The following is a 72,089-nucleotide window of genomic DNA, read 5'->3' as shown; positions in this document are numbered from 1 at the left end:
GAATAGACTAAAATGAACAGCTTTCAATGCTTAAAAAAAAATAAAAAATAAAAAAACGACACGCTAGCTCCATACTGGTGCAGTGGACTAATTCTATGGATAGAAAACTATACTGTAGGTTTGAAAATCACTGATACCGTGTCACAAAAAAATAAGTGTTTACATGAATAATGCTTAACAAAATGAATTACAAGTGTTACATCTTTAATTGGAGTTAACCCAAAATAAGCTAGCAGTTTCCATCCACAGTGTAACGTTCGTCGTCTGAAGATGAGGAATCATCGGACCAAAGCGCAGCGTGGTAAGTGTTCATGTTAATTTATTAAAACAGAACACTAAACAAAATAACAAAGAGAAATAAAACGAAACAGTCCTGTCTGGTACAGACACAAAGACAGAAAACAACTACCCACAAAACCAACATGGAAAATGGCAACCTAAATAGGCTCCCCAATCAGAGACAACGATAAACAGCTGTCTGATTGGGAACCAACTCAGGCCACCATAAACCTACATACCCCTAGACCATACAAAATCCCCATAGATAAACAAAAACCCTAGACAAGACAAAAACTAAACAAAGCACCCTTGTCACACCCTGACCTAACCGAAAAACAAAATATAACTAGAGTCAGGGCGTGACAGTTTGTGTAGAAAGTCATATCGTATTTTTTTTATATGACAATTTGTTAGTTCTACATCGTGGGATATTTTTTGTAGGTAAAATTAATTATGTGAGAAATGGCACGGGAACGTGTTCATACAAATGTATATATTAATAATTATAATCGATGTAAACTTGGAGTGGCGCAATGATATTGTGTGTGGTCCTCCACCTATGACTCGGAAAACCATGCAGTGTATTAGGCTACAGCTAAAATGAATTATGATGAACTTCAGGGTGGTGAAAATGCAGGGTGAGCTTAATGCTCCTTTCCAATAAATATCGACGGTCTTATTCTGGTGACATGATGATCGACGATTGACTGCCGTTTGATAAATAAACATATTCTCGCTCTTATCCATAATAATCTCATCCTGTAGACCAGCCGACCTGACCCGGTCCTACCCACACTGAGCTGTTGGCTAGAGCGCACATCCCAAGACCAGAAAAGGCACATTTGCTATATAACGCAACAGTTGTAACAAAAACTATCAGTAGAGTTGAAAATGCAATGGAGACACATTGAACTTCCATCCATAAAAATTGGAGTGTTATTAAAAGTCTTATTGAAACATTCACTGAATGTTTCAAGGAAGTTATTAACACACCTCAAATAACCTATAATTTCCGTTCTCAGGGCCATATTAAAGCCTCCCAGGAAAACGTTCAATGAACCAGAGTAAAACATTCTCAGAAGCTCCCTGAAACCTAAAAATAAACGTTCCCAGAACTGGTAAAAATGTTCAAATCTGTTATCAGAACGTTTTTAAAAAATGTTACCGGTCAGAAAACGTATGGCTTTGTTCCCACAACCAAAGTGATTCCAAAAAGGCATGTTCCCACAACTTCCAAGGAACCAAATGTGCTAGCTGGGTACTGTAGCAGGTTGTTCTAAACTGGAACAGGACTTGTGAAGATTTCCCACTCTCAAAGTTTATTACATACCGTATGGATGTGAAGAGAAATGCTTTAGAAATTGACAGAACAGTCAATGAAAAAAAAATGTAGAGAGAAACCCTAAGTCATTCATGCTTGTAGGCGCACGTACACCTTGGCACAGACACGAGTACAAATATGTACACACCCACACACCTCATCTCTCCTGGTCTTGCTCTGTGAATGTTATCAGGCTGTAGCTGAAGATTAATTCAGTTTAATGTATATAAGATGACTGGAGGGAGTGGTAGATAGACTGTTTGAGTGAACTATTTCACAGACATACCAAGGGCTTACCAGTAGGTGGTTGAAGATATCCCTTTGGTGGTGTGGGGGCTGTGCTTTGGCAAAGTGGGTGGGGTTATATCCTGTCTGTATGGCCTTACCGGGGGTATCGTTGGATGGGGCCACTGTCTCCTGACCCCTCCGGTCTCTGCATCCAGTATTAGTTTATGTGTCGGGGGGCTAGGGTCAGTCTGTTATATCTGGAGTATTTCTCCTGTCTTATCCGGTGTACTGTGTGAATTTAAAATCTCTCGACCTGAGCCCTAGGACCATGCCACAGGACTACCTGGCCTGATGAATCCTTGGCTGTCCCCAGTGCACCTGGCCGTGCTGCTGCTCCAATTTCAACTGTTCTGCCTGCGGCTATGGAACCCTGACCTGTTCACCGGACATGCTACCTGTCCCATACCTGCTTTTTTCAACTCTATAGACAGCAGGAGCGTTAGAGATACTCTGAATGATCGGCTATGAAAAGCCAACTGACATTTACTCCTGAGGTGCTGACCTGTTGCACCCTCGACAACCACTGTGATTATTATTATTTGACCCTGCTGGTCATCTATGACCATTTTAACATCTTGGCCATGTTCTGTTATAATCTCCACCCGGCCCAGCCAGAAGAGGACTAGCCACCCCTCATAGTCTGGTTCATCTCTAGGTTTCTTCCTAGGTTATGGCCTTCCTAGGGAGTTTTTCCTAGCCACTGTGTTTTGAGAATGACACAAATATAAATTTTCACAAAGTCTGCTGCCTCAGTTTGTATGATGGCAATTTTCATATACTCCAGAATGTTATGAAAAGTGATCAGATGAATTGCAAAGTCCCTCTTTGCCATGCAAATGAACTTAATCCCCTCCAAAAACAAAAACAGCATTTCAGTCCTGCCACAAAAGGACCAGCTGACATTGTGTCAGTGATTCTCTCGTTAACACAGGTGTGAGTGTTGACGAGGACAAGGCTGGAGATCACTCTGTCATGCTGATTGAGTTCGAATAACAGACTGGAAGCTTCAAAAGGAGGGTGGTGCTTGGAATCATTGTTCTTCCTCTGTCAATCATGGTTACCTGCAAGGAAACACGTGCCGTCATCATTGCTTTGCACAAAAAGGGCTTCACAGGCAAGGATTTTGCTGCCAGTAAGATTGATTTAGGTGCAACCATTTATCAAATCTTCAAGAACTTCAAGGAGAGCAGTTCAATTGTTGTGAAGGCTTCAGGGCGCCCAAGAAAGTCCAGCAAGCGCCAGGACCTTCTCCTAAAAGTTGATTCAGCTGTGGGATCGGGGCACCACCAGTACATAGCTTGCTCAGGAATGGCAGCAGGCAGGTGTGAGTGCATCTGCACACGCAATGAGGCGAAGACTTTTGGAGGATGGCCTGGTGTCAAGAAGGGCAGCAAAGAAGCCACTTCTCTCCAGGAAAAACATCAGGGACAGACTGATATTCTGCAAAAGGTACAGGGTATTGGACTACTGAGGACTGGGGTAAAGTCCTTTTCTCTGATGAATCCCCTTTCTGATTGTTTGGGGCATCCGGAAAAAAGCTTGTCCGGAGAAGACAAGGTGAGCGCTACCATCAGTCCTGTGTCATGCCAACAGGAAAGCACCTTGAGACCATTCATGTGTGGTGATGCTTCTCAGCCAAGGGAGTGGGCTCACTCACAATTTTGCCTAAGAACACAGCCATGAATAAAGAATGGTACCAACACATCCTCCGAGAGCAACTTCTCCCAACCATCCAGGAACAGTTTGGTGACGAACAATGCCTTTTCCAGCATGATGGAGCACCTTGCCATAAGGCAAAAGTGATAACTAAGTGTCTCGGGTAACAAAACATTGATATTTTGGATCCATGGCCAGGAAACTCCCCAGACCTTAATCCCATTGAGAACTTGTGGTCAATCCTCAAGAGGGTGGACAAACAAAAACCCACAAATTCTGACAAACTCAAAGCATTGATTATGCAAGAATGGGCTGCCCATCAGTCAGGATGTGGCCCAGAAGTTAATTGACGAGCAGGTACACTATATATACACACAAAAGTATTCGGACACCCCTTCAAGTTAGGGGATTTGGCTATGTCAGCCACACCCGTTGCTGACAGGTACATCATTTTTTTTTAGCACACCGCCATGCAATCTCCATAGACAAACATTGGCAGTAGAATGGCCTTACTGAAGAGCTCAGCGACTTTCAACTTGGCACCGTCAAAGGATGCCACCTTCCTTTATTTTGAAGTGGAAACGTCTAAGAGCAACAACGGCTCAGCTGCGAAATGGTAAGCCACACAAGCTCACAGACCGGGACCGCTGAGTGCGTAACATTTTTAGTATGTAAAAATCGTCTGAGTCACGCTTCACCATCTGGCAGTCCAACAGACGAATCTGGGTTTGGCGCATGTCAGGAAAACACTACCTGCCTGAATGCCAACTGTAAAGTTTGGTGGAGAAAAAATTATGGTCTGGGGCTGTTTTTCATGGTTCGGGCTAGCCCCCTTAGTTCCAGTGAAGGGAAGTCTTAACGGTTTTTTTTTTTTTTTTACCTTTATTTAACCAGGAAGGGCTCATTGAGATTTAAAATCTCTTTTTCAAGAGCGTCCTGGCCAAGATAGGCAGCACCAAGTCATTACAAAAAATTACAGACAGACATGAAAAACTACAAGTAATCTAGTAAAAACCATTGAGTTCACAAGAGTATAACAATATCAAAAACAGCAAATTAAAAACATTGACAGGTCAGGGAATCAGCCTCAAAATCCTTCATCAGTGATTTAAAAACACCAATCGGGACAAGTTCTTCCAGTTTAAAATTATTTTGTAAGGTGTTCCAAGACGATGGCGCAGAGTACATAAGACCTTTTACCAAATTCAGGTCGGACAGTTAGCAGGATAAAGTCTAGCGAACGAAGAGAGTACCCACCACATTTCTGAACAATAAAAATGCCCAAATAAAAAGGTAGTAAACCCAAAATGGCTTTGTAAATAAAAGTATACCAGTGACTGAGCCTACGAGTGACTAGAGAAGGCCAGCCAACCCTGGTATACAAAGTGCAGTGGTGCGTAAGGGTTTTGCAGTTTAAAATAAATCTCAAAGTGCCATGGTAAAGAGTGTCAATTGATCTCAAACACTGAGCGGAAGCATTCATATATAAAATATCCCCATAGTCTAGTAAAGGCATAAATGTAGCTGATACTAGCCTCCTTCTGGCTTCAAAAGAAAAACAGGCCTTATTCCTATAATAAAATCCAAATTTCAGCTTCAATTTTTTTGTAAGTTGTTGAATATGCAATTTAAAAGAGAGGCCGTCATCAATTAGAATTCCAAGATATTTATATGAGGTTACAACCTCAATCTCCTTGCCCTGACAGGTAGTAATAGGTGAAAGGTTCAGAGGTCTATTTCTTGCATTAGAAAACACCATTAGTTTAGTTTTGTCAGTATTGAGGATAAGCTTCAATTGACACAAGGTATGTTGAACAGTATAAAAAGCAGTTTGCAAGTTCTGGAAAGCTTTTGTAAGAGATGAGGCACAACAGTAAATAACAGTATCATCAGCATAAAAATGAAGTTGTGCATTTTGGACATTTTTGTCTAAATCATTTATATAAATAGTGAATAAGAGAGGACCAAGTACAGAGCCTTGGGGCACACCATTCAGGACAGACAATTTAACAGACATAAGCCCATCAAATTGAGTGCACTGAGTTCTATCAGACAGATAGTTAGCAAACCATGCAACTGCATGCTCCGAAAGACCTACACTCAACAATCTCTGCCTTAGTATAGCATGATCAACTGTATCAAAAGCCTTAGAGAGATCAATAAAAAGTGAGACACAGTGCTGGGCTTCAGTGATATCATTTAAAACCTTCATGGCTGCTGTAATTGTGCTATGCTTTTTCCTGAAGCCCGATTGGTACATTGATAAAATAGAGTTAGTAAATAAAAACTCTTTTAGCTGTTCACTTACAAGGGTTTCAAGTATTTTCACCAGGGGTGACAGCTTTGAGATTGGCCTATAATTATTTAAAAGAGTTGGATCTCCCCCTTTTAAAAGTGGTAGGACAAATGCTGATTTCCAGATCTTTGCAATTTCATTACATTCCAGGGTTAGATTGAACAGATATGCAAGTGGTTCAGCTATGAAATCAGCTGCCAGATTTAAAAAGCAGGGATCCAAAAGATCAGGACCTGCAGGCTTTCTTTGATCTAAGGATTTCAGGGCTTTATGTACCACCTGCACTGAGAATGGCAGAAAGCTAAAAGATTGACCAGCTCTCACTGGTTCATCCACACAGGGTTGTACAGAGACAGAGGACACTGGTTCATCCACACAGGGTTGTACAGAGACAGAGGACACTGGTTCATCCACACAGGGTTGTACAGAGACAGAGGACACTGAATCAAACAGCCTACCAGATGATACAAAGTGCTCATTGAAACAATTCAGCATTTCAGTTGTCATATATAGCAACAGAGTCCTTCAAAACACATGACGGTAATTCATTAACATTACTGTTACCAGACATAGACTTAATAGCCTTCCAAAACTTTCTAGGGTCATTCAGGTTATCAGTGGTAACAGACATAAAATATTCAGACTTGGCCTTCCTGAGAAGAAAAGAACACTTGTTTCTTAACTGCCTAAAAATAAGCCAATCAACATCAGAACAAGATTTCCTTGCTTTAGCCCAGGCTAGATTACGGTTGTGAATAATACAAGACAGCTCAGAAGAAAACCATGGATTATCCCGCCCTTTAACCCTGAACCTGCGGAATGGTGCATGTTTGTTTACTATTTGGAAAAAACCATCATGAAAGAATATCCAGGCAGTTTCCACATCAGGGATAAGCTCAATCTTGCTCCAGTCAAAATAAAACAAATCATGAAAGAAAGCCTGCTCATTAAAACACTTCAAATTTCTTTTACGAATAAAACGTGGATTTGTCTTTGGAACCTTAGTATTTCTAACAGCAACATCAGCACAATGGTCACTTAAATCATTACAAAAAACACCAACCGCAGAAAATTTATGTGGAACATTTGTCAATATCAAATCAATCAGGGTAGATTTATCTGGGCATTTAAGATTTGGGCTAGTGGGTGAATTAATCAACTGGGTAAGATTCATAGAATTACAAAACATTTTTAAATCATCCGACACCGGCTTTAACCAACACCAGTTGAGATCACCAATCAAGATCATTTCACTGTAAAGAAGTTTAGACACAAGGTGCGTCAAAGAAGAAAATGCATCACCGAGAGCAGAGGGGGGTCTATAACAGCCAATCACAGTTATAGATAGACCCTTTGAAACCTCAATATTCAAAGCAAGAAATTCCAACTGTTTACAAATAGTTTCAGACTTTGCCACACTTACATGGAATTTAGATTTTACATATATAGCCACACCCCCACCTTTCTTAACCCGATCAGTGTGATAAACATTGTAACCACTTATACAAATATCCTTATCAAAAATAGACTTGCTGAGCCAGGTTTCAGAAAACACAATTACATCAGCATCAGTTGATTTAGCCCAAATCCTAACCCCATCAATTTTTGACAACAGGCTGCGTACATTTAGATGAAAAATACCAAAACCAGATCTTGATTTAAAATCAGAGGGGGTTTGGAGACATTGCATATCAGGGCCAGGGTTAGGTTGCACGTTACCTGATATCAACAAAAGAAGAATAACTAGGCACCTCTGTTTAATAACCTTGCACGGCTTCTCTTTTTTAAGAGACCTACTGCAAGCGAATTCTACAAGTGAGTTTCCAGACAATACAAAACAGTCATTTAAAACCATTAGACTTTGGTAGTGACACAAATTCGTACTGTTCACATCATGCCACAAATGCATCGGCACTTGGACGAGTGGACCGAGTGAAAAAGAGCGAGTTCCTGCAGACAAAATGTCTAATGGACGGGAGAGCACATTGTCAGATGTACTCACCCAGCGACAATGTTCGTTTTCTCCAGAGTTCAGTAAAGTCAGTGCACAAAGCAATACCACGTAAATTGTCATTTTCTCTGACAAAAAAATAAGAGGCCAACGAAGGTAAGTGGAGAGAGGGACAGCGTGTATGTGAGACAATGTGAGTGTTTGCGCGTGTAGGTAGATTGGGTGTTGAGGGGGATAGAGAGAACGGGTTGAGCTGCCACTGACAGCCAGGCGAAGAGCAAAAAGGAGCAGCTTGGACAAGACACTCCGCGGACGAAGGAGGAACTCAGGGCAGCCAGAGTTAGTTACTTTGGTAAACTTCAAATAATGAAGTGCCGAGTTGAGGAGGACCCGTGATCTTTACACCAGCAAAAATAAAATAGTTTGCACTACACAACCATAAATAAATAGATTATTAGTAGGTTAAAATGTACTAGTCACAAACAAACGACTTGACATGCTGCCATCTTGGATTTCAGTATCCGGTGAACGGATACTCTGCGTCATTGTATACGATAAAGTATACAATGATATTCTAGACGATTCTGTGCTTCCAACTTCGTAGCAACAGTTTGGGGAAGGCCCTTTCCTGTTTCAGCATGACAATGCCCCTTTGCACAAAGCGAGATCCATACAGAAAGGGTTTGTCGAGATCGATGTGGAAGAACTTGACTGGCTTGCACAGAGCCCTGACCTCAACCCCATCGAAACCTTTGGGATGAATTGGCACGCCGACTGTGAGCCAGGCCTAATCCCCCAACATCTGTGCCTGTCACCCTGATCTGTTTCACCAGTCTTTGTGCTTGTCTCCACCCCCCGCCAGGTGTCGCCCATCTTCCCCAGTGTATTTTTACCTGTGTTCTCCATTTTTCTGTTGCCAGTTTTGTTCGTCAAGCCTACCCTTTGCTGCTGTCATTTTCTAATTCCTGTTGTTTTCTAGTATTCCCAGTTTTGACCTTTCTGCCTGCCCTGACCCTGAGCCTGCCTGCCGTTCTGTACCTTGTCACGCCACCCTGGATTACTGACCTTTGCCTGCCCTTGACCTGTCGTTTTGCCTGCCCCCATTCTAGTAATAAACTTTTGTTACTTCGACACTGTCGGCATCTGGGTCTTGTCCTGAAACGTGATCGTACGAACTGGCTATGACTGACCCAGCAGACTCGGACGAGCTCCGCAACGCCATCTCTTCCCAAGAAGCCACCATTGGAAGGCACAAGGAGTTGCTTCGTGGTCTAATGGAAGGATTCCAGACCTTTGCCGAACGCCATGACCGAGCGTTGAACACATTGCTGGAGCAATTCTGCTGCTTGTCTGTTTGGCAGCCTACCATGACTAACTTCCAAGCCCCTCAGTAACCTGGCTGTTAGCAGCGCCGCCTCCCTGGCCACCCCGATTTCCTCCCCCGGAACATGTCGATGGAGAGTCAGACACCTGTCAGGCATTTCTCGCTCAGTGTTCCCTCATCATCGAGCTGCAGCCCTCCTCCTTCCCCTCGGACCGCTCTAAGATAGCGTACCTCATCATGCTGATGTCCGGGAGGGCTCTCGCCTGGGCTACGGAAGTATGGGAACAATAGTCGTCTGTATGCTTCAGTCTGGAGGAGTTCGTGGCAGAGGTGAAGAAAGTTTTCAATGCTCCATTGTCCGGAAGTTACTCCAGCAACTCTCCCGCAGTGTGGCAGACTAGGCAGTGGATTTCCGCACGTTGGCAGCTGAGAGTGCCTGGAACCCGGAAGCGCTGTTCGACATGTTCCTGCACGTAGTATCGGAGGAAGTAAAGGACAAGCTTGCAGCCCGGGAACTACCAACGGATCTCGACTCGCTTATCGTCTTGACCATTCGGATCGATGGGCGACTACGGGAGCGAAGGAAGGAGAGGAAGTTCGATTTCACTCGCCGCCCAAGGCTTCCACCTCGCCTCTGAGACATCCCAGAAGTCCCCTAAGGCTCCGTTGCCGAGAGAACCCAAGGCTACCCGAGTTCCCCCGAGAGTCTCCGAAGTCTGCCAATTCACCTTTACCCAAGCAACTAGCCAGAGCTAAGCTGTCTCCAGCCGAACGGCTATACAGGCTTCACACGAAGAGTTGCCTGTATTGCGGGACCACTGGTCATTTTGTGGCCACCTGTCCACTAAAAGACCAGGCTCACCGGTAGGAGCGAGTACTCTGGTGGAACATACAGAGAACTTTTTCTCTCCCCATACTCGCACCCCTTTTCATGCCATTTTGCTGTGGGGAAACCAGTCGAAATCTCTCCAGGTACTCATTGACTCCGGGGCCGACGAGAGCTTTTGGACGCTACCCTGGCATCCGAGCTGGGCATCCCCACTCAGACCCTCTCCATTCCCATGGGCGATAGAATGCTGGACGGGCGCTCTATAGGCCAGGTCACCCACAATACCACCCCCCATCAACCTACATATGTCAGGGAACCACAGACAATCCAATTCCTGCTTATTAAGTCTCCTCAGGATATTGTGGTATTTGGATTCTCTTGGCTCCATCGACACAATCCCCTTATTGACTGGTGCCATCTTGGGCTGGAGCCCGTTCTGTCATGCTCATTGCCTGAAGTCAGCGCAGCCTTTACGTCTTCCTGGGGGCTCAGAACTTGTCCCGGACTTCTCTGCGGAATACCAGGACCTCCGGGAACTGTTCAGTAAGGCCCGGGCCACTTCACTTCCGCCGCACCGACCGTGGGATTGACCTTTTCCCCAGGCACCATTCCGCCCCGGGGACGACTGTACTCTGTCGGGTCCGGAGACCAAGGCTATGGAGACCTACATTGAGGACTCCCTAGCTGCAGGGTTCATCTGTCCTTCTGCCTCCCCCACCGGTGCAGGGTTCTTCTTTGTGGAGAAGGACAAAACCCAGTGCCTGTGCATCGACTACCGGGGCCTCAACGACATCACGGTGAAGAACTGCTATCACTCATCTCCTCGGCCTTCGAGCCGCTCCAGGGGGCCACCGTGTTCTCCAAGCTGGACCAACGGAACACCTACCACTTGGTGCGGATACGGAAAGGGGACGAGTGGAAGACTGCCTTCAACACAGCCAGCGGTCATGACAAGTATCTGGTCATGCCATTTGCCTGTGTTCCAGGCTCTGGTGAATGATGCTCTCCGCGATATGTTGAACCAGTTTGTCTTCGTGTACCTTGATAGCATCCTCGTTTTCTCCCACTCTGCCCAAGAACACGTACTCCATATACAACAGGTTATCCAACACCTCCTGGAGAACCAGCTTTTTGTGAAAGCAGAGAAGTGCGAATTCCATCGCTCCACCATCCCCTTCCTGGGTTACATCACTGCAGGGACTGTACAGATGGATCCCGGGAAGGTGAGAGTGGTGGTGGATTGGCACCAGCCTACGTCTAGAGTGCAACGTTTCCTGGCATTCACCAACTTTTATCGTCGCTTTCTTGGGTTACAGCACCCTGGCTTCCCCCGTCTGCACTCACCTCTCCCAAGGTTCTGTTCACGTGGTCCCCAGCTGCTGACCGAGCGTTCCGGGATCTCAAACACCATTTCACCACAGCTCCCATCTTGCTTCATCTTGACTCATTACACCAGTTCGTGGTGGAGGCCAATGCTTTGGATGTCAGAGTGGGGGCTGTCCTGTCCCAGCGTTCTGCCCTGGACTTTTTTGTTACATCCCTGCACCTTCTTCTTCCATCACCTCAACGCCACAGAGAGGAACTACGATATGGGGAATTGTGAGCTTCTCATGGTGAAGATGGCGTTGGAGGAGTGGAGGCACTGGCTGATGGGGGCGGAACATTAGTTCATTGTGTGGACAGACCACAAGAACCTGGAATATCCCTGCACTGCCAAGCATCTCCATTCCAGCCAGGCGGGCCTTGATTTTTACCCGGTTCAACTTCTTCCACTCATACAGACCGGAATCCAAGAAAGCCAGATGCGCTGTCACGCCGCTATAGCCCCGCGGCTACGTCCCCGGAACCCGAAACCATCCTTCCCACCTTGTGCCTGGTGATCTCAACATCCGGCGCCGAAACGAGATGGCCGCCTCGCTTCGCGTTCCTTGGAAAATATGCAGTATTTTGTTTTTTTTATGTGTTATTTCTTACATCGGTACCCCAGGTAATCTTAGGTTTCATTACATACAGTCGGGAGGAACTACTGAATATACGATTAACGTCAACTCATCATCGTTCCTACCAGGAATATGACTTTCCCGAAACGGATCCAGTGTTTTGCCTTCCACCCAATACAATGGATCTGATCCCAGCCGGCGACCCTGTGCGACGCCGTAAAAGGGGCAAACGAGGCGGTCTCCTGGCCAGGCTTCGGAGACGGGCACATCGCGCTCCACTCCCTAGCATACTACTCGCCAATGTCCAGTCTCTTGACAATAAGGTTGATGAAATCCGAGCACGGGTAGCATTCCAGAGAGACATCAGGGATTGCAACGTGCTCTGCTTCACGGAAACATGGCTAACTCAAGAGACGCTAACGGAGTCGGTGCAGCCAGCTGGTTTCTTCATGCATCGCGCCGACAGAAACAAACATCTTTCTGGTAAGAAGAGGGGCGGGGGGGTATGCCTTATGATTAACGAGACGTGGTGTGATCATCATAACAACACACAGGAACTCAAGTCATTCTGTTCACCTGATCTAGAACTCCTCACAATCAAATGTCGACCGCATTATCTACCAAGGGAATTCTCTTCAATCATAATCACAGCCGTATATATTCCCCCCCAAGCAGACACATCGATGGCCCTGAACGAACTTTATCTGACTCTTTGTAAACTGGAAACCACACACCCTGAGGCTGCATTCATCGTAGCTGGGGGTTTTAACAAGGCTAATCTAAAAACAAAACTCCCTAAATTCTATCAGCATATCGATTGTGCTACCAGGGCTGGAAAAACCCTAGATCATTGTTATACTAATTTCCGCGACGCATATAAGGCCCTCCCCCGCCCCCCTTTCGGAAAAGCTGACCACGACTCCATTTTGTTGATTCCAGCCTACAAACAGAAACTAAAACAACAAGCTCCCACGCTCAGGTCTGTTCAACGCTGGTCCGACCAATCTGATTCCACGCTTCAAGACTGCTTCGATCACGCGGATTGGAATATGTTCCGCATTGCGTCCAACAACAATATTGACGAATATGCTGATTCGGTGAGCGAGTTCATTAGGAAGTGCATTGACGATGTCGTACCCACAGCAACGATTAAAACATTCCCAAACCAGAAACCGTGGATTGACGGCAGCATTCGCGTGAAACTGAAAGCGCGAACCACTGCTTTTAACCAGGGCAAGGTGACCGGAAGCATGACCGAATACAAACAGTGTAGCTATTCTCTCCGCAAGGCAATCAAACAGGCTAAGTCCCAGTACAGAGACAAAATCGAGTCGCAATTCAACAGCTCAGACACAAGAGGTATGTGGCAGGGTCTACAGTCAATCACGGATTACAAAAAGAAAACCAGCCCCGTCGCGGACCAGGATGTCTTGCTCCCAGACAGGCTAAACAACTTTTTTGCCCGCTTTGAGGACAATACAGTGTCACTGACACGGCCCCCTACCAAAACCTGCGGGCTCTCCTTCACTGCAGCCGAGGTGAGTAAAACATTTAAACGTGTTAACCCTCGCAAGGCTGCAGGCCCAGACGGCATTCCCAGCCGCGTCCTCAGAGCATGCGCAGACCAGCTGGCTGGTGTGTTTACGGACATATTCAATCAATCCTTATCCCAGTCTGCTGTTCCCACATGCTTCAAGAGGGCCACCATTGTTCCTGTTCCCAAGAAAGCTAAGGTAACTGAGCTAAACGACTACCGCCCCGTAGCACTCACTTCCGTCATCATGAAGTGCTTTGAGAGACTAGTCAAGGACCATATCACCTCCACCCTACCGGACACCCTAGACCCACTCCAATTTGCTTACCGACCCAATAGGTCCACAGACGACGCAATCGCAACCACACTGCACACTGCCCTAACCCATCTGGACAAGAGGAATACCCATGTGAGAATGCTGTTCATCGATTACAGCTCAGCATTTAACACCATAGTACCCTCCAAACTCGTCATCAAGCTCGAGACCCTGGGTCTCGACCCCGCCCTGTGCAACTGGGTCCTGGACTTCCTGACGGGCCGCCCCCAGGTGGTGAGGGTAGGTAACAACATCTCCACCCCGCTGATCCTCAACACTGGGGCCCCACAAGGGTGCGTTCTGAGCCCTCTCCTGTACTCCCTGTTCACCCACGACTGCGTGGCCATGCACGCCTCCAACTCAATCATCAAGTTTGCGGATGACACTACAGTGGTAGGCTTGATTACCAACAACGACGAGACGGCCTACAGGGAGGAGGTGAGGGCCCTCGGAGTGTGGTGTCAGGAAAATAACCTCACACTCAACGTCAACAAAACAAAGGAGATGATTGTGGACTTCAGGAAACAGCAGAGGGAGCACCCCCCTATCCACATCGACGGGTCAGTAGTGGAGAAGGTGGAAAGTTTTAAGTTCCTCGGTGTACACATCACGGACAAACTGAATTGGTCCACCCACACAGACAGCGTCGTGAAGAAGGCACAGCAGCGCCTCTTCAACCTCAGGAGGCTGAAGAAATTCGGCTTGTCACCAAAAGCACTCAAACTTCTACAGATGCACAATCGAGAGCATCCTGTCGGGCTGTATCACCGCCTGGTACGGCAACTGCTCCGCCCACAACCGTAAGGCTCTCCAGAGGGTAGTGAGGTCTGCAGAACGCATCACCGGGGGCAAACTACCTGCCCTCCAGGACACCTACACCACCCGATGTCACAGGAAGGCCATAAAGATCATCAAGGACAACAACCACCCAAGCCACTGCCTGTTCACCCCGCTATCATCCAGAAGGCGAGGTCAGTACAGGTGCATCAAAGCAGGGACAGAGAGACTGAAAAACAGCTTCTATCTCAAGGCCATCAGACTGTTAAACAGCCACCACTAACATTTAGCGGCCGCTGCCAACATACTGACTCAACTCCAGCCACTTTAAAAATGGGAATTGATGGAAATTATGTAAAAATGTACCACTAGCCACTTTAAACAATGCCACTTAATATAATGTTTACATACCCTACATTACTCATCTCATATGTATATGTATATACTGTGCTCTATATCATCTACTGCATCTTGCCATCTTTATGTAATACATGTCCCACTAGCCACTTTAAACTATGCCACTTTATGTTTTCATACCCTACAGTACTCATCTCATATGTATAGACTGTACACTATACCATCTACTGCATCTTGCCTATGCCGTTCTGTACCACCACTCATTCATATATCTTTATGTACATATTCTTTATCCCTTTACACTTGTGTGTGTATAAGGTAGTAGTTGTGGAATTGTTAGGTTAGATTACTTGTTGGTTATTACTGCATTGTCGGAACTAGAAGCACAAGCATTTCGCTACACTCGCATTAACATCTGCTAACCATGTGTATGTGACTAATTTTTTTTAAAAATTGATTTGATTTGATTTGATGGCATTCAGCTGGGGAATAGGGAAGCAGGTTCGTGAGGCACAGCATTCCCAGCCGAGCCACAGGTAGGCCCAAATAACCGGATGTTTGTTCCTGGCGCTGTCCGTTCTGAAGTGGCCCTCTCCTCCAACCTTGCATGCCACCCGGGCTCCCGTCGGACAGTGGCCTTGTTGCGACAATGCTTTTGTTCCTGAGGTCTCTGCATTCGTCACCGCATGCACAATCTGTGCGTAGAACAAGACTCCCCAGCAAGCTCCGGCTGGTCTCCTTCAACCTCTGCCTGTTCCTCACCGTCCCTGGTCTCAAATATCATAATTTGTTGCCAGCAGCACAGTTAGTCACCAATGCTTAACCAGCTCTGCTAGGGTGAGTAGAATGGTCAGAGTGAGGATGTGTTTTCTTATTTGTGTCTGGAAGTAGCTAATGTTAGCAAACTTTAGCCAGTTAGCTTGACTGCCTTTGAGGTCAGAGAACTTGGCTCAACTCTGCTCTTTGGCCAGAGCAGGCAATGTGTGCTCTGAACAGTCTGAATTTCCAAAACATACAAAGTAGTAAAAAGTCTAACTAGTAATTTGTTATGCTAGTAAATTAGTATGGGTATTTGGACACAGCTTGGGAATGTGTGTATACAGTATTGATTGAATGTGTACGTCTGCTTTGATGGCAGGTTAGAAACCTGTCATCAACATGGATATGGCGGGGGTAGTGGAAAAATACCAAATCGTAGTGTGTGGGGCCATTGGTCATTCGAAAAGTGAGTGTAGGGGCAATATTGGCTAAGTTTATGACAGGAAAAGTATTATATTTTAGTGGGGACACGGGCAGAATCGAAAGCGATACGACTACTACCCATGTCTTTGAACATGGGACAAGTAACAATACCCAGATCATTTTACATGGCGATGGGTGTGGAACTGATTTTGGGGTAGATAATCCTTGTGAGAATCAAAGACAGTGGATATTAGGTAACATTAAAATTAGTATATAGGCGAGAGCACAAATTATGTTTACAAATAGTCAAACTTTGTATCACGCCACATTTTTTTTTAAATCACTAAAGGGTGTAAATTTGAGGGTTCTGTCTTGATACAGTATGTAGTGACTTGTTATTGGTGTAAATAGATGAAGAAACTCATGCCAGACATCACCACATTAGTAAACTATTTGATAGAGCAGTCACAGAGCATCCTATGGGTAAGTACAACCAGCGATAACATATTTGGGGGTTTCGATTTCGGAAGTCACGAAGCACATTACACGTGATCGAGTAGGAACAATGCGTTCTTTGGCATGAACAAGCACTCCTCCCAGACACAGGAAAACCCTAGTGGTTTTAATTTCGAGAGACACTTTATTCCATCTTACTCTAAAGTAGATTTATAGAATTGACAAAAGGGAGGATGGTCACAAGTAATTAGAGTGGCCTCCCTGTGAACAGAACTTATGTTGGTTTTGACTGTAATTTAAAACTTTGTTCACCCGGTAAAGTGTAGTATAGTGAATATTAATATTAATGTGAATAATAGTGAATATTAATGTACACTTACTCTTCCAGGAGAATGGGGGGTAGTCATTTTATCTCCCTTTTAAATGTTTCCGAGATTGTTGCCAAGTAAGAGCAATTTGTGAAAATCTGCAGTTTTATACAGCATAAAAGTACCAGATTTGGCCGTAAAGGGAGCTACCAAATTAAATCAAATTTTAAAGTGGTATACAGAAACCTAGCCTAAAACCCCAAACAGCAAGCAATGCCGATGTAGAAGCACAGTGGCTAGGAAAAACTCCCTAGGAAGGCCATAACCTAGGAAGAAACCTAGAGAGGAACCAGGCTATGAGGGGTGGCCAGTCATCTCCTGGCAGTCCCGGGTGGAGATTATAACAGTACATGGCCAAGATGTTCAAATGTTCATAGATGACCAGCAGGGTCAAATAATAATAATCACAGTGGTTGTAGAGGATGCAACAGGTCAGCACCTCAAGAGTAAATGTCAGTTGGCGTTTCAAAAATTATCATTGAGTTAGACAACGAGAGCGAGACGTAAACAGCAGGTTGGGACAAGGTAACACGTCCCGTGAACAGGTCAGGGTTCCATAGCCGCAGGCAGAACAGTTGAAACTGGAGCAGCAGGTATGACCAGGTGAACTGGGGACAGCATGGAGTCATAAGCACTTTGTGACATCAGCGGATGTAAGAATGTCTTTATATATAAATTTGCCAGGTAGTCCTAATGCATGGTCCTAGGGCTCCGGTCCTCAGAGAAGAGAAAGAGAGCGAATTAGAGGAAGCATACTTAACCTCTCTGCGCACAGATCCCTTTAGTGGGATCATTTCCCTAAACAACCGCTGAATTGCAGGGCGCCAAATTCAAAAATATTACAAAAAATATTTATAAAATCATGCAATCACAAGTGAAATATACCAAAACACAGCTTAGCTTGTTGTTAATCCACCCAGCGTGTCAGATTTTGAAAATACGCTTTACAGAGAAAGAAATCCAAGCTTACCTTTGATAATCTTCGGATGTTTGCACTCACGAGATTCCCAGTTACACAATAAATGTTATTTTTGTTCGATAAATATTACTTTTATAACAAAAAAAACGCCATTTGGGTTGCGCGTTTTCAGAAAACTACAGCCTCGTTCCGTTCGACGAAAATTCCAAAAAGTATCCGTAATGGTCGTAGAAACATGTCAAATGTTTATCATCAAGCCTCAGGTTGTTTTTAACAAACAATCGATAATATTTCAACCGGACCGTAACCTATTCAATAAGAGCTAAAAGGAAAATGGAGCGCTCCTCTCGCGCGCAGGAACTATTCAGAGGACACCTGACTACTTTTGAAAAATCTCATTCATTTTTCAAAATAGCCTGAAACTATGTCTAAAGCCTGGTCACAGCCTGAGGAAGCCATTGGAAAAGGAATCTGGTTAATACCCCTTTAAAAATGGAAGAAAGACTGGCCAGGAAACAGATTTAAAAAAATATATCACTTCCGGGTTATATTTTCTCAGGTTTTCGCCTGCAGAATCAGTTTTGTTATACACAGACAATATTTTGACAGTTTTGGAAACTTGAGTGTTTTCTATCCTAATCTGTAAATTATATGCATATGCTACGATCTGGACCTGAGAAATAGTCAGTTTACCTTGGGAACGTTATTTTTTTTAAAGAAAAGAAGAAAAAAAAAATTCTGACCCCTAGCGTCAAGAAGTTACTCACACAGGACACCGGATAATACAGGAGAAATACTCCAGATAACAGACTGACCCTAGGCCCCCCGACACAAACTATAGCAGCATAATTACTGGAGGCTGAGACAGAAGGGGGTCGGGAGACCCTGTGGCCCCGTCCGACTACACCCCCAGACAGGGCCAACCAGGCAGGATATAACACCACCCAATTTGCCAAAGCACAGCCCCCCCACCACTAGAGGGATATCTTCAACCACCAACTTACCAGCCTGAGACAAGACCAAGTATAGCCCAAAGAGCTCCCACACGGCACGAACCCGAGGGGGGCACCAACCCGAACAGGAAGTCAGTGACTCACCCCTCCTAGGGACGGCATGGAAGACCACCAGTAAGCCAGAGACTCAGCCCCCGTAACAGGCAGAGAAACCCAGTGGAGAGGGGGGGGACTGGCCAGGCAGAGACAGCAAGGGTGGTTCATCCCTCCAGCGCCTTTCCGTTCACCTTCGCACCCCTGGGCCAGACTACACTCAATCATAGGACCTACTGAAGCGATGAGTCTTCAGTAAAGGCTTAAAGGTCGAGACAGAGTCTGCATCTCTCACATGGATAGGCAGACCATTCCATAAAAGTGGTGCTCTATAGGAGAAAGCCTGGCCTTCAGCTGTTTGCTTAGAAATTCTAGGGACAATAAGGAGGCCTGCGTCTTGTGACCGTAGCATACGTGTAGGTACGTATGGCAGTACCAAATCAGAAAGATAGGAGCAAGCCATGTAATGCTTTGTAGGTTAGCAGTAAAACCTTGATATCAGCCCTTGCCTTAACAGGAAGCCAGTGTAGAGAGGCTAGCACTGGAGGAATATGATCACATTTTTTGGTTCTAGTAAAGATTCTAGTAGCCGTGTTTAGCACTAACTGAAGTTTATTTAGTGCTTTATCCGGGTAGCCGGAAAGTAGAGCATTGCAGTAGTCTAATCTAGAACTGACAAAAGCATGGATTAATATATCTGCATCATTTTTGGACAGAAAGTTTCAGATTTTTGCAATGTTACGTAGACGGAAAAAAGCTGTCCTTGAAACAGTCTTGATATGTTCGTCAAAAGAGAGATCAGGGTCCAGAGTAGGGCCAAGGTCCTTCAGTTTTATTTGAGACAACTGTACAACCATCAAGATTAATTGTCAGATTCAACAGAAGATCTTTGTTTCTTTGGACCTAGAACTAGCATTTGTTTTGTCCGAGTTTAAGAGTTTTTAAAAAATTGCCGCCATCAACTTCCTTATGTCTGAGACACAGGCTTCCAGGGAGGGAAATTTTGGGGCTTCACCAAGTTTCATCGAAACATACAGCTGTGTATCGTCGGCATAGCAGTGAAAATTACCATGTTTCCGAATGACATCACCAAGATATATATATAGTGAAAACAATAGAGGTCCTAAAATGAAACCTTGAGGAACACCAAAATATACAGTTGATTTGTCAGAGGACAAACCATCCACAGAGACAAACTGATGTCTTTCCGACAGATAAGATCTAAACCAGGCCAGAACTTGTCCGTGTTAACCAATTTGGTTCTCTCCCCAAAAGAATGTGGTGATCGATGGTATCAAAAGCAGCACTAAGGTCTAGGAGCATGAGGACAGATGCAGAACCTTGGTCTGACGCCATAAAAGGTAATTTACCACCTTCACGAGTGCAGTCACAGTGCTATGAGGTCTAAAACAAGACTGAAGCATTTCGTATACATCGTTAATCTTCAGGAAGGCAGTTGCTGCGCAAAAGCTTTTTCAAAAATTTGAGGAATGGGAGATTCAATATATTTTCTGTGTCAAGGTTTGGCTTTATTACTGCCACTTTTAGTGAGTTGGTACACATCCGGTGGATAGGGAGTCGTTTATTATGTTTAACATAGGAGGGCCAAGCACAGGAAGCAGCTCTTTCAGTAGTTTAGTTGGAATAGTGTACAGCTTGAAGTTTGAGAGGCCATGACTATTTTCATCAACGTGTCAAGACATAAAGTATTAAAAAAAAAAACTTGTGTCTCCCTTGATCCTAGGTCCTGGCAGTGTTGTGCAGACTCAGGACAACTGAGCTTTGGAGGAATAAGCAGATTTAAGGAGTGTTTTGCTTTCTAATGAAGTGAAAGCCACCCTCTTGGGAAATGTTGCTTTTTAGTTAGCGTTGCAACAGTATCAAAAATACATTTTGGATTGTTCTTATTCTCCTCAATTAAGTTGGAAAAATAGGATGATCGAGCAGCAGTGAGGGCTCTTCAATACTGCACGGTACTGTCTTTCCAAGCTAATCGTAAGACTTCCAGTTTGGCGTAGCTCCATTTCCATTCCAATTTTCTGGAAGCTTGCTTCAGGGCTCGGGTATTTTCTGTACACCAGGGAGCTAGGTTCTTATGACAAATGCTTTGTTTTTAGGGGTGTGACTGCATCTAGGGTATTACACAAGGTTAATTTAAGTACCTCAGTTAGGTGGTTAAGTGATTTTTGTACTCTGATGTCCTTGGGTAGGTGGAGGGAGCCTGGAAGTGCATCTAGGAATCTTTGTGTTGTTTGAGAATTTATAACACAGCTTTTGATGACCCTTGGTTGGGGTCTGAACAGATTATTTGTTGCGATTGCAAACGTAATAAAATGGTGGTCTGATAGTCCACGATTATGGGGAAAAACATTTTCATCCACAGTATTTATTCCACGGGACAAAACTAGGTCCAGCGTATGACTGTGGCAGTGAGTAGGTCTGGAGACATGTTGGACAAAACCCACTGAGTCGATGATGGCTCCGAAAGCCTTTTGGAGTGGGTCTGTGGACTTATCCATGTGAATGTTAGTCACCAAAAATGTGAATATTATCTGCCATGACTACAAGGTCTGATAGGAATTCAAGGAACTCCGTGAGGAACGCTGTATATGGCCCAAGAGGCCTGTAAACAGTAGCTATAAAAAGTGATTGAGTAGGCTACATAGATTTCATGACTAGAAGTTCAAGAGACTAAAACAGTCATTTTTGGGGGGGGGGGGTATCGTAAATGTTAGCAACACCTCCGCCTTTGCGGGATATGGTCACTAGTGTAACCAGGAGGCGATGCCTCATTTAACACAGTAAATTCATCAGGCTTAAGCCATGTTTCAGTCAGGCCAATCACGTCAAGATTATGATCAGTGATTAGTTCACTGACAATAACTGCCTTGGAAGTGAAGGATCTAACATTAAGTAGCCCTATTTTGAGATATCACAATCTCTTTCAATAATGACTGGAATGGAGGAGGTCTTTATTCCAGTGAGACTGCTAAGGCGAACACCACCATGTTAAGTTGGCCCAACCTAGAGCGAGGCACAGACACGGTCTCAATGGGGAAAGCTGAGCTGAATACACTGACTGTGCTAGTGGCAGACTCCACTAAAGATGCAGCAGGCTGTTAGCCAGCTATCTCATTGTGGAGCTATAGGAGTTAGAGCCCCGTCTTTGTTCATAGATAAGATGAGAGCATCCTAGCTGAAGGGGTGGAGTCAGTCACTCCTCAGCAGGCCAGGCTTAGTCCTGTTTGTGGGTGAGTCCCAGAAAGAGGGCCAATGATCTACAAATTCTATCTTTTGGGAGGGGCAGAAAACAGTTTTCAACCAGCGAGTTAATAAGGCTTGACAAATTGTATTTGTTTTTACCATACATTATGAAAGTGTTTAATGCCATGTCTAATTTGTGAGTTCGGTTTAATTTTCACAGGTTAGACAGACTGTACCTTAAAAAGCAAACATGGAATTTTCAGAAGTTTTAATTAAACTTACTGTAACCTGGGACACAAAATGTTTGACTATTTTGACATAATTAATGAAATAGGGAAAGAAACACTTATTTGAAGGGTTTGAATGACCTCAGACCTCTGTCCTGACTTTCTAGTGTCGTTTGACCACCCTCAGACATTGGATGATGATTTAAACGTCATAATTAATTACGGAGAAGTTTATAAAAAAACAGGTTCTGTTTTTTTAAAAGTTAGCAGCATTCTAATGATAAAGTACATCAATACATAAGACTTTCTGGATGAGACCGTTGGAAACATGCTCAAGTCAATTGTACTAGGTAAGTGGACTAGCAGTAGTGACTAATGTGTTAGATACAATGATTCATTGTGAAAAATGTATTTGTAGCCAGAGGCTAAGTGTTTGCATAAGAGTGTGCCAAATGATAGGTGACCATTGCTGTACATTCATACCCCAGGGTGAGGGTAACTTTACTATTGTAGGGGAACATCTGAAAGAGCGCAGTGGTGATTGGAATCCGTTTGGATGGGTTCAGTCATTATTTGGTGTTATACAATATTGCATTGGTTGATTTATGGCTTAGTCATCCTTTTTACAATAATGCTTATAACTTGTGTTAAGAAATTGTGCAGCAAAGCCAGAGACCATTCTTGCCATGCCATTACTTACCCCTGAAGGAGACACCTCAGAACCCTATTTATTTCCTATGTCTGATGAAGACTATGATAATCCATAACACCAAGGTAAAAACATTGAGTTAATGGTGCAGCATGTCCATAGGCCATGCTCACAGCGGGGGTTATGTGAATAATGCTCCCAAGGTAGATTTAAGGGCCTACCTGTGGCAATGTGTACAGTCTCAATGAAGCGATTGCCTTGTGTGGTGATAATGTACTGATGTTTAAATTCATATGTTCCTTTCCCCCTTCTGAGAATGAATTGCACTATGTGAAGAGTTGAAACTCAATGACAACAGAGGTCATTTACAAATGTACTAAGTATTTCCTTATGTTAATATTTGTTTAATGAAAATGCTTGTAAGTCATGTTCTATTAGGTTGAGACTTAGTACCAAAAGGCAGGCAATATCTTGGAAAATTACACAAGTCATGCTATCCCATGTTTTACTGTTTAACTTCTTTGATATAGGGGGCAGCATTTTCACTTTTGGATGAATTGCGTGCCCATAGTGAACTGCCTCCTACTCTGTCCCAGATGCTAATATATGCATATTAGTATTACTATTGGATAGAAAACACTCTGAAGTTTCTAAAACTGTTTGAATGATGTCTGTGAGTATAACAGAACTCATATGGCAGGCAAAAGCCTGAGAAAAAATCCAAACAGGAAGTGAGAATTCTGAGAAGGGTAGATGTTAAAGTCATCGCCTATTCAATTCCCTATAATATATGGATCTGTTTGCACTTCCTACACCTTCCACTAGATGTCAACAGTCTGTAGAACGCTGAATGAAGCCTCTAGTGTGATGTGGGGCCGGATGGGAGGTGTTTCAGTCACTGGTCTGGCAGATTGCCAGTTCTTGCTCACGCGCTTTCCTCATGATATCGCCTTGCGTTCCATTACTTATACAGACATGAAGAAATGCTCCGGTTGGAACGTTATTGGATATATATGATAACATCCTGAAGATTGATTCTCTACTAAGTTTGACCAGTTTATTGGACTTGTAATATAACTTTTTGAAGTTTTAGTCCGATGTTTGCCTGCATCTGCGCAAGTGTTTGGACATGCAAAAGTAGCTAATTGGACATAAGTAATGGACATTATCGAACAAAACAACGATTTATTGTGGAACTAGGATTCCTGGCAGTGCATTCTGATGAACATAAAAGGGAATATTTATGATGTAATTTCATATTTCTGTTGACTCCAACATGGCGAAGACATGCTGTTAAATCTGAGCGCTGTCTCAGATTATTGCATGGTGTGCTTTTTACGTAAAGTTTTTAAATCTGACACAGCGGTTGCATTAAGAACAAGTGTATCTTTAATTCTGTGTAAATCTTTCATCAAAGTTTGAGAATTTCTGATATTTGATGTGGCTCTCTGCAATTACTCCGGATATTTTAGAGGCATTTCTGAACATGGCGCCAATGTAAACCGAGATTTGTGGATATAAATATGCACATTATCAAACAAAACAAATGTATTGTGTAACATGTCATCTGAAGAAGATCAAAGGTTAGTGACTAATTTTCTCTATTTCTGCTTTTTGATACTATCTTTTGCTGGGAAAATGGCTGTGTTTTTCTGTGGCTATGTACTGAGCTAACATAATTGTTTGGTGTGCTTTCCCTGTAAATCCTTTTTGAAATCAGACATGTTGGCTGGATTCACAACATGTGTAGCTTAAATTTGGTGTCTTTCATGTGTGATTTCATGAGACTGATTTTTATGGTAATATATTTGAATTTGGCACGCTACATTTTTCTGGATTTTGGCCAGGTGGGACGGTAGCGTCCCACCTATCCCAGAGAAGTTAAAGAATTGTCTCTTGTTATATGCTAGTTTTTTTCTAACTTGACACGAACTTGTATTTGTGGGAATTAGTCATAACCTGGGCGTATAACTAAGGTGCGTTTGGGCGTGACCGCAGCATGTGACATCCCGTGGGTCTACTAGCTACAGAAAGTCACATGTATGGAAACTTGCAGAAGAGAGCACATTAGTGTTCGTTGAGCTTTTCAACTAGGCACTGTTGAGTGGATAGTTAATTCTCCATTTTTGAAAATCCCATAATGAAGTGTTGTTTAACCCTTGTGTTGTCTTAAGGGTAAAGAAAAATGATCCGCAACTATGTTTAACGGCAGAGAAAACCCCCTAAATTATATATTTTTTCAACTTGAAATTTGATGACTTTTCCTAGAGTGACCCCAACATTAGAAAAAGTGAAACATTGCCTTTGTTCATATTTCCATGAAAGCTGTACACCACCAGGGTACAAAGATTGTGTTAGGGTCATTTTTGACCAGGCAGTTATAAAATAATTTACACACCACAAAAAACACACAAGAAATTGAGATTGAGTTCAATCAGTAGCGCACAGTCAGCAGTTCCTGAAGAGGAAGATCATCATGGTTGGCACAGTTAGAAAGAACAAGCCTGAGCTCCCCCTGCACTCCTCGCAACAAGGCGGAGAGAGGCCTTCTCACCAAAGTTTGCCTACAGCCATACTCTAGTTTCTTACCTCACAAAGAGGAGCAAGAATGTGGTCCTCCTGAGCACAATGCACAAAACAGCTGAGATCAGTGATCATGAGGACAGGAAGCCAGCCATCATCGTGGACTACAACCACAAGAGGCGTGGACAACGTGATTAGAACTTACAGCTGCAGGAGGATGACTGCAGCCTCTGCAATGCTTGTGCAAGCTATTCAGGGGGCTGAACCTTGTCCTGAGCCACCTGAAGCAGGCAAGAGGTGGAGATGCAAATTCTGCACCCTAAAGGACTGTAAAACAAATACTATGTGCTGCACATGTAAGAAGTCCATGCAAACACACATACTGTCCTAATTAGAGTTGATTAATTTATGTTAGTGTCTATTATCTTATTTATTGTTGATAAACCTTGTGGGTGGGGACAATGGTTTTAAAAAAAATAGGAAGACTAGCATTTTGTAGTTGAATTCCTCATTGTACAGTACATACAGCAACTACGTTGCCAAAAATACATTGTTTCCCTCCAATAAAACACATTCAAAACTACTTTCTGCTACTTTCTTAGGCTATACAAGTGCTATCTCTTGCTAAAAAAACCTAGGTACCTATGCAGTACCTTTAGCAATAATTATAAGCCTCTACTTCAGTAATGAAAAAAATTATGACAGGTGTGTTGTAATAAAAACAAGTGGTGTCCACTGATTTAAATGTAGTCTGTCTGCATTGTGAAGAGGGAAAATCCAGATATTCACAAAGTTCGTGATGACAGGTTATTTCTTCATGCAAAATAGATTTGGGGTTTAAAATTATATTAAGCTGCTTTATTTTAGGGGTTTAGTGAAGGAAGGTCATTTTTTACACTTAGGACAAGGGGAGTATACAGAATGTTAAAGACTACACAAGGGTTAAAAGAATCTGCAGTCTCTTCCTATAGAATTGCTACCACACCTCACTAATGCTCTTGTAACTGAATGGAAGCAAATCTCCACAGCAATGTTCCAACATCTAAGCCTTCCCAGAAGAGTGGAGGCTGTTATAGCGGCAAAGGGGGACCAACTCCATGTTAATGACCATGATTTTGGAATGAGACAAGCAGTTGTCCACGGAGTGTATTTGTTGTGGGAGGTTATATAAGAAGCATCAACTGTGTGTGGTCATAGGATTGATGTGCATTATGAGGTTGAAAGACTTCCTTGTAATACTGTAACGTGGGGGATTTACATATAAAGATATGTTCCTATAGCCGTACTAAGCCACCTTTTATATGCGAGGTGAGGTCCTAGGGACTAAGATGCACGTAACAGGTTATTTGCATCAAGGAGTGGTGCAAAGGAATCCGACAACATCAAGATGCAACAATTAATTCAGTCACAAGAAAGGCACAATTTCCATACACCATCTTCAGCTCCAGGAGTTCTGTACAACTGTCCTACAAGACAGACTTTAATAGATAGCAATATCGGATTTCTCACAAACAAATATCACTAGGTTTACATGTTCCATTCACATACTCATACAGACATGAATTATCTGTTGCAACGCTCACAGAGGGCATGTCCAGAGGGAAGGAGAGCAGGTCTAGGTGGAAAATGGGCACCAATGCCTTTAAACACTACATTTACAATAATTCCTATTTCTCATACTTACTTTGTCAATGACCCACCATCCCAGCTCCCGTCCTCCCAAGGCCCACCAACCAGCACATTGTTACAAGACGCCTGAATGACACAAACAGGAAGGCTTTTATACAAAATGCCAAGCCCTTAATTAACAATCACATACACCTGGCACAGGCAGACCTACAAGAGTGCGTTCAAAATAGGTTGACGGTTCTACCCCATTACAATACCACAGACAGATCCTTCAACCCTAAAAGTGTGTACAGTGCTTGTGTGTGGGATGGGATGCAATAGCAATAGGTGTGTGAGAGTGTGTCTGTTTATGTTTGTGGGGGAAGTTGTTTTTTGTGCCAACTGTAGGAGTGGAAATCTCATTAAGTCGACTGTGTGTGTGTGTGTGTGTGTGTGTGTGTGTGTGTGTGTGTGTGTGTGTGTGTGTGTGTGTGTGTGTGTGTGTGTGTGTGTGTGTGTGTGACACTGATTCTCATAGTGTAAGCAGATAATAGGTACACACACACCCTTACACACACTAAACCTTACACACCCGCACAGAGTCAGCAGAAACAGGAGCTTGGTGACACAGTTGATGAACCTGTGTTATTCTTCAATTAAACGATGAATGAATTCCGAGCCAAGAAACTCTCCTCAACCCTGCTCAACTTACATGATTGCCAAATATTTTCTCTGTCAACTACACTATATATACAAAAGTATGTGGACACCCTTTCAAATTAATGGATTCGGCACTTTCAGCCCTACCTGTTGCTGACAGGTGTATAAAATCAAGTACACCGTCATGCAATCTCCATAGACAAACAGTTCCAAACTGTCTCTGGAAGCAACGTCAGCACAAAAACTGTTCGTGAAATGGGTTTCCATGGCCGAGCAGCTGCACACAAGCCTAAGATCACCATACGCAATGCCATGCGTCGGCTGGAATGGTGTAAAGATTGCCGCCATTGGACTCTGGAGCAGTGGAAACGCGTTCTCTGGAGTGATGAATCACGCTTCACCATCTGGCAGTCCGACGGACAAATCTATGTTGGCGGATGTGAGGAGAACGCTACCTGCCCGAATGCATAGTGCCAACTGTAAAGTTTGTTGGAGGAAGAATCATGGTCTGGGCCTGTTTTTCATGGTTCGGGCTAGGCCCCTTAGTTCCAGTGAAGGGAATTCTTAACGCTACAGCATACAATGACATTCTAGATGATTCTGTGCTTCCAACTCTGTGGCAACAGTTTGGGAAAGCCCTTTCCTGTTTCAGCATGACAATGCCCCCGTGCACAAAGCGAGATCCATACAGTAATGGTTTGTTGAGATCGATGTGGAATAACTTGACTGGCCTGCACAGAGCCCTGACCTCAACCCCATCGAAAACCTTTGGGTTGAATTGGAACACCGACTGCGAGACAGGCCTAATTGCCCAACTAAAGCTCTTGTGGCTGAATGGAAGCAAGTCCCAGCAGAAATGTTCCAACATCTAGTGGAAAGCCTTCCCAGAATAGTGGAGGCTGATATTGTTGCAAAGGGGGGACCAACTCCATAGTAATACCCATGATTTTGGAATGAGATGTTCGTCAAGCAGGTGTCCACATACTTTTGGTCATATAGTGTTTGTGTTGTGGGAGGTTATATAGGAAACATCAACTGTGTGTGGTCATGGTGATGATGTGCATCTCTGCATCTCTCTCCTTGTTATTCTCTTTCTAAACCCCCTCTCTCGCTGTTCCCTGCCATCCTCCATAGCATGAGGGTTTAACATGTCACCAGCTGGCTGATGAGTTATGTCACTACATTCTTATCTCTACAATAGACAATAGACATCCTCTATGTCAGTCAATCTGTCAGCGCAGCAGACACAGTGGAGTAGTTTACTATAGTGGCTTACTGTACTATCAGAGGTGACCCCTCATTCAGGGCAGGTGAGGCAAAGCCCACCTGTTTTGAGCCCCACCTGTTTATCCAAAGATATATATAAAAAAATGTTTTGCCTGTTTTGTATGTTATTTTGGCATTAATACATGTCACATATCAGTTTGCAAACGATGTAAAATATATATATATATATTTGAGTTAATAAAGTCGCATACAAACACGGTGTCTTTTTTGCTTTCTTGAGAAGGCAGCTCCAAAATGCATGTGTTTTAGCCTAGCTGTAATGTATACACAGGGAGTTAGATGCAGAAGGTGAGTTTAATAAAAAAATATTTAAAAAAACATTAAGAAAATACAAAACCGGAGCTGCGTACTGAATGTAACCAACACCAATACTGCCTGATGACTGAGGCTACAGAGGGCTATATGAAGGGAGCGTAATCAGGGTGGTGATGAAGTCCAGGTGTGCTTAACGATGGGGAGCAGGTGTGCGCAATGTGGCTTGCCAGGACCAGTGGTTAGTAGACCGGCGATGTCAAGCTCTGGAGCGTAAGGTTTGGTAATGTTCTCTAGTTGCACCGTGATTGGCTCAGTGTTTGGTCACTCATGGGGATACTACGTTACTGCAAAATCTATGGGGAGAGATTGAAAATTCAAGCCCCTTGGGTGCTGCCATAGAATTGCATTAGAAGTACCCATCCAAGAAGGCTCAAGGTCATTGGCCACAGAAAAAATGACGTCAAATCACGTTATATCCATCATAGTTTTGATTGGACTGATAATGTCAACATCATACAAAATCAAAATCTTTGCTAGCAAGCTAGCAGTCATCATCATGAATCAAGTCGACAATCTACAGGCAAATCCTTTTCAATACTTGTCATATGAAGAGAAATTATGGATAAAACGTAATGGTGTTGTCAGAGTCTAGGTGATGTGGGTAAGGCGGAGTCAGGCGCAGGACACAGAGATGAGTAATAATAGTAACTTTACTCAAAAATAATCTTCCAACAAGGAGAACGAAAATCCAGAATCACATAAACGAGACAACTGACAACAATAAACATGCACAAAACCTTGATGGCTCCAGAGGGTTAAATAGGGAAATAATAAAAACGTAATGTGAACCAGGTGTGTACAATACAGACAAAACAAATGGAAAAATAAATGTAGATCGGTGGAGGCTAGAAAGCCGGTGACGTCGAACGCCGAACGCCGCCGAACTAGGAGAGGCACCAACTTCGGCGGAAGTCGTGACAGGTGCTCATTGGCCATTGGATATAAACATTACACCAAGTTGGAAATCACAAATTCCACAATGGGTGGTTTGGAAAGAATCGGTGGCTAACTGCAAGCATTGCAAAGCAATCAATAGACTGCTATTGTAACGGCTTTCTTCCAGGGGTGAAGGAGAGGACCAAAGTGCAGCGCGGCTAGTGTTCAACATGTTTAATTAAAGAACAAGTGAAACACTACAAACAACATACAAAATAACAAATGTGAAAAAACCGAGACAGACCTATCTGGTGCAGACAAACACAGAGACAGGAAACAATCACCCACAAAATCCCAACACCAAACAAGCCTCCTATATATGATTCTCAATCAGGGACAACGATTACCAGCTGCCTCTGATTGAGAACCATATTAGGCTGGACACAGAAACAGACAAACTAGACACACAACATAGAATTCCCACCCAGCTCACGTCCTGACCAACACTAAACAAGCAAAACACATAATAACTCTGGTCAGGACGTTACAGCTATTCAGTGGAGTGGGTGTGTACGTTTTGAACTGTCATCCAACTGGGAATTCCAAGTCAGGAACTCGGACCTCTTTCTAGAGCTTCGACCTGAAGATCACCGACATCATGTTTCGACCTGACGTCATGTTTTTTTCAGTTCCCAGTTGTCTTGAAAGCACCATAATTCCAGAGAATGCCAGACTTTGATGACAAAGTCTGATGACAAAATTTGCCCACGAATGACCGCCGCGCCACCTTCCTGTTCAAGTGAGCACAGCACAACAAGGTGAGTCCAAAAATGTCTTGTATGCTGCCGCATAAATTATGTAATATTCCAGCGAGATATGTATACTGTAGCTAAGAAAGCAATACTAAGTGTATGTTGTGTAGTAAGCTGTTAGTAGCCCATGTACCTCACCCTAATAATTTGGTCCCTTTTCCCCTCATAACTTAGTCTACTATTCTGACTTGGTGGTGCACATGTAGCCAATAGCCTGTTTTAAAGAAATGCCATCATCGAATATTGTAAGAGCTTTCATTGTCTGCTTATATGCCCCCTTTATTTAACCTACGGTTCTGACTTGGTGTACAGGGAGAATACTGTAAGAATGGCCCATGTTCTGAATTCTGTCACTGTACATTTCAAAAGGGCTGAGCATATAGTTATATTGACTACGTCCATTCTAGCTCGCTCGTTAATGTCTTAATCGAAATTACGGATTGCCTCTTATCCGCTAGTCGTCCCCTTATGCCATAGTTTGTACATCTCAATTGTCAGTAGAAATCACATTTGTTTAAGCAAGTCAGCCATATCAGCTATGTTTTTTAAAAGGCAGTAAACGACGCTGAATGAACTGTTTCACTGCCAGACAAGGCTCCGCTGATAGCCAGGAGTGGTAAGGTGTTGGGACTGCTGTTGGGACAGTTTATGTAGACCCTAACAGTTTGTGGGCACCGTTTGTCACCGTTATAGTGCAATTGATGTAGTGTTTAGTGTTGTGTAGTGGCTTTGCTGGCATGCATCCCAAAATGTTTTGGGGAGTTTGCCCCACCAAGATTTACATGCTAAAATCATCACTGTACACTATACAGTGCATTCGGAAAGTATTCAGATCCCTTGACTTTTTCCACCTTTTGTTATGTTACAGCCTTATTCGAAAATTGATCAAATGGTTTATTTCCCTCATCAATCTATACACAATACCCCATAATGACAAAGCCAAAACAGGTTTAAGAATTTTTTTCAAATGTATTAAAAATTAAAAACCGTAAATATCACATTTATTTTTAATACATTTGCAAAAAAATCTAAAAACCTGTTTTGGCTTTGTCATTATGGGGTATTGTGTGTAGATTGATGAGGGAAATAAACAATTTTATCAATTTTCGAATAAGGCTGTAAACATCCTTTCTGAATTTAAAAGTATTCCTCGAAGTAATAATTTAGAAGTTCAAAATTATCTGTAATCTGATTACAATATTTTTGCTGGGAACGTAACGGATTACATGTAATCCGTTACTCCCCAACCTTGGCTGTAACGTAACAAAATGCGGAAGAAGTCAAGGGGTCTGGATACTTTCCGAATGCACTGTGTGCTGCATTCGTGCTCTCAGTTCAGGCTTGTAGTACTCCGCATCACAAGCAGAGGGCAGAACTGCATTCCTGTGAAATTGAGGATCCCGCAGCTTTCTATCCAACCATGTAAAATCATTGATTTTAAAGAAAGGGCATAGAGATGAATGCCTTTTCAGTAGCCTATTTAGCCTCAGAAAGTGACAAATGATCATAATGTTTTGATCCAGTTCCTTATATTGATAGTTGGAATTGGAAAAGGGAGAGATGTAACCTATGTGGTGAGAAACCACCACCATAGTGGGAAAGGATGTGTCCCCTCGTCCTCTCCTCATTCAACAGCCGTGGTGTCGCGCACGTTCGGTGCTGCGAGATTTAGAAACGGTGGTCAATCCATCTGTCCGTCTGTCAGGTGGTCTGTTGGCACCTGCGAGCTAGCATGGAGGGAAAACTGAGAATCCTTTAAGTTCCCGCTCACACTAGTGAAGTGGGGAAACCACGGGGCGCACGTTCCAACTTTCCATGACAACGCACAGTGACGCTGACCGCCGCCAGTTGGCAGGGCTGACACCGCTCACATGACCAGCGCGAAGGAGCAAACCCGGCGATGTCCCCGAACGCACGCACACACACCTGTAAGTGGACACACGTTCACTCCCATATTCTGATTCTGTAAATGGTTGCTGCTTTCCTGGCAACACTGTGGTTAGACCGGGGAATTCATAGGTTGCAGGGGCTTCCGGGTGATTTTCTGTTTGTTTTATGTGCAAATAAGCATAACTATGCTTCGGCCAATTCTAGATTTCAAAAGGTAGGAAGATAAACCGAATCACCTAATACAGTCTATAAAGCATATTGTAATCTCAGTGGAGGCTGCTGTGGGGAGGACGGCTCATAATAATGGCTGGAATGGAGCAATGGAATGGCATCAAACACATGGAAGACAGGTGTTTGATGTATTTGATACCATTCCACCTCTACCGCTCCAACCATTACCATGAGCCGTCCTCCCCAATTGAGGTGCCACTTGATGTTTATTGGATAATGTATGACATGAGATATTGTCCACACAATGCATTCCTTTATTCATGATGCGTATCGTGGCATTCCATCCTCACTGGGGATCATTCTATGCGTAATTGGACTTTTATAAAGAGTCAAGTAAGATACATTTTTTTATACATTTCAAGTTTTATTAGTTGTATGTACAGGATATGTATGGTATACATCGTCCAACGAAATGCTTACTTGCAGGTTCCTTCTGGACAATGCAACAATAATAAATAATAAAATATACGAATACGAACATAAAGTAAATGGCTCTGTAGAATAGAATAAACCTTTTAGCATAGTACTGTATAAAACAGCAAGGCACATTTTATAACAATTTATGATATTGATTATAATGATGGTGGTGGTTGTGGTAATAACAGTATAATTGCACAAAGTTAAAGAAATCCTATTTGAGGGGAACTGAATCATCACAGAAAGAGACATGTTTGAAGTTGGACATCTTTCACTTTTACAGTAGCCTGAGGTTATCAGTAAGGTGATAACCAGCATTAGTAAAAATATTTACTAATGCTGCAGAAATCTGCTCTAAAGCAGTATCAACACCCATTGGATGTAGCAATCATAATATAGTGGCCATATCTAGAAAAAACTTCTCGAAAGCTGGCCCTAAAATAGTGTACAAGAGATCATACGAAAGGTTTTCGACTGATTCCTATGTTGAAAATGTAAAAAATATTTACTGTATTTAATATTTACTAGACCAACATTGTAAAGAAGAATTTGTTCTTAACTGACGTGCCTAGTTAAATATAGCTTAAATAAATCAAAGAAAATATCTTCAATCTAAGTCTAGAGGAAAGTGTGTGTCCTCAGACCTGGAGGGAAGCAAAAGTCATTCCACTACCCAAGAATAGCAAAGCACCCTTTACCGGTTCAAACAGCCGACTAATTGGCCAACTACCGGCCCCTTAGTAAACTTTTGGGGAAAATTGTGTTTGACCAGATACAATGTTATTTCATTGTAATAACAGACTTTTAGAATGCTCATAAGGAAGGGCACTTAACATATACGGCACTGACACAAATGACTGATGATTGCCCGAAAGAAATTGATAATAAGAAGATTGTGGGAGCTGTATTGTTAGACTTCAGTGCAGCTTATTTAATAGAACACAGATGCTTTTTTTATTTAATGGAAGCCTCTCCAACGTAAACCAGGTAGAGGGTGGTGTTCCTCAAGGCAGCTGTCTTGGCACTCTACTGTTCTCTGTTTTCACTAATGACCTACCACTAGCATTGAATAAAGCCTGTATGTCTATGTACGCCGATGACTCAACATTATACACGTCAGACACCCACCACAGCAAGTGAAATCACTGCAACAACAAAGAGCTGCAGTCAGTTTTAAATGGGTGACAAGTAATAGGCTAATCCTAAATATATGATAAACTAAAAGCATTGTATTTGGGACAAATCATTTGTTAAACCCTAAACCTAATCTAAATCTAGCAATGAATAATGTAGCGATAAAAGCAAGTTGAGGAGACTAAACTGCTCGGTGTAACCCTAGATTTTAAGCTGACATGGTCAAAACATTGATTCAAAGGTTGCTAAAATGGGAAGAGGTCTGTCTGTAAAAAAAAAGTGCTGTTCTGCTTTCTTGACATCACAATCGACCAAATAGGTCCTACAGGCCCTAGTTTGATCAAACCTGGACTACTGCCCAGTTATATAGTCCAGTACTACAAAGAGGAACATAGGAAAATTCCAGTTGACCAGGAACAGAACAGCATGTCTGGCCCTGAAATGTACACGGAGGACTAATATCAACAACCTGCATTTCAATCTCTCCTGGCTCAAAGTAGAGGAGAGATTGACTTCATCACTACTGGTCTTTGTGAGAGGTATTGATGTGTTAAAATCACATAACTGTCTGTTCAATCAGTTAACACACAACTCAGACACTCATACCCCACAAGACATGCCACCAGAGGTCTCTTCACAGTCCCCAAGTCCAGAACAGAGGCTAGGAAAAGCACAGTACTATATAGAGCCACTATGACTATATGGAACTGTCTTCACGTCAGGTAAATCAAGCTAGCAGTAAAGTCTGATTAAAAACAGATGAAAACACACCTCACGGCACAACGCGGACTGTGAAGAAACACACTCACACACACACTCTATCACCGGACTGTAAAACACAGACTCCACACACACCTTTCTTAGTAATGTAATGTAGTATTGTAATATTGTAATGTAATAATGGAGCAATGTCATTTTCTATAATGCACAATGTTTTGTTTGATTTATCTATGTTTGGACCCCAGGAAGACTAGCTGCTGCCTTGGCAACAGCTAATGGGGATACTAATAAAATACTAAATACTAAGGTTTGATTGATGAACCTCACTCCACAAGCGATCGGTATCAGCGCTCTACGATCGAACCTGTCACACTTCTGTCAAGATTGGTCGACCATTCCCACCCCCTCACTTTAGCCAATGAACGACTCCCAGTGCTTCCAATACCCCTCCTGTGGCCTCATTTATCAATGGTGTGTGTGCACAAAAAAGACTCTAAACCTTGTTTACAGTTTTCCCGCAAAGGTTGGTATTTATCAATATAACATTTTTAAATAAATAGAAATTGGTGTACTTTTTACCCATTTTTCTCCCCAATTTCGGAAGCCAGCCGCACCGATGTGTCGGAGGAAACACTGTACAACTGGCAACCGAATTCAGCGTGCATGCACCCGGCCCACCACAAGAAGTCGCTAGAGCGCAATGGGACAAGGACATCCTTGCCGGCCAAACCCTCCGCTAACCCGGACAACGCTGGGCCAATTGTGCGCTGCCTCATGGGTCTCCTAGTCGCGGCTGGCTGCGACATAGCCCGGGATCGAAACCAGGTTTGTAGTGATGCCTCAAGCAGTGCCTTAGACCGCTGCGCCACTCGGAAGGCATCAATATTGCACTTGACGGGAAACTGTGCGTATGTCCACGCAAATCTCAAACCATTCGTACACACAACTTCTAGTGGTTGATCAACTGTATTGCAAGCAAATATTGTTAATTTAGGGGAAATGGAGGTGTTTGATGCAAGGGGGAGGCGGTCGCTTCACCAGGCTGAAATACAAAATAGATAGATTCTAGATGTCAGGCAGCTAGTGCACCAGCACTAAGCCAAGGTGGGAAAAGTTACAGAACTCCCATAGCCTTCTTCAGAGAGAACATGACGAAAGTTGACAAAACAAAAAGGAGAACAGATGAGGTACTACACAAAGAGCAAGCAGGTATGATTTTTGTTTTGACTCCAAGGCAAGAAAGCACCAGAGCCTGCCGTGCTAACGGGTTCACAATAGATAACAAAGTCTGTGAATAACATGAGGTGTAGCTAACGTAAGCCAGCTTGAGCTAGCTACTGAACTATCAAGCAAACTTGGTAGTACAGAGTAGATCCTCAATACGATGTTGAGAAATAGTGCATTGTGGGTAGGTTAGAAGTTATCCGGAAATAAGTTAATAAATATGTAATAACCAAAAACATGACTATATTCGTACTTATAGGTAACCAGATTGTGACCATAACTAAGTTATTAAGTCTCTGTTACATTGGTGAGTAAAAACTCATGCTTCCTACCCTTTAATCTCAGAGTCTATACCAAGGCAGATGATAGAAACACAACCATGTGTTAATAAACAAAATATTGAACAACACTTAATCTTTTGCATAAAAATGTGGGCTGTGGGCAGAATTTACTTTTAAATTGTTCAATAGACAATCAATCTTGCAGGATGTGCGGCTAGTTTTTTGCACTCGCTATAGGCAGCATGCATTTTTTTGTTTTAAAAAGTCACTGCAAAAGACTAAAACATTCTGCCCACACTTCTATAGAAATGTGATCAAATTTGCTATTCCCCTTTCTATTAGAAACGGGCATGGCCCAGTTCCAAATCATACAGCAAATGAGGGCGTTTTTTGTTACCATAAAAGGTGATTGGTGGGCGTTTTCCAGGCGGGGTTGTATGCGCTTGTTCACAAGTGCACAAATATAATAATAATATGGCTCTGATTTATCAATGAAAACATGTATATTTTGGGTAGCCCACCTAATCCTAAAATCTCCACACGACAGAATTTAGTAAGAAATGTACATACCGTTGATAAATGAGGGTTGTCACTAGTTACCACAGCCACAAAATCAAAATGGGCTTTATCGTAAAAATGTATGAAAACAAAGCTTTTTGGTCTTAATTTAAGGTTAGTGTTAGACATAAGGTTAGCAGTGTGGTTAAGGTCATGGTTATGTTTATGTTTAAAAGCAGATTTTAAGAAGAGAATTGTAGAAATAGGCGGGGTTTAGCCATATGACTTTGTGGATGTGGTAACTAGTGACGACCATAAATCAGGCCCCTCGTTTCCACTAGCTAGTCAGATTCCACAGCCATAAAGTCAACATTGGATACACAAATGTGCTTTTTGGTTTTAATTTAAGGTCAGGGTTAGGCACAAGGTGAGGGTTAAGGTTAGGATTAGGTTTAAAATCACATTTTAAGAAGAAGAATTGTACAAATGGGCGGGGTTTAGCCTATGTCTTTGTGGGTATAGAAGCTAGAGACGACCATCCCTCCTTGCCTCACGACAATTCGACAGTGTTGCCGCACAAGAGGCCGAAACGGGAGGAGATGTTTTAGACCTCCGAAAATATTTTACGGTGATGCGTTAACGATTTCAAGAGGATATAAGAAAGCTGGGATCACGCAAACTGGGAACGAGCAGGAAGCGAAAATAAACGGCAGTTTCTGTCACGGTTGGAAGTTTTGACGGATTTCAAAACAGAGTGGATTCTGTGAATGTGATTGTAAACACTGTTCTGGGGTTGACACGAATGTAGGCTAATTGCGTAGGACAGAAAGTTTCTGTAGGCTAATAGCAATTTTCCTTTTTCCAATGGACTCGCATTTGGAGACTGCTTGCACACCAAGTATGGAATTACCCCTGTAATGTGGATTGCAATTTCATTTGAAGAATATAAAGGTCTACTCCAGAACAATGTGAAAAGATACGCATCCTGGATTCTAATGTTTCTGGATATCTTGAAAATTATTGGCAACAGTTGAAAGAAAGTCGTTATGCTCAACCGATTTTTGCTCAGGTGTCTTGCCTGCTCCGACCGTGGGACCAAAATGGATTTGACGCCACTACAGACCCCGGTCCCCCTTTTACAGAAGTTCTAACAGTTATTACACTTTGTTATTACTGTTTTAAACTTTACAAATGCTTTGGAAGAAATCGCCAGACGACCCGCTTGGATTTTAAATCGACATTTGCATTTGGAATTTCAATCATGAACTTTGACAGTTTGATAACATTATTTCTCCTGTCACTTCTGTATTTGTCAGCTGTCAAGGTAAGTTATATGTTATAACAGACCCAGTGTCTCTAAATGGACGTCAAGAAATTGATTATATTTGTGAAATGTGGTCAACTGTAGGTCGTCCTTGTCGCTCCCCTTCCTAGGTCATTACTCATGTTTAACAACGTCAAAATGTTTCACGGCTTCAGCGATATGTAAATAGCAATTATGCAAAACTGACACTACACCGACTTCACGTAGGCAGGCCTATTTAGCCTACTGTCTGGCGTGGTGGCTTGTGCGTTTGCCGTTCAGAGGTGGAATATGTAAGGGCTAATGGTTTTGAACGAATGTGAGGAAGTTTCGTCTCTTCTGGTGATTGCGGGCCTGCTCAGAACCACCTTGGCAATATTATTACGCTTTAAAGGCGTAGCAGCGGCATTTTGAATTCAGAGACATGGCAACAGGTTCGCTGCCTGCGCATTCGATCCTGGCTTCATTTTAGTCCGCATTATTAGAATAGCCTACCACTACCCACCCACATTTTAAATTCTAAATTCTGACAAATGGGGCATTGGCTTAATATTTTAATATGGCTTTAAAATGACTTTAGAGTTTACAATGTAGACGTGGAGGTCTGCTGGTTTGCAAACCATTAATTAAGATGTTAAAGCCTCCTCATAACCTTAGAACGAAAGTTTAGGGGGAAACAAAAACGCCAACCAATAGTTATAGTAGACACTGGTCTGAATATGTTAAACTCCTGAATGATATTGAATTGGCATATAGACCGACTTTCTCAGTACCTGGGGCGGTCCATAAATTTCCAATGGCTCATACGTTATAGGCCTAGGTATCTATTAGACCTTTATATTATGAACACTCAAATACAGTTTTACAACTAATAGCCCCACAAAGGCCTATCTTTTAACCCTGCAGGGGTCCCGTGCCCAAGCAGGCCACCTCTCTTTCGAGTCTCTCCCGCGCCCCTACAACGTCAACCCGTTAATTCCCTAGAGACCAGTCAAGCGTTTTTGGGGTGTTAAACGAGCTCTTATAATCAACCCTGCTTAGTCAAAGCAACTGGCCGTAATTAGTAATATCATCAGATTGTCCATGGGCAGGTGTTCGCAGCTTGACACCCACCCCATTAATAACAGCATTCTAAGTGTTGCGGCCACTCTTTTGTAAGCCCCAATCGCCGGTCCCTCACACCACCCAAGGGGCGGAGATAGCCGCTGCCTGAAAAGAAACCTGGTCTATTTTACTTTTGGCAGGGGTGAAATGTTCACTGGTTGTTACATTATGCGCTTGCTTTGCTCCGACTAAACACTGTAGTCCTCACTGAAAGCCACTAGGTAATCCATCTCCAGGCCTCATGCAATCCTGGTCAGATATTGCGCGAGTTTGCTTGCGTAAAGTGGAAAGATGCCAGTCAGTATGGAGAGACTGACAGCAATTACCGTGAATAAATGTAGAAAACTGTGGGCTAGATGCGGGTCATTGTAGCAACAGTGGTCTCTATTGAGTTGTGTAGCTTAAACTCATATAGAGAATGAAATTGTAACACTTGCAAACATAGGCCTAAAACTTCTTCAGGGAAAGATAATGTAGCCTTGGCTATGAAACAAAACAAACACACCGCGTGGTCTTTGACAGCGTCCAACGTCATATCGTATGTCTGCGCCACGTAGCCTCTTTGGTTGCACGTTAGTCAATGTGAAATGCACTGTATGAAATTCATGAACGTAAGGATACAATTTAATCGCCAATTTGTCTACCCCTTTTCCTTTCTCCCGCGCAGAGTGCCCACATACATAAGGAAGGAGGGAGGAGTGCGCATGACGGCGGTAGGTGTTCGATAGGGCACGGTGGGAATAGAGCTTTCTATGGGCTCCCTCGCAGGCAAACTGCCAATGAAACGGGGTTTGTGTGGTTCACCTTGAGGCACAGGGAGACCCACGCCGCCTGGCGGAAGGAAGCCCAACTGCACCATGTTCTCATGTTGGCTGAAGTAGGCTCCAACATTGAAACAATAGTAACACATTTCAAACAGAGTATTGTCCATTTTCAGTTATAATCTCCACGGATTCCATTTGAAATATTGTTTAAGGTTAAGATGTGGAAATACTTTTTTTAGAATGGAATTTAGTCTCTGGCCCTCTTGGCTTCTTTACACAAGCCTATGTTGCACAATATTAGGAAAGGGGCTGCTCTCTTAATCAAAAGCTGAACTTTATATGTGATTGTTTCATACTATGCTTGATTTGGCTGGAATAGCACACTGCAGGGGGTGTGCTATTATTTCCAATTTATCCCTTTCTCTCCATGAGGAATCAAGAGTTGTCTGTATGTGGTGTCTCAATGTCTTTCCCAACATGTGCACCACTAGGCTACAATGTGTTTAGTGCTTCACAGCACTGTGGGGCTGAGAGAGGGAGAGAAAGAGGAAGTCGGTACAGAAGCATACCACATCCACAGTGAGAGGGGAAGGGAGGGGGATACCTTGATGGGTGATGCCGGTTGTTGAAGGAAAGTGTATGTAGTAGACGTATATTTTGTAATGTGTGTGTGTGTGTGTGTGTGTGTGTGTGTGTGTGTGTGTGTGTGTGTGTGTGTGTGTGTGTGTGTGTGTGTGTGTGTGTGTGTGTGTGTGAGTGTGTGGGGGGAGTATGTACAGTGCCTTCAGAAAGTGTTTATACCCTTGGTCTTTTTACATTTTTTTTGTTAAAATGGATTTAATTGTAATTTCTTTGTTAACGATCTACACAAACTATTATTTAAAAGTGAAAGAAATGTTTTTATGAAAAATGAAACTAACATATCTTGATTTAGATAAGTATTCAACCCCCTGAGTCAATACATGTTAGAATCACCTTTGGCAGTGATAACAGCTGTGAGTCTTTCTTAGTAAGTCTCTTAAGAGCTTTCCAAACCTGGAATGTGAACATTTGCCCATTATTCTTTTCAAAATTCTTCAAACTCTGTCGAATTGGTTGCTGATCATTGTTATTAAAAAAAAATTCAGGTCTTGCCATAGATTTACAAGCAGATTTAAGTCAAAACTGTAACTCGGCCACTCAGGAACATGTACATGTTTTATCCTGAAAAACTCCCCAGTCCTTAACAATTACTAGCATACCCATAACATGATGCAGCCACCACAATGCTTGAACATATGGAGAGTAGTACTCAGTAATGTGTTGTATTGAATTTGCCCCAAACATAACACTTTGTATTCAGGACAAAAAGTTAATTGCTTTGTCATATTTTTTGCAGTATTACTTTAGTGCCCTGTTGCAAACAGGATGCATGTTTTAGATTTTTTTAAATTCTTTACAGCCTTCCTTCTTTTCACTCTGTCAATTAGGTTGGTATTGTGGAGTAACTACAATGTTGTTGAGCAATCCTCAGTTTTCTCCTATCACAACCATTAAACTCTGGAACTGTGTTAATGTCACCGTTGACCTGATGGTGAAATCCCGGCGTGGTTTCCTTCCTCTCCGGCTACTGAGTTAGGAAGGACGCCTGTATCTTTGTAGTGACTGGGTGTATTGACAAACCATCCAAAGTGTAATTAATAATGCTCAAAGGGGTATTCAGTATCTGCTTTTTTTTTCACCCATCTACCAATAGGTGCCCTTCTTTGCGAGGCATTGGAAAACCTGAATCTGTGTTTGAATCTGTGTTTGAAATTCACAGCTTGACTGAGGGACCTTATAGATAATTGTATTTGTGGGGTACAATGTTATTTGTTAAACAGTATTATTGCACACAGTAGCTAGGTTTCCATCCAATTGGCAACAGAATTTCATGCGAATATTCTAGAATCCACATGAAAATATGCTAATTTCCCTACCAATGGTATGTTTCCACCAAATGGACTTGTTGCGGATAAAATATGAGTGTGTGGTGACGTACTGCACACAAAATGTACTTTTTCGCTTAAGTTTTCATGTACAGAAAAAAATTATCTAAAGTTCAATGTGTTTCAATCACATTTTCAACTCTACCGATAGTTTTGTTATGAAAACTGTTGTGTTAAATAGCAAATGTACCTACTCTGGTCTTGGCACCTGCACTCTAGCCAACAGCTCGCAGATACAGTGCAGGTAGGCTGTGCGGGTTAGCTAGTCTACTTGATGAGATTATTATGGATAAGATCGAGAATATTTTTTACTTGTCAAACGGCAGTCAAGCATCAATCATCATGTCACAAGAACAAGAACAAGACCCTTGCTCTAATAATGACTCAATAATCCATGCTTTCTGGGAATGCTATGAAGTCTGGAAGTTATGGGCGGAGCTAGAAAGTTGGCTGTCAGAAGTATTACAATATAAACTTACTTGAACGATCCCACATGTATGAACAAATGATCTGTCGGCATTTATAAAATTACACCAAAACTTCCTGCTTCCACCACAGCTGTCATTTTTTTTAATACAACATAACTTTACTCGCATATAAACTGTGGATGGAAACGTGGTTAGTGAGTCCATGCAACTTATTATGTAACTTGTTAAGCAAATGTTTACTCCTGAACTTATTTAGGCTTGCCGTAAAGGGGTTGAATACTCACTGACTCAAGACATTTCAGCTTTTCATTCTTAATTCATTTGTAAAGATTTCGAAAAACATAATTCCACTTTGACATTATGGGGTGTTGTGTGTAGGTCAGTGACAGTATCTCAATTTAATCAATTTTATATTCAGGTTCTAACACAACAAAATGTGGGAAAAATCAAGGGGTGTGAAAACTTCCTGAAGGCACTGTGCAGTATGTGTGTATAGGTTCTTGGTGTATTAAATGGGTGTGCATGTCTCTCCTCAGTGATCTCCTTCATGGAGGTGTACAATAAGAGCCTGTGTCAGCCCAGGGAGCTGCTGGTAGAGATCCTACAGGAGTACCCAGAGGAGGTAGAACACATCTTCATCCCATCCTGTGTGGTGCTGACACGCTGTGCAGGCTGCTGCAACGACGAGATGCTACAGTGTACGCCAACCTCCACGCATAACGTCACCATGGAGGTGAGAGACTGAGCGTTTTACATTTTTACCCTTACACATCTCCATCACACATTTAACTCCTACAACCCTACTTCTACATATAACAGAGTCGTCTCCAAGGAGGTGAGAGACTGACCCCTAACCTTTGACTGTTTAACCTCTAATCTCTTACATTTTGACTGGCCACCTCTCCAGAATGGCCCTTTATAACGCAATGCGTCTCAAGTTATGTGGGTCTGTATATGAGAGTGTAAACGGTATATGTTCTAGTATATTTGGGTATACACTACCGTTCAAAAGTTTGGGGTCACTTAGAAATGTCTTTGTTTTTGAAAGAAAAGCACATTTTTTGTCCATTAAAATAACATCAAATTGATCAGAAATACAGTGTAGACATTGTTAATGTTGTAAATGACTATTGTAGCTGGAAACGGCAGATTTTTTATGGAATATCTACATAGGCGTACAGAGGCCCATTATCAGCAACCATCACTCCTGTGTTCCAATGGCACGTTGTGTTAGCTAATCCAAGTTTATCCTTTTAAAAGGCTAATTGATCATTAGAAAACCCTTTTGCAATTATGTTAGCTGAAAACTGTTGTTCTGATTAAAGAAGCAATAAAACTGGCCTTCTTTAGACTAGTTGATTATCTGGAGCATCAGCATTTGTGGGTTTGATTACAGGCTCAAAATGGCCAGAAACAAAAAACTTTCTTCTGAAACTCGTCAGTCTATTCTTGTTCTGAGAAATTAAGGCTATTCCATGCGAGAAATTGCCAAGAAACTGAAGATCTCGCACAACGCTGTGTACTACTCCCTTCACAGAACAGCGCAAACTGTCTCTAACCAGAATAGAAAGAGGAGTAGGAGGCCCCGGTGCACAACTGAGCAAGAGGACAAGTACATTAGAGTGTCTAGTTTGAGAAACAGACGCCTCACAAGTCCTCAACTGGCAGCTTCATTAAATAGTTCCCGCAAAACACCAGTCTCAACGTCAACAGTGAAGAGGCGACTCCGGGATGCTGGCCTTCTAGGCAGTTGCAAAGAAAAAGCCATATCTCAAACTGGCCAATAAAAAGAAAAGATTAAGATGGGCAAAAGAACACAGACACTGGACAGAGGAACTCTGCCTAGAAAGCCAGCATCCCGGAGTCGCCTCTTCGCTGTTGACATTGAGACCTGTGTTTTGCGGGTACTATTTAATGAAGCTTCCAGTTGAGGACTTGTGAGGCGTTTTTTGAACGGTAGTGTATGTCCTAGAGCAGGTGGGAAAGGATGGAGTGTATATGTGAGCATGTTTGACCCATCTATATTCGACTCTGTCTTCTCCTGTTTCCACAGATAAAAAGAATAAAACCCCACAAGCAACAAAATGATATCTTCATGAGTTTTACAGAACACAATGCATGTGAATGCAGGTAAGAAGTGTACACATGCTGCACGTATACACTCACAAACTATCTATTCTCAGTTCAGGGCATATGGAGGTCTTTCTACAAGGAATTCAGGGGATTTTAGATAAATTTGAGTAATTGGTTTGGTCTGGTCTGGTCCATCCAGATCACATAGTGCATGCAGAGTCACTTTGCTTCTACACCTGCATTGCTTGCTGTTTGGGGTTTTAGGCTGGGTTTCTGTACAGCACTTTTAGATATCAGCTGATGTAAGAAGGGCTATATAAATACATTTGATTTGATTTGATTTAAACTCTGCAGATCACAGAAAAGTCACATTGCATGAACCACGTATCAGTGTTTTCCTTTAACGCCTTAGCTGTTCATTTCTACAAAAAAAATGTGAACATTTTTATCTTACTAGTGGAGGCTAAGTTCAGTGTGTAGCATTTCCACCTTTTCATAACCTGCATATAAGCTGCTCACAAACTGCTCATAAACCATTAAAGGGATAGTGCAAGATGTTTGTCAATCAAGCAGTTTTCGGTCAGATGAATTCATGGATTCCATTTTTATGTTGATGCGTGCAGTTTGAAGGAAGTTGAAGGTAGTTTCACGAGTCATTGCTAACTAGATTTAGCGCAATAACTGGAGGTCTACAGGAATTATCACAATTTTGAAACTGTCTTTATAATTATATCAAATATATACAACACATTTTTCACTAACAGGTTTCTGTGCAATGCACCACACGACTAATAAGCAAAGCATAACTGTATACCGATTACCAACTTCGGGCGCTTCAACATTATGGTTTGCGTTTTCAACACCACAATCAAATTGATATACTCAATCTCGATAAACAGAAAATACAGTGCATTCGGAAAGTATTCAGACCCCTTGACTTTTTCCACATTTTGTTACGTTACATCCTTATTCTAAAATTGATTACATTTTTGTTTCTTCCCCTCATCAATCTACAAACTCTACCCCATAATGACAATGTAAAAACAGTTTTTTTGATTTTTCAACAAAAAATGAATAAAACGGAAATATAACATTTACATAAGTATTCAGACCCTTTACTCAATACTTTGTTGAAGCACCCTTGGCAGCGATTACAGCTTCGAGTCTTCTTGGGTATGATGCTACAAGCTTGGCACACCTGTATTTGGGCAGTTTCTCCCATTCTTCTCTACAGATCCTCTCAAGCTCTGTCAGGTTGGATGGGGAGTGTTGCAGCACAGCTACTTTTAGGTCTCTCCAGAGATGTTCAATTGCGTTCAAGTCCGGGCTCTGGCTGGGCCACTAAAGGACATTCAAAGACTTGTCCCGAAGCCACTCCCACGTTGTCTTGGCTGTGTGCTTAGGGTCGTTGTTCTGTTGGAAGGTGAACCTTCGCCCCAGTCTGAGTTCCTGAGTGCTCTGGAGCAGGTTTTCATCAAGGATCTCTCTGTACTTTGCTCCATTCATCTTTCCCTCGATCCTGACTAGTCTCCCAGTCCCTGTCGCTGAAAAACATCCCCACAGCATGATGCTTCCAGCACCATGCTTCACCTTAGGGATGGTGCCAGGTTTCCTGCAGACGTGACTCTTGGCATTCATGACGCTTGGCATGAAGTTCAATCTTGGTTTCATTAGACCAGAGAATCTTGTTTCTCATGGTCTGAGAGTCCTTTAGGTGCATTTTGGCAAACTACAAGCGGGCTATCATGTGCCTTTTACTGAGGAGTGGTGGTTCCAAACTTCTTCCATTTAAGAATGATGGAGGCCACTGTGTTTTTGGGGACCATCAATGATGCAGAAATGTTTTGGTACCCTTCCCCAGATCTGTGCCTCGACACAATCCTGTCTCTGAGCTCTACGGACAATTCCTTCGACCTCATGGCTTGGTTTTTGCTCTGACATGCACTGTCAACTGTGGGACCTTATATAGACACGTGTGTGCCTTTCCAAATTATGTCCAATCAATTGAATTTACCACAGGTGGACTCCAATCAAGTTGTGGAAACATCTCAAGGATGATCAATGGAAACAAGATGCAGCTGAGCTCAATTTTAAGTGTCATAGCAAATGGTCTGAATTCCTATGTAAATAAGATATTTCAGTTTTTTATTTTTAATACATTTGCAAACATTTCTAAAATCCTGTTTTTACTTTTTCATTATGGGGTGTTGTGTGTAGATTGATAAGGGAAAAATTAATATAATCCGTTTTAGAAAAAGGCTGTAACGTAACAAAATGTGGAAAAGGGGTCTGAATACTTTCCAAATGCACTGTACATCCCTCCCTACCTTGTACCAAGTATCGAAGGCTTGGCTTCGATACTGAAGTAGCATCATCAGATTAAAGCATTGTGACTGGTTGTGTTTATGCCACAGATAAAAGGTAATAGATTTTCAAAGTTAAATTACTAATATTTAGGCTATATTGAAGCATTAGGTTTTAGGTGCACGAGGAATAGCCGCTCATATCGTAGAGGAGGCAGAGCGTGCGTTAAGCTTTCCTGAATAACTGGGCCTGCCGAGAGCATACTTATGTGTCCACATTATAGGACGATTTGGGAGAATGATGATCTGCAACAGACAGCACATCTCAGTTTCAGAAGTAAAAATACAGTCAGACTGGCCTGCTACAGTGCCTTTCTAGACCTTGTAAACTGTCGAAAGTTGACACAACTGATCCAAATGGAATGAAACATTCAAATCACAGGGCTTTTGCACCACTATTCAAATTACATTTTCACTGCCGTTTCCAGCCTAGAATAGAATTTTGTACTCACTTGAAAACAATAATGCAATTATTCATTGCATTGTGGTGTTGTAGGCTCGTCTGGGTAGGATAATTGCATTGTCTCTAAACAATATCAATAGGGGCGTTTTTTTGTTTTTGTTTTTCACCTTTATTTAACCAGGTAGGCTAGTTGAGAACAAGTTCTCATTTACAACTGGCCAAGATAAAGCAAAGCAGTGCGACAAAAACAACAACACAGAGTTACACATGGGATAAGCAAACGTACAGTCAATAACACAATAGAAAATCTATATGCAGTGTGTGCAAATGAAGTAAGGAGGTAAGGCAATAAATAGGCCGTAGTGGCGAAGTTATTACAATTTAGCAATTAACACTGGAGTGATAGATGTGCAGAACAGGATGTGTAAGTAGAAATACTGGTATAAATACTGGTGTGCAAAAGAGCAGAAAAAACAAAAAACAAATATGGGGATGAGGTAGGTATTTGGTTGGATGGGCTATTTACAGATGGGCTGTGTACAGCTGCAGCGATCGGTAAGCTGCTCTGACAGCCAATGCTTGAAGTTAGTGAGGGAGATATAAGTCTCCAACTTCAGTGATTTTTGAAATTCGTTCCAGTCATTGGCAGCAGAGAACTGGAAGGAAAGGCAGCCAAAATAGGTGTTGGCTTTGGGGATGACCAGTGAAATATACCTGCTGGAGCGCGTGCTACGGATGGGTGTTGCTTTGGTGACCAGTGAGCTGAGATAAGGCGGAGCTTTACCTAGCAAAGACTTATAGATGACATGGAGCCTGTCACGTTCTGACCATAGTTCTTTTGTGTTTTCTTTGTTTTAGTGTTGGTCAGGACGTGAGCTGAGTGGGCATTCTATGTTGTGTGTCTAGTTTTCACGTTTATATGTTTGGCCTGATATGGTTCTCAATCAGAGGCAGGTGTTAGTCATTGTCTCTGATTGGGAACCATATTTAGGTAGCCTGTTTTGTGTTGGGGTTTGTGGGTGGTTGTCTTCTGTCTTTGTGTCTATGCACCAGATAGGACTGTTTCGGTTTTGCCACATTTGTTATTTTGTATTTTGTAGTGTTCACGGTTTTGTCGTTATTAAACATGATGAACACTAACTACGCTGCGTCTTGGTCCGATCCCTGCTAAACCTCCTCTTCTGCCGTTACAGAGCCAGTGGGTTTGGCGACGAATATGTAGCGAGGACCAGCCAACGAGAGCATACAGGTCGCAATGCTGGGTAGTATATGGGACTTTGGTGACAAAACGGATGGCACTGTGATAGACCTCATCCAATTTGCTGAGTAGAGTGTTGGAGGCTATTTTGTAAATTACATCGCCAAAGTCAAGGATCGGCAGCATGAGTGAAGGAGGCTTTGTTTTGCAAAATAGGATTGGATTGGAGATGCTTAATATGAGTTTGGAAGGAGAGTTTACAGTCTAGCCAGACATCTAGGTATTTATAGTTGTCCACATATTCTAAGTCAGATCCGTCCAGAGTAGTGATGCTAGGCGGGCGGGCGGGTGCAGGCAGTGATCGGTTGAAGAGCATGCATTTAGTTTTAGTAGCGTTTAAGAGCAGTTGGAGGCCACGGAAGGAGTGTTCTATGGCATTGAAGCTCGTTTAGAGGTTTGTTAACACAGTGTCCAAAGAAGGGCCATATGTATACAGAATGGTGTCTGCGTAGAGGTGGATCAAAGAATCACCCGCAGCAAGAGCAACATCACTGACATCATTGATATATACAGAGAAAAGAGAGCTCTTGTCTCTTGTCTTCACTGTTCTTTCATGCTCAATGGTGCACCTGGCCTCTGCTGCTTATCAGCTATTCCTCTTTGTTCTAATACAAACTGTCCCTTGGCAACTTCCTTCAAACTGCATGCAGAGACATACAAATGTTATCCATGAGATTGCCAAAATCTTGCAATATCCCTTTAATTAGGAGTTTGTTAACCATTAGTAAACATGAGTAAACCATTGTATGTTTTTGTGACTACCTAGTTTATAAGTAGACTGTATAGTTTTAAGGAGTTTTCTCCGAACCTATGAGTACTATGCAATGAGACGTTTCCCAATGCTTGACCTCCTGTACCCACTGGATTAGCTGTGAGCCAGAAGATGTGTTGCTCTATAATCAGTTACAGCCAAATGATCAAGTTGAGCAACAAAATAGACATGACAATCTGCTATTGTTATCATATATTGTATATATGTGTGTGTGTGTGTGTGTGTGTGTGTGTGTGTGTGTGTGTGTGTGTGTGTGTGTGTGTGTGTGTGTGTGTGTGTGTGTGTGTGTGTGTGTGTGTGTGTGTGTGTGTGTGTGTGTGTGTGTGTGTGTGTGTGTGTTTCAAGGAGATAAGTCGGGGAGAAAGACAGCCTTGTCAGAGGTAACGACAGTATCGTCATGACTATTTAGGGATCAGGGATGGACAACACTAGAGTAGCAGAGTGCCACAGGGCCACCCAAGATAATACCATGCCTATGTCTCTGTCCACTGTTGACGTGAATCTGTTTACGAAGAAACAAACGGTGGGCTATGAGGTAGCATCATGTTTGTTTCTGTCTTTCAGGCCAAAGAATGAAGTGAAAGAACAGAAAGAAAAGTGAGTACAGACTCTTGCTGTGTTGTGACTATCTGCCTTAATTTGAAAAGATACGTTTTTTTATTTTCTTGTTAATCTCTGTCTTTTTCGCATTGTCTTTCTCTCTCTCTCTCTCTCTCTCTCTCTCTCTCTCTCTCTCTCTCTCTCTCTCTCTCTCTCTGTCTCTGTCTCTCTCTCTCGTTATCGCTCTCTCTCCTGTGCTCACACGTTTCCGGAATTTCTCTTTCTCAACCTGTGTTGTTACACACAGTATACAACAATGTATCAAATGATCACTGACACCACCATGTTGGCACAGATCCAGTGATCTTCCTGTAGTTTAGGAGTTTACAAAGAATCATATCCCTTCTATCCATTCTAATTCCATGACCCTTTGAGCTCTCAGGTGAGACACACAGAAAACCCACAGAATACTTCAATTCAGGTGAATGAGTGACACCTGATGAGGTCAATGCCTTCGGCACCTTTCATTTATTGTCATTTTTTTAATACACCTGCTTCTCTTTACACTGCTCTGTTAGGGTCCTTCCTTTACTCTCTATACATGTCTTTAAGTATGTCTCAGGGTTCATGTCTCTACCTTTGTTTTACAGGCTCCTGTGATGTGTAGATAACGCTGTGTGTTTTTAGAGACCCTCTTTAACCTTTTCTTTTTTCACTGTTTATGGGTCTGGCTTTAGTGGTTCTGTTCCACTACAATTCGCCAAAGGATGTACTAATGGTCGTTATACTGCCTTCTCTGCCTCTACATGGGATTGTCTCGTTTTCCTATTGCCTAATCCTATAGCATTACGAGGGATTTTGGTAGTATTTAGGTTTTATATGTCGGGTATCCTGCAGTATAGATGAGGGTTTGTTTCTGAGACCTCTGACCGACCTTGTTTTAACCATCTATGTGTCTGAAGGGTGATGGCTTTAGTGCTCCTTGCCACCATGATTCTACTGTACACTCTGTACACTTCTGTTGTTGATGCTACCGTGCGTTACTGTTGGCTCAACTTTGACCTCTGACTTTGCTGTGGTCAGGGGCCTCTTTGGTAGTTAGAGTCACAGTGGTAGTGTTAATCCTAAGGAAGCTAACTCAAGTCCAGGTTCACCCAAGCCTGTTCCTTTCTTGTCACATTTTTATATATACAGTGCCAGTCAAATGTTTGGACACACCTACTCGTTCGAGGGTTTTTCTTTATTTTTACTATTCTCTACATTGTAGAATAATAGTGAAGACATCAAAACTATGAAATACACATATGGAATCATGTAGTAACCAAAAAAGTGTTAAACAAATCAAAATATATTTTATATTGTAGATTCTTCAAAGTAGCCACCCTTTGCCTTGATGACAGCTTTGCACACCCTTGACATTCTTTCAACCAGCTTCATGAGGTAGTCACCTGGAATGCATTTCAATTAACAGGTGTGACATGTTAATTGTTAATTTGTGGAATTTCTTTCCTTCTTAATGCGTTTGAGCCAGTCAGTTGTGTTGTGACAAGGTAGTGATGGTATACAGAAGATAGCCTTATTTGGTAAAAGACCAAGTCCATATTATGGCAAGAACAGCTCAAATAAGTTAAGAGAAACGATAGTCCATTAAATGCTTTGATGAAACTGTCTCTCATGAGGACCGCCACAGTAAAGGAAGACCCAGAGTTACCTCTGCTGCAGAGGATAAGTTCATTACAGTTACCAGCCTCATGATTGCAGCCCAAATAAATGCTTCACTGAGTTCAAGTAACAGACATATGTCAACATCGACTGTTCAGAGGAGACTGCATGAACCAGGCCTTCATGGTTGAATTTCTGCAGAGAAACCACTACTAAACGACACCAATAAGAAGAAGAGACTTGCTTGGCCCAAGAAACATGAGCAATGGACATTAGACCGGTGGAAATATGACCTTTGGTCTCATGAGTCCAAATTTAAGATTTTTGGTTCCAACCGCAGTGTCTTTGTGAAACGCAGAGTAAGTGAACGGATGATCTCTGCATGTGTGATTCCCACCGTGAAGCATGGAGGAGGAGGTGTGATGGTGTGGGGGTGCTTTGCTGGTGATACTGTCAGTGATTTATTTATAATTCAAGGCACATTTAACCAGCATGGCTACCACAGCATTCTGCAGCGATACGCCATCCCATCTAGTGTGCACTTAGTGGGAATATCATTTATTTGTTCAACAGGATAATGATCCAACACACCTCCAGGCTGTGTAAGGGCTATTTGACCAAGAAGGAGAGTGATGGAGTGCTGCATCAGATGACCTGGCCTCCACAATCACCCAACCTCAACCCAATTGAGATGGTTTGGGATAAGTTGGACCGAAGAGTGAAGGAAAAGCAGCCAACAAGTGCTCAGCATATGTGGGAACTCCTTCAAGACTGTTGGAAAAGCATTCCAGGTGAAGCTGGTTGAGAGAATGCCAAGAGTGTGCAAAGCTGTCATCAAGGCAAAAGGTGGCTACTTATATATATATTTTGATTTATTTAACACTTTTTTCGTTACTACATGGTTCCATATGTGTTATTTCATAGTTTTGATGTCTTCGCTATTATTCTACAATGTGGAAAATAGTCCAGATAAAGAAAATCCTTGAATGTGTGTCCAAACTTTTGACTGGTACTATATACCCTGCAGCTGTAAAATCTCATATACTGTTATCTCAAACATGATGAATCAGCGAGCTCGGCTGCACCTCATCATCCAGTATTTATTTCAAAATGTTAAGAGTAGCCAAAGGAGTGTTTTGGGAAGAAAAAAAAACTTCCACAGCCAAACTTAAATATGGAACTTGTGAAACCCTTTCTTTCTGGTGTAAGAGGGTACCCGAGTGGCGCAGCGTTCTGAGGCACTGCATCTCAGTGCAAGAGGCGTCACTACAATCCCTGGTTCAAATCCGGGCTGTATCGCATCCGTCTGTGATCGGTAGTCCCATACGGTGGCGCACAATTCGCCCAGCGTCACCCGGGGTAGGCCGTCATTGTAAATAAGAATTTGTTCTTAACTGACTGGCCTAGTTAAATAAAATATAAAACAAAGAATGTCTCGAAGCCAGTGTTCTTTTGTTAATTTCTTTTCCCAGAACGGTGACAAAATGTCTCAACCTCTAGATTTATTACCATCATTTGGTTCTATTTCAGTCCATTCTCAGTCCATATAGTCTCTGTGTGAATGAACAATTGACTAACTGATCTCTGAACTCTGTTCAGTTTATTTGTCTCTGTCCGTCCTCCTCAGATGTCTCTGCGTTATTGTGCTTCTTTCTCTTTTTCCAGAAAACCCTGGAAGGGCAAAGGCCAAAAGAGAAAGCGAAAGAAAAAGCGCGACAAAAAGAATGGCCACGCGTATGTCAGCTCGGCCTTCTCCTCGCTCCACCTGCACCTGACTGTGGCGTTTCTGATCATTCAGCTTGTTTGGGAGGATTTCATTTGCCCCTTTTAATTCATTGGCTCTCTATTCACTCTATTCGCCCAATACCACCACACACATCAATTGGCATGAGACTGTAGATAGATGTCATCCCTAAATAATAAATAACATCTGATCCTAGATCTATGTTTAGGGGGGACTTCTACCTCATATCACCACACCTCACGCGATTCACCCATAACCCTACCTCCTTACCTCACGACCACCCCCACCCCCCTGGTGATAAGGCACCCTGGGGGGGGGGGGGGGGGATGGGGGAGAAGGAATGGAGTGATAGGGTAATGGTAAAGGTAACAGAACTGAACCTACCAGCATGGCTTTTTGCAGGCGATGTCACTAATCCAGTATCTGTTGTGGGAATCATCCAAGGCCTATGTCAGTGTTGCGTCTGTCTCACTTTGCTGTGTCTCCAACTTGTCCTTTTTCCTCTTTCTTTTTTTGTGTTTCTTTTTATCCCTCCAAACAGGCTTTTCTGTTCCGTCCGCCATCACTGGGCTTTGTTTGTGATATAAGGATACGAGAGATGGCTATCACATTGTTGTTTCTTTCTAGGTTATGTAAACCAACAAATTGTTTAGCCCATTCTGTTTGTGCATTCTCTTTGTTGCCTCTATGGGTCTGAACAACACAGAGAACACAAAAAGATGTTTCGTTTGGTGCTGTTTTCACCGGAAAGAGGTGCTCATGTTTCTGAAATGGTCTTAATGTCAAAGAATAGAGTTGTTCTGTTCGTTGTGCTGTGCCTTTAGTTCTCAATGGAATGTCTGTCTGTCGTCCCCCATACTCAGTGAAAAAGGTTTTGTCCACTATTAACACCTCTGTGTGGGAACATAATGGCACAGTCTCTAGTGTTCTGTCATTTAAACCAGATATATCTTCTGGTATCTACTGGTTCTCTATCTGATCTGTGTCTATAAGGGAAAACATTTACTTGTAATCTTTTAATTCAATAAAAACTCATCCTGTATCTTTAGGGATGAGTTGAATTTGACAGTTTTTTGTTGTAAGCCTCACGTCCCAGCCAAAGCTTGCTGGTGCATGTCTAACCGAAACAATGCATACTGTACGTGGGCAAGCCAATCATCCTAAAAATCACTCCCCCCTACGAGACAGTAGGAGGGGGTCTCCCTGCCAGCATTGGCTCGGAAGCCAGGAGACGGGGGAGAGAGATAGTGAAGGGTTTAGGGGTAATTTTGCTGCTTGCAAAGTGGTTCTGTTTTTGTACAACCCTCTGGTCACATGCTACAATTCATCCTCTTTTACCCACACCACAGACTGCACATTGACACAGACTGCACATTGACACAGACTGCACATTTACACAGACAGCACATTGACGCAGACTGCACATTGACACAGACTGCACATTGACACAGACAGCACATTTACACAGACTGCACATTGACACAGACTGCACATTGACGCAGACTGCACATTGACACAGACAGCACATTGACACAGACTGCACATTTACACAGACAGCACATTGACACAGACTGCACATTGACACAGACTGCACATTGACACAGACTGCACATTGACACAGACTGCACATTTACACAGACAGCACATTGACACAGACTGCACATTGACACAGACTGCACATTTACACAGACTGCACATTGACGCAGACTGCACATTGACACAGACTGCACATTTACACAGACAGCACATTGACACAGACTGCACATTGACACAGACTCCACATTGACACAGACTGCACATTTACACAGACAGCACATTTACACAGACAGCACATTGACACAGACTGCACATTGACGCAGACTGCACATTGACACAGACTGCACATTGACACAGACAGCACATTGACACTGGGAGTGTGAAGTTTCAGCATGTGATAAGAGGGTTGACCTTAAGGAAAATGACCTTGGAAGTGTTTTTCTATATTAACACCATTTTAATAAACATCCTCCCTCCCTTTTTCTTTCCTCATTTTTCCTCTTCTTCATCCTTCCCCTTCTCATTTCCTCCCCTCTCTCTCTCTGTCTATAGTCAGTGCGAGCCATGTTGTGATGGCTGTTTAGCGAGGAGAAAGCGTTTGTTCATCCAGAACCCTCTGACCTGCCAGTGTTCCTGCAGAAACTCTGACTCCGACTGCAGGGCACGTCAGCTGGAGCTCAACGAGAGGACCTGCAGGTGTGTGGGTGTGTGGGGGGCTTGTTATATCACTCTTGGACTCATAACTCCTTTTGGTAACAAAGATGGTGTTTGGTGGCATTTCTTGACCACATGAAGGCATACCATTAGCCAAGAACCTGACCAAGACATTGGCGCTAAGACCACGAGTGTGTGTTTTCATACAATCATATGTTTCTGTCTGTCTTCTCTGTGATCCCCAGATGTGACAAGCCCAGAAGATGAGTCGAAGCTTAAGATGAAACAACGTGAAGGGACATTCACAAGATATTTCACAGCACTTTCAACTCTGAGCTTATCTTCTTTGTGGAAAGCGTTCCCCTGGACTGACTGAGAAACAGCAGAGAGAAAAGAGAGGGGGAGAGAGAAAGAAGTAATACATTAATAGAAAAATAATCCCAATGTATCTGTATATACTAAGAGAGAGATAAAGAAAAAGTACAGAATTTGTATTGCTGCTAAAAGAGCTAACTAAAACCCATCGTTTGGCGTTTGACTGGACTACGGTTTTGTTGTTGAATCATTTATGCAAATACTTCACTGGATATGTGTGAGTGTACTGTGGTTATGTGTCAAATCATGAGGAACAAAACCTTGCTATGTGGTACGTATATCCACAGAATAGAAGAGGAAGAGAAGATGAAGGAAGAACATTCTTCCTCTGAAACATTCTTCATGACCCATAGACTCCCTTTGCAGGAGCCCAATGGCAATGGCAGGACAGCCAATGGGAGATGGGGATCCGTCCCTTAATGACAGCACTTCCTTTACCTTAAAGGAAGTTCTAGAGCTGATGCGTGGAACGTGTGGAAAGCTAGAACTGTGTATTTTGCTGCCCTAGCTAGCAGCGGAACTGGATTTGGAGTGCCATAAAACCTTTAAAGGGATACTGATGATTGATTTTGGTATATATGGAAACCACTAGAAACAACTGATACTGTAGCTTGATTCCATTGAGAAACTGTGCCTCACAAACTGTGCTAATCACTTTAGAGTGAGAAATCCTGAATTAGCTTCTTAAATTATTTTTGTTTCTTTTTGGGGGAGGGGAGGGGGATGGTATGCTGTCTGTGGTTGAACTCAATACAGAATGCAATAGTATCGATGGCAAGCAGTCTGTATATACTATACATACTTAATATCCATTATGTCATAGTCCACTATAGATAATTTATAATGTTAGAGTATTTTCAGTATTCAGTCCTCTACCCATATTTAATTTGATCTATTTATATATCAAGTGTTATGTTCCTTTGGGTTTCCCCCCTTCCTGCTATGTGATGCCATTGTGGTCTCCATTCTGCCTAGCTACAAGGAGACACTTTGCTCTAGGCTTTTATAAGAAAAAGAAAAACCTTTACGTTAACATTCCTGAAATGGATCATTTATATGGACGCCATCTATTCTGGATTTATCAACCCTTTTTATAGAGGGTGGAGGTTCTGCGTGTGATTTTTAACCTGCTCTATGGTCTTGGCGTGTGTGTGTGTGTGTGTGTGTGTGTGTGTGTGTGTGTGTGTGTGTGTGTGTGTGTGTGTGTGTGTGTGTGTGTGTGTGTGTGTGTGTGTGTGTGTGTGTGTGTGTGTGTGTGTGTGTGTGTGTTGCAGAGGAGGCTTATGCTTGTCTTGAGCTCCATCACGCAAATAACAATAAACCATTGCTAAAAGAAAGCTTGGCCTACCAAGTCAACTGTTTGTATTACAGCTAGCAACCTGCAATATCAAGAATATATGATTTCATGATAATAGTACTTATTGTTTCTTTTCCAATATTAACATGTTATTTTCTGTGACAGTGTAAAGTAGTAAAGCATATTTATTTACAAATTATATTGCTTATTTTGTATATCAAATTGAGGAAACGGTTGCTGTGTTTTGAAGCAGTGGGTTTTGAAGAGGTTGTATGAGTTATTGTTTGTGTTGTGTTTGAAACAACTTCTCCAACATACGACAGCCATCTTTGACATCTGTTATGACTACGAAACTCGAAAAGGTATGCACTCACACAGCTCATAAGAGCATGTGCCGTGGAATGTAAAACATGGTTCAAAAGAAGAAATTCCTGAACACCTTTGACAAAGATCTGTAGACCAAAATAGTGTATGAATAAAAAGGTGAGATTTTGCAAGGCAGCAGTGTGGAGGAATTTCTTCTTTTGAATGCCCATGGAACTCCAGAAAGCCATGAGGCACACGGGGAAATACTTCTGATGACCTCTTACCTAGGAACTTTGGAAGTGTGTTTTTACCTGCCATAGGCCACGTTCCAATTCTTTAAATTGTCTTCCTTCCGCTCTCACAAAGTGACCTGACAGGTGCTGGTCACTGATCACAATGAGTGAGTTAGCAATGCGAGCTAGCATGTTCACCACTAACAACGGTGGACTAGTTACTGTAAAAATACTCCTGTGAAATAATCTCAGACTATTATCCCTGCTTTGCTATGTGGTAAAGGTTTGGTGACAACAGCCACTAGTCCAGTGGTTCCCAACCAGGGGTACTAGGACCCCTGGGGGAACTTGGCCTATCCACAGGGGGTACTTGAAGACTCATTAGACCAAGGGTACTCTGGGCAGAGCAGAATTCAGTTGGTGGAATAGTAACTGAAAAAGATTGTGAACCACTGAGTCTAGTCTATCAACCAATACACTGGCAGTTTCTGTAAGGACAGACACTTGGAGACAAGAAGCAAGTACAGGGAGTGAACATTTAATTAATAAACAGACATGAAACAGGACAGCGTCTGGACATGAAAAACATAATGACAATAATGCTGACACAGGGATGAAACAGGAACAGACGGATATAGGGAAGGCAATCAAAACATAAAGGAGTACAGGTGAGTCCAATGAAGCGCTGATGTGCGTAACGAAGGTAACAGGTGTGCGTAATGATGGGCAGGAGTGCCAGGTAGGGGGAGCGGGAGCAGGCGTGACAGTACCCCCCCTCTAGGGGCGCCACCCGGCGTCCCACCTGGGTGAGCCTGATGGGCCGAAGCATGGGCACCAGACAAGCCGGCTGAGGCGTAGAAACCCCACGATCCGGCTGAGGCGTGAAAGCCTGACGAGCGAGCTGAGGCGTGGAAGCCTGACGAGCCGGCTGATGCGTGGGAGCCTGACGAGCCGGCTGAGGCATGAAAGCCTGACGAGCCGGCTGAGGCATGACGTGGGATGGGAGCCTGCCGAGCCAACCGAGGCAAGGAAACTTCTCGAGCCAGCTAAGGCGTGGAAGCCCGACGAGCCAGCTGAGGTACCCCCGGTTCCATCGGCAGCGACACCCGGAGCCGACATCACCAACAAAAACTCCCTGATTATTCAAATTGTGGTGTCAGCGTTCTGTAAGGAGAGACGCTTGGAGATGAGAAGCAAGTACAGGGAGTGAACATTTAATTAATAAACAGACATGAAACACGACAGGACAGCGTCTGGACATGAAAAACATAATGACAATAATGCTGACACGGGGATGAAACAGAGGAACAGACAGATATAGGGAAGGCAATCAAAACGTGAAGGAGTACAGGTAAGTCCAATGAAGCGCTGATGCGCGTAACAAAGGTGACAGGTGTGCGTAAAGATGGGCAACCTGGCGCCCTTTAATGCCAGGGAGGGGGAGCGGGAACAGGCGTGACAGTTTCTTCAGTTATATCACACCCTCTGAACCAATAATGCTAATTATGGAAGCCCATGGTAACCTAGTTTGAATATACTTGTTATCTTCAACTTAGATGGTAACCAGGAAGTATCCTGTGGCCTCATTTATAAACTGAGTATGTACAAAATATACCTCAAAATATGCATGTGCCAGTTGTCACACACAAGTTGGCATTTTACCAATTTTACTTGACATGAGAAGGTGCTCACCTCCCCGCAAACCTTAGACCATGCGTACGCACATCTGCTAGTGGTTTAAATATTGTATTGCAAGCTGGCAAGTAAGTATTGCGTGAAAATGGGGGACATGATGAAAAGCTTATTTAGAATGCAGCCATTTGGCGTTATAGGAATCTTTTACATATTATTTTATTTTCATAACCATTTCAGAGTAAAAAATATGCGCTGCAAGTCCTCCCTCTCCTATTTTTAGGAGCATACTAACCCACATGGGTGGTTGAAAGATGAACAAGGTCCACGCTCCAGTACAGTTAGTGACGGTAATCCACCTTAAAGTTGGTTGCCAACCGCCATATAAAATCCACAGAAGAAGAAGAAGTATGAACGAGGAGATAATAATCAAAGAAAACTAACCTAAAACTGTTCTAGGTTTCCCCTTTTATCTGTGGATTAATTGTCGATTTATTTTAATTGTCGATTTTGTGTGACTCAAAATGGGTAAAAATTCTACAAAGATCCAGGAAAAAAAGGACCATGTGCATTTCAGGAAAAATAACAACCCAAAGTTTATTTCCTAGGACAAATTAGCTAGCAACAGCAAGCTAGCAAAATGTCCATACATGCTTCATGTGTGTTTTAACCTGTCCCCAAATTAATATAGTTGGTTCACAGTTGGTTTTGGTATTTCAACCTGCGTGTCATGACTAGGTCTGGTGAGGAAAGGCAAAATCAACATGCACAGATAGCAGACGCACGCGCTGAGTCGTTTTGGTCAGCATGTAACGGGAAATATGCTATGTATGGCGTGCCCCAAGTTTATACATTTCAATATACGTGTGCAGACTTTTCAAAAAGTTGCGTGTGCAAAAATGTTGTCTGAAATTTACGCAACGGTTATAAATGAGGCCACTGGGGAGCAGAGCAGAAAATCCTAATCTCCCTGTAAATGTGGATTACAGGGAGTTTGTTGGGTGTTTGGCCATGTTTGTTTTGAAACAGGTGCCCTCTTAGTCCCAGAGGTAGCCATTTCCCGCCGGATTACCCGTTAGCGCAGAGCGCTAATGCAGTTGTGTGAAAACACTTCTATACCACAACGATTTATTCTACTCATGAAATATACCATAAACCCATTTAATCCCAGGGGCCCTCACACGGCTAAACAGCCTTAAGAATGCCATAAACTATTTAATCTGTGATTTACTCTTGTATCCAGGGGAGGTGAGTGACCTAGCCATCCATTTCTCTCCCCGCTAGCTATGTAAATATAGCCCAACACAAGCTAGCTAGCTGACCTGCTGGACTTTACTCTGTTAGTTTTGCAATGGCGAGTCTGTGACAGATTTGATTGTTTTTATAAAGGGACAGTTTAATGTGTGATCCAACACTGTTCTCATTCTGGTTCCTCTCTCTCGCTTAATGGAGGGAAAATATAATGGGAATTCCAGAATGACTAAGCGTTTTTGTTGTTTGTGAAGTATTGTGTTTTAGTCAAGAACTCCAGCCGTGGTTATGTTACTACTGTATATACAGGTCTGGTTGCCCGCATTTAGTAACTCTTCAGAAAGACAGACTTTTCCCACAGACTTACTTTTCCAATGTTTATTGATTAATCATTCTGGGGAACTCTCCTTGTACCCTGCTTGTCTCTTTGTCTCTCCATTAATTTATCTGTTGTAATCTAGATCAATATTTTATGGCAAACCACACAGGGAGCAGAATGACATATTATTTATTTAAAGTCTAACCCGTTGGGGGGGAGGTTCTAAGCTAACATATGGAATTGTTTTAAGATGGTCAATTTTGCTATTTGATTTTAAATTTTAGGACCCCTTTCGGTCAAAAAAATATAATATTGAATTTGGCCTTTACTACTATAGCCCAGAGAAATGCATTGAGTAACACATTCATTAATGGAAAAGAATACAGTCAAAAAATTTATTATAGGAAACAAGGTTTTGGAGTCTAAAAGATATAAAAAAGCTCAGAAAATATGCAGTACCAGTCAAAAGTCTGGACACATCTACTCATTCAAGTTTTTTGTTGTTGTTTTGTTTGACTATTTTCTACATTGTAGAATCATAGTGAAGACATCAAAACGATGAAATAACACATATGGAATCATATAGCAACCAAAAAAGTGTTAAACAAATCCAAATGTATTTTAGATTTTAGATTGTTCAAAGTAGCCACCCTTTGCCTTGATGACAGCTTTGCACACTCTTGGCATTCTCTCAATCAGCTTCATGTGGAATGCTTTTCCATCAGTCCCAATAAACGCAAACCAGATGGGATGGCGTATCACTGCAGAATGCTGAGGTAGCCATGCTGGTTAAGTGTTTCTTGAAATATAAATAAATCACCGACAGTGTCACCAGCAAAGCACCCCCAGACTATCACACTTCCTCCTCCATGCTTCACGGTAGGAACCACACATGCGGAGATCATCCGTTCACATACTCTGCGTCTCACAAAGACACGGCGGTTGGAATCAAAAATCTCAAATTTGGACTCATCAAACTAAAGGCCAGATTTCCACCGGTCTAATGTCCATTGCTCGTGTTTCTTGGGCAAAGCAAGTCTCTTCTTCTTATTGGTGTACTTTAGTAGTGGTTTCTTTGCAGCAATTCAACCATAAAGGCCTGTGTCACACAGTCTCCTCTGAACAGTTGATGTTGAGATGTGTCTGTTACTTGAACTCTGAAGCATCTATTTGGGCTGCAATTTCTGAGGCAGGTAACTCTAATGAACTTATTACTGCATGGAGGAATGGGCCAAATATCAGCAACAGTGTGTGAAAACCTTGTGAAGACTTACAGAAAACGTTTGACTTCTGTCATTGCCAACAAAGGGTTTTATAACAAAGTATTGAGATAAACTTTTGTTATTGACCAAATACTTATTTTCCACCATAATTTGCAAATAAATTCATAAAAAATCCTACAATGTGATTTTCTGGAAGAAAAAAATCTCATTTTGTCTGTCATAGTTGAAGTGTACCTATGATGAAAATTACAGGCCTCTCTCATCTTTTTAAGTGGGAGAACTTGCACAATTGGTGGCTGACTAAATACTTTTTTGCCCCACTGTATATATTATAATTTTTACACATATTTAAACCTTTTTTGGGGTGGGCACAAAACTACATTTATACTTCCATTAATTTTTTTTTTTTACCAGTACCGGTTACCTTCTGAGAGTCCCCTGGCGCTTGTGGGGATTATAATAGTTTGTATGTCAACCTTTTTGGAAGCTAAAGATGTTTTAGTGAGAAAACCGATTTTCGGGATGTCTCATGGTCTGACAAACTTAGTTCTGAAGTGTGACTTCAGCGGATGCGGTGGATTTTTCTCTCTCAAATAAAAACCAAATAGAGGTCCTGGATGGCAGGTAGCTTGGCCCCAGTGATGTACTGTGCCGTACGCACTACCCTCTGTAGTGCCTTGTGGTCGGAGGCCGAGCAGTTGCCATACCAGGCAGTGATGCACCAAGTCAGGGTGCTCTCGATGGTGCAGCTGTAGAACCTTTTGAGGATCTGATGACCCATGCCAAATCTTTTCAGTCTCCTGAGGGGGAATAGGCTTTGTCGTGCCCTCTTCACGACTGTCTTGGTGTGCTTGGACCATGTTAGTTTCTTGTTGATGTGGACACCGAGGAACTTGAAGCTCCCAACCTGCTCCACTACAGCCCCGTTGATGAGAATGGGGGTGTGCTCGGTCTTCCTTTTCCTGTAGTCCACAATCATCTCCTTTGTCTTGATCATTTTGAGGGAGAGGTTGTTGTCCTGGCACCACACGGCCAGGTCTCTGACAGCCTCCCTATAGGCTGTCTCGTCGTTGTCGTTGATCACTGTTGTGTCATCAGCAAACTTAATGATGGTGATATCCATGGCCATGCAGTCATGAGTGAACAGGGAGTACAAGAGGGGACTGAGCACGCACCCCTGAGGGGCCCCTGTGTTGAGGATAAGCATGGCGGATGTGTTGTTACCTACCCTTACCACCAGGGGGCGGCCCGTCAGGAAATCCAGGATACAGTTGCAGAGGGAGGTGTTTAGTCCCAGGATCCTTAGATTATTGATGAACTTTGAGGGCACTATGGTGATGATCACTGAGCTGTAGTCAATGAATAGCATTTTCACATAGGTGTTCCTTTTGCCCAGGTGGGAAAGGGCAGTGTGGAGTGCAATAGAGATCAAATCAAAGTTTATTTGTCACGTGCGCCGAATACAACAGGTGTAGATCTTACAGTGAAATGCTTACTTACAGGCTCTAACCAATAGTGCAAAAAAGGTGTTAGGTGAACAATAGGTAAGTAAAGAAATAAAACAACAGTTAAAAGACAGGCTATATACAGTAGCGAGGCTATAAAAGTAGCGAGGCTACATACAGACACCGGTTAGTCAGGCTGATTGAGGTAGTATGTGCATGTAGATATGGTTAAAGGGACTATGCATAAATGATGAACAGAGAGTAGCAATAGCGTAAAAGAGGGGTTGGTGGGTGGTGGGTGGCGGGTGGCGGGACACATTGCAGATAGCCCGGTTAGGCAATGTGCGGAAGCACTGGTTGGTCAGCCCAATTGAGGTAGTATGTACATGAATGTATAGTTAAAGTGACTATGCATATATGATAAACAGAGAGTAGCAGCAGCAAAAAAGAGGGTTGGGGGGGGGCACACAATGCAAATAGTCTGGGTAGCCATTTGATTACCTGTTCAGGAGTCTTATGGCTTGGGGGTAAAAACTGTTGAGAAGCCTTTTTGTCCTAGACTTGGCACTCCGGTACCGCTTGCCATGCGGTAGTAGAGAGAACAGTCTATGACTGGGGTGGCTGAGGTCTTTGACAATTTTTAGGGCCTTCCTCTGACACCGCCTGGTGTAGAGGTCCTGGATGGCAGGCAGCTTAGCCCCAGTGATGTACTGGGCCGTACGCACTACCCTCTGTAGTGCCTTGCGGTCAGAGGCCGAGCAATTGCCATACCAGGCAGTGATGCAACCAGTCAGGATGCTCTCGATGTTGCAGCTGTAGAACCTTTTGAGGATCTCAGGACCCATGCCAAATCTTTTTAGTTTCCTGAGGGGGAATAGGCTTTGTCGTGCCCTCTTCTCGACTGTCTTGGTGTGTTTGGACCATGTTAGTTTGTTGTTAATGTGGACACCGAGGAACTTGAAGCTCTCAACCTGCTCCACTACAGCCCCGTCGATGAGAATGGGGGCGTGCTCAGTCCTCCTTTTCCTGTAGTCCACAATCATCTCCTTAGTCTTGGCTACGTTGAGGGATAGATTGTTATTCTGGCTCCACACGGCCAGGTCTCTGACCTCCTCCCTATAGGCTGTCTCGTCGTTGTCTGTGATCAGGCCTACCACTGTTGTGTCGTTTGTAAATGTAATGATGGTGTTGGAGTCGTGCCTGGCCATACAGTCGTGGGTGAACTGGGAGTACAGGAGGGGACTGAGCACGCACCCCTGTGGAGCTCTCATGTTGAGGATCAGCATGGCAGATGTGTTGGTACCTACCCTCACCACCTGGGGCGGCCCGTCAGGAAGTCCAGGATCCAGTTGCAGAGGGAGGTGTTTAGTCCCAGGATCCTTAGCTTAGTGATGAGCTTTGAGGGTACTATGGTGTTGAACGCTGAGCTGGAGTCAATGAATAGCATTCTCACATAAGTGTTCCTTTTGTCCAGGTGGCAAAGAGCAGTGTGCACTGCAATAGAGATTGCATCATCTGTGGATCTGTTTGGGCGGTATGCAAATTGGAGTGGGTCTAGGGTTTCTGGGATAATGGTGTTGATGTGAGCCATTACCAACCTTTCAAAGCACTTCATGGCTACGGACGTGAGTGCTACGGGTCTGTAGTCATTTATGCAGGTTGCCTTTGTGTTCTTGGGCACAAGGACTATGGTGGTCTGCTTTAAACATGTTAGTATTACAGTCTCGGACAGGGAGAGGTTGAAAATGTCATTGAAGACACTTGCCAGTTGGTCAGCGCGTGCTCGCAGTACACGTCCTGGTAATCCGTCTGGCCCTGCGGCTTGTGAATGTTGACTTGTTTAAAGGTCTTACTCACATCGGCTGTGGAGAGCGTGATCACACAGTCTTCCGGTACAGCTGGTGCTCTCATGCATATTTCAGTGTTATTTGCCTCGAAGCAAGCTTAGAAGTAGTTTAGCTCGTCTGGTAGGCTCGTATCACTGGGCAGCTCTCGGCTGTGTTTCTCTTTATAGTCTGTAATGGTTTGCAAGCCCTGCCACATCCAACAAGCGTCGGAGCCGGTGTGGTACGATTCAATCTTAGTCCTGTATTGACGCTTTGCCTGTTTAATGGTTCGTCGGAAGGCATACTGGGATTTGATATAAGCTTCAGGGTTAGAGTCACGCTCCTTGAAAGCAGCATCTCTAGCCTTTAGCTCAGTGCAGATGTTGCCTGTAATCCATGGCTTCTGGTTGGGGTATGTACGTACGGCCACTGTGGGGATGACGTCATTGAAGCAGCTCTCGGCTGATGTGGGGATGTGGTGTACTCCTCAGTGCCATCGGAGGAATCCCTGAACATATTCCAGTCTGTGCTAGCAAAACAGTCCTGTAGCTTAGCATCTGCTTCATCTGACCACTTTTTTTATTGATTGAGTCACTGGTTCTTCCTGCTTTCATTTTTGCTTGAAGCAGGACTCAGGGGTATAGAATTATGGTCAGATTTGGAGGGCGAGGGAGAGCTTTGTATGCGTCTCTGTGTGTGGAGTAAAGGTGGTCCAGAGTTTTTTCCCCCTCTTGTTGCACATTTAACACGCTGATAGAAATTTGGTAAGACGGATTTAAGTTTCCCTGCATTTAAGTCCCCGGCTACTAGGAGCGCCGCCTCTGGTTGAGCGTTTTCCTGTTTGCTTATGGCAGAATACACCTCATTCAGTGCAGTGTTAGTGCCAGCATCAGTCTCTGGTGGTATGTAGACAGCTTAAAAAAATACAGATGAAAAGTCTCTAGGTAGATAGTGTGGTCTACTACTTATCATGAGATACTCTACCTTAGGCGAGCAAAACCTTGAGACTTCATTAGAAGTGATGTTACTTAGATTGACGCACCGGTGTGATCTGTCTTGTTTTTTCTGTCTTTCTGTCTGTCTTTCTGTCTGTCTTTCTCCTGAATTTCTCTAAAAGTTCTAATACGTCCCCTGGATAACACTCCTTTAGAATGGTCTCGCAATCATTTCACTACGTGATTAATCAGAGAAAACAGATTTATCTGACAGCAGCTCTCTCAGGAAAGGAAGAAGACTGGAGGCACATTCCTTCAGTTGGACAATAATGGAACTCAATCTTCATGCTGAGACGTGCTGCTTTGTTCTAGGAGGTCATTATACAATAGGTTGTTGGCTTTTAGTATGAAACCAATGCAAATGAACCCTTAAGGCAGGAGGAGTGCACAACTCCATTTGCAGAGGGCTGTAATTCTGCTGTATTTTGTTTTCACCTGCATCTCATTCATCTTTAGAGACACTGATTCTTTTAGATGACAAAAATACACCGGGACCATGCAGAGCATGGAGGACGTGGTGGGGATGGATAGATAGATGAGGAGAAAGTGCGAGAGGTTTATTCTGTAAATGAGCTCCTTCATTGCTCATTTGGTCGACACCCTGTGCAGTAGTCCAGAAGACGTGCGTCTAGTCAGGTAAATCACTTGTCCTGCTGATTTTATTGGAAAGTGACATTACTCTGACCACTCCCTTCATCTAACCCAGGTGTGTGTGTATGTGTATGTGTCTGTGTCTGTGTGTGTGTGTGTGTGTGTGTGTAAACTAATATGTGCTCCCACTCACGTACACTATCTCAATTACACTTCTAAGTCATCTGACCTATATTTACCCACAATTCTCTGACATTCCCTGACTCTGAAAGAGAACCTTACTGAGTCATAATGTAGTGAGAGATGGTGAGTGGGACAGAGGAACAGTTGGAGAGGAGGGTGCTGAAAGAGATGAAAGGATGTTGAAGGATGAAATAAATATGGGTCTTGTTTGGCCATGGCTATAGCAGCTTAGATCCCCTCTCATGTTTGGTCTCTTGGCCAGTTTGGTGAGCTGGAGGTTTATGGTGACCTGGCTCCACCCACTCACCCACTCACATGGGTAGAGTTAGCCCAGCTTACTCTCATTACCACTGCGTGTGCGTGTTAGTATGTGTGTGTGTGTGTGTGTCTGTGTGTGTGTGTGTGTGTCAGACTTCACTTCTTATTTAGTCGAACTGCTCAGGAATGAGCTATTACCATATGACAGAGTGGGTCACCACAACAAAAGAGCATTTTAAAAAGCTCTACCTTGCGCTCATTCTCTCATACCAACTACCAGCACTAAAGACTTTGGGCCTGCTATTGGTAGTGTATAGACCTAGCTACAAGCAGAGAGGAGAAGAGAGAGGAAGAGGGGAGAAGACAGGGAGAGGGGAGAAATGAGAGGGGAGAATGGAGAGGAGGGAAAGGAGAAGGAAGAGGATATAAGAGGGGAGATGAGGGTGGTGGGACTATGTTGTGTTTTGGGGAATGAAGCAAACAGGTCTAGCCTTGTTATGGATCCCCATAAAGTCAAACTTTACAGTGGAAATGTAACTGCAAATCAGCCACAGATTGTTCTGAAAACTAGCAGGGAAGTTGGGTTGGCCATAATCTTGGTTAACCCCATAAAGATAGATAGATAGATAGATAGATAGATAGATAGATAGATAGATAGATAGATAGATAGATAGATAGATAGATAGATAGATAGATAGATAGATAGATAGATAGAAACCGTAAAGGTTACAATATCAAATCCCTGAGCTGACATGGTAAAAATCTGTTGTTCTGCCCCCCAAGGCAGTTAACTCACTAGCTGTCATTGCTCTCTAAGCTGTCATTGAAAATAAGATTTTTTTCTTAACTGACTTGTCAAGTTAAATAAATTTCTTCTTCACAATTGGCTGAGCTCTCCTGATGACCTGGTTGGACATGATGCCAACAGGGTCATCAGGAGGGGTCAGTCAATGAAGTTGGAAGTCCCACCCAGTTGACTACATTTAAAATGGTGGAAGCCCTCAATGGCGCTGCCCATGCTAATACGGCCTTTTGGCCACTAGAGGCCTCTATCATTCTCTATGGCTAACCCAAAACTAAAGTCTCACATAATTGGTCAGCTGCTCGATTAAGTTCTGGGTTCATACGTGTTAAGATCAATAAATGCTAGAATGAGGAGCAGAATCGTAACGAGAAGCGGAATCCTCTCTCTTCGCAAGTTACGAGCCGAATGTCTCCTCCTCTTTCCGAAATTTGAAAGATGCTAACACCTGCGAAATTGTGATTTGTCCAAATAACCAGTGACAAAAACAAAAAAACATCGGAACTACTGCTGCTCTTATCCTACACATCCCATTCAGTCCAGACAGATTGTCTTGGTGCAGAATCTTTCCACAAGAGATTAGGTTGGCTACACATCAAAGACGGACTCAACAATAAAGGATTAGGGTGTATAATGTACAGTAGAGCATGATTGGCAAACTGATTTGCACATAAAGCAGAGACAGAAAAGACTCTTGATGATCATTCTGGGTAATGTTGGCAAATGTTGAACCGCCCTAATGGAGGATAACAGTTTGCTTTCATAAACCTGACCCTCATAATCCTAAAGTCCAAAAGGGAATTGCCACCAACTGTGCGTGTGTTTTTTTTGTATTTGGGGGGGGGGGGGGGGGGTATCCTTGTGGGGACCATAAGTCCAAGGATAGTAAAACAAGGAAAATGCGGAAAAATGCAAGAAATTGTTTCATTTTAGGCTTAGGGGTTAGGATTCCAATCAGGAGTTAGGGTTAGGGTTTAAGGTTAGGGTTAGTTTAAGGGTTAGGTTTAGGTGTTAGAAAAAATTGGATTTTGAATTTTATTTATTTAACTAGGCAAGTCAGTTAAGAAAAAAATCTTATTTTTAATGACGGCCTAGGAACAGTGGGTTAACTGCCTTGTTCAGGGGCAGAACGACAGATTTGTACCTTGTCAGCTCATGGATTCAAACTTGCAACCTTTCGGTTACTAGCCCAACGCTCTAACCACTAGGCTACCCTGCCACCCCAGGGGAATCATGGGAATGATTGGGAATCATTCTCAAACCAAATCAAATTTTATTGGTCACATACACATGGTTAGCAGATGTTGCTGCGAGTGTAGTGAAGTGCTTATAGTAAGTGACACAGTCACAGTGATATCATGAACTCTTCATTATCGTCAAACATATTTGGTCGTTGAGGTTTATGAAAAGTATCAACCATAAACACACTGATGTTGTGTCATGATCATTGATTGCATTGAGTTGTATCGTGTAATGTCGCTATGGCAGGACTGATGATGACATACTGAACTGACAGTACTTGGACAAAAGATGAACCAGTGAGCAATCAAACCAGGGCAAAGTTGATGCCCCCTTCCCTTCCATGCCTCCGTCAAAACATAAAAACAAGACTCTCTCTCTCTGTCTGTCTTGCTCTTCCTAAATCTTCTTGAAATTGGTGCAATATGTATCTGTGACTCAGTCCTCTGATCTCATTTTACAGTACTTCAATTGAATTTAGAGATCATTTCAAAATGACCACAACAAACTTTGACTAGAACATTTGGCAGAGCAGCACATTGGACAGCGTCATCCGTGACTTTTCCCTCAGAGAGCTTGACATATATCTGATATAGTTGTATGTGGGTGAAGTGTTGTCCTGTCAGTGCCCCCCTCACATGGCACTGACAGGACAACACTTCACCCACATACAACTATATATACCAGAGGGTGTTGTGGTCATAGCTGTGTTTACATCTATCTGAAATGGCCTGCAATGTCAGTTGCATTGGTCTAATCGGATGGGCTAGCAACCATGCTAATCCCCCAAGGGCAATTACTGGTGGCGAGATGGAGATATACCAAAGGCTACCAGTAGACTAATTAGCTATGTGTCATTTTATTGTTGTATTAACTCCCTGTGCTGGTCTAGAGGCTACCCTAATTTACTGTGGGTATGTGAAAGTTGTGGTATTGTATTGGCTCAAGGCATTGGGGCAGTCAGTGGCAAAGGCTAATTATCCATGGCTAATTACTGGTAGTAGAGCCGACACAGAGACACAGTGTCCAGGAGCAGCAGACATTTCTGAGGGATTAGGTGACTGGGGGGCCGGGGGGCCGCTGTAGGTTGAGATTAAGACATTCCCAACATGCTCTCTTTAAAACAGGCCTATTCCTGACCACTTAAATAATTTACATGTGATAACCCCTGCTTCACTGAGCATAGCCAGAGGTGTGGGGTCAAGTTATGTGGGCGTGTGTATGTGTGTGTGTATGTACACGCGCGCACACATGTTGTTAATGATTGCCATTTATACAAGGACCTGTACATAGCTAGACATGACCGCCTGGTCTTCATGATAGCTACTGGTGAGACAGGCCGCTCATACAAGGACCTGTACATAGCTAGACATGACCGCCTGGTCTTCATGATAGCTACTGAGGTGAGACAGGCCACTCATACAAGGACCTGTACATAGCTAGACATGACCGCCTGGTCTTCCTGATAGCTACTGAGTTGAGACAGGCTGCTCATACAAGGACCTGTACATAGCTAGACATGACCGCCTGGTCTTCATGATAGCTACTGAGGTGAGACAGGCAGTCCCTCCATCAGTGCACATTCACAAGCATTCTCTTGTCAGAGGAGGCTGGTTTGATGTTGATGATATGTTTTCTTGTATACCAAATATGCCAGATTTTGATGTTGTGGGAGTAGGCCGAATTTGGAACCAGGTTAGCATTTATTGAGATAACTCGTGTACTGGAGGCAGCTCTGCAGAGCGGTCACTAGCTGGCACAGCCTCAAAGTCATCAAACCTAACCTTAACCACACTGCTAACCCTAATACCTTACCATAACTTTAAATTAAGACCAATAAGTATATATTTTTTCATTAACGTTTATGATATAGTCAATTTTGACTTCGCAGCTGCATTTAGGAAGTGGGTTGCTCTTTTGACCACTACATGGAGAAGACCTTTGCTGCCAAGTTGCTTGAAATTCCAGCCCCTCGTGCCACGCCTGAACAGCCTTGGTTATCAGTGCAAACTTGTGGTGCTGATATTTGGAGCAAAGGCAAAGCAGCTAGCAAGGTACTGCTCTGTGTCAGCTGTCAAAGGCAGCCTAGCTGTATGAAGAAGAGGTTTTCTGTATCCAGATATCTGTATCCTTCGAAATGTTTACATC

At 43.0% G+C, this 72,089-nt stretch overlaps 1 protein-coding gene across 4 annotated transcripts; it reads left to right on the top strand.

The window, feature by feature from the left end:
* The first annotated feature begins 37,747 nt into the window (after positions 1–37,747).
* On the top strand, positions 37,748–58,139 carry LOC139556413 (vascular endothelial growth factor A-A-like). 4 transcript variants are annotated; one of them, XM_071370343.1, is made up of 8 exons: positions 37,750–38,719; positions 40,470–40,515; positions 43,498–43,694; positions 45,015–45,091; positions 50,395–50,427; positions 53,698–53,766; positions 55,865–56,008; positions 56,212–58,139. In XM_071370343.1, exons 1-8 carry the CDS (start codon positions 38,657–38,659, stop codon positions 56,231–56,233), a joined length of 651 nt encoding a protein of 216 aa, XP_071226444.1. In that variant the 5' UTR covers positions 37,750–38,656; the 3' UTR covers positions 56,234–58,139. The 4 variants fall into 4 exon arrangements, with proteins under 4 accessions (XP_071226448.1, XP_071226444.1, XP_071226446.1 ...); XM_071370347.1 differs by lacking the exon at positions 40,470–40,515 and having other exon boundaries at positions 37,748–38,719; XM_071370344.1 differs by lacking the exon at positions 53,698–53,766 and having other exon boundaries at positions 37,758–38,719.
* The last annotated feature ends 13,950 nt before the right edge of the window (positions 58,140–72,089 follow it).

Source organism: Salvelinus alpinus, chromosome 27, assembly GCF_045679555.1.
Source record: "Salvelinus alpinus chromosome 27, SLU_Salpinus.1, whole genome shotgun sequence".
Lineage (NCBI taxonomy): Eukaryota > Metazoa > Chordata > Actinopteri > Salmoniformes > Salmonidae > Salvelinus > Salvelinus alpinus.
This window is presented reverse-complemented; position numbering and strand designations above follow the sequence as displayed.

What these genes read in the sequence shown, in the direction of transcription:
- LOC139556413 (XM_071370343.1), top strand. Translation starts at nt 38,657, where the DNA reads ATGAACTTTGACAGTTTGATAACATTATTTCTCCTGTCACTTCTGTAT. An exon ending in TGTATTTGTCAGCTGTCAAG is followed by an intron (nt 38,720 to 40,469) that starts GTAAGTTATATG and finishes TCTCCCGCGCAG; the next exon opens with AGTGCCCACATACATAAGGA. An exon ending in GTGAAAGAACAGAAAGAAAA is followed by an intron (nt 50,428 to 53,697) that starts GTGAGTACAGAC and finishes CTCTTTTTCCAG; the next exon opens with AAAACCCTGGAAGGGCAAAG.